Raw genomic sequence first — 58,618 nt, 5'->3', positions numbered from 1 at the left:
CTTCTCTCTTCCAGCTTCTGGTGGCTCCAGGAGTTCCATGGCTTAGGGCCGCATGACTGCAATCTCCGCCTCCATGTTCTCATGGCCTTTTCCTCTATGTTTGTGTCTCAAATCTCCCTCTGCCTTTCTTTTTAAGAACACCTGTCATTGGATTTAGAGCCCATCCTAAATCCAGGGTGATTTCATCTTGAGGCTGTTAATTATATCTGCAAAGACCCTTTGCCAAATAATAATAACATTCATAGGTTCCAAGGGGTTAGGACATGGACATATCTTTTGGGGGGCCACACTTCAAACCACTGCCCTAGGCTACAGGTAGGCTATGCACTTCTGCTGATCCTAGCTGGGTTCACTCATGTGTGTGCAGTTGGGAGTCAGTTGGATGCTCTTTGCTGAGCTCATTTATGTCTGAGAATCATCTGACTTTTGGTTCGTTTAGGATGGTCTCAGCTGGAGCAAAGGGTGACAAGGCTTTCCTTTATGTATCTTATCCTTTAGCAGGCTAGCTGGTGCATGTTCTCATGGTAATGTCTACAGAGGAACAAGAGTGATCAAAAGAACAAGGCCCAGTGTACAAGCACATTTTAAGCTTGTGTTTACATCATATTTGCCAAAATCTTTTTAAGCTGATGTTTACATCATATTTGCTAACATCTCATTGGCCAAACCAGTTTACATGATTGAGCCCCTTGTCAAGGAATGGAATAGAGTGCTCTTCGGGAGCTCTGTCTAGATGTATAGTAGACCATCTCGCTTTACCCTTCATGTCTCTTAAGGTTTTGCTAATATTTTCATCTGTTTTCTCCTCTCTGTGTCTCTGTGCTAATTCTGGGTAACGTCCTTAGATCCTTATTCCACATCACCAACTCCTTCTTTAGCTATGCCTCATCTGCTCCTTAACTTGCTCCTTGCACCTCCCATTTCTTTAATATTTCTTTATTCCTCAAAATTATGTCTGGTCAATTTAATATAGTTTCTTGCTTGTTAGTAATTCTTTCAACGTCTCTTTTATTCCTTTAAACGTTTGATACACATTTATTTTTATATTCTGTATCTTGTAGTTTGTGTAATTTCAGCATTTGCCAGTTTGATTTTTCAGTTTGTTGGCTTATTTTCTTGTGTTTCTGAAGTTTCTTCACAAGCTCATGTTCTTTGGAACTTTATCTGTAGGGTTCCTTGGTTTAAAGTGTATTTTTCCAGAAATGATTTTTATTTGCTCTGCCACATGCCTGAGGTAGGCAAGAATGTCCCCTCCCCATGAGGGATAGTTTTTTCTCCTGTTTTTCCATTGTATCATATTTCGAGGGTCCTATCCTTACTTGGGTGGTCTTTTATCCTCCTCACAGCTTGTAGCAGCCTGGCTTTATCTCCTACCTTTTGGTGTGCCAAAAGTAAAATCCAAGTGCCTGGTCATTGGTCTTTAAACTGGTGTATGTTTACTCCTGAGGGGTACATGAACAATTTCTAAGGTTTATGTGGGAACAGATAATTTTAATAAGAATAATTTCCAGATTCTCAACTTCCAAGTATACTTTTTCCTAAAATTGATCTTCTGGTCATTCCTGTCATACTGGGTCTCTCTTCTACCCTGATGGTGGTAAAGACAACTTGGGATAATGCTGTGCTGGTGGGCCCCCAATGGGCCCCTTGGTTCCCACCATTATGTGACAGCAGAGCTTGAGGACCTGACTGGGGGCCACCATGTAGTGGGGGTACTGGGCCTGGGGCCCCACTTTACCAACTTCCCTCCATCTATCTTTGTATGCTGCTTGGAAGGCATCTGGGTGGCTGTGGCTATGCTGCTGGCCCAGGAACCCTGACCTCTTGTGGTCATCAAAATGGCTAGTAAGGGCTATAAGTCTATGTATGGCAGATGAACCCACTTCTCAGGGCTTCCTTTGTTGGTCCCCTCACGGCTTTTCTAGCTTGGCTCTGCCAGAGAGAAACCATGCAGTTATTTATCACCTGCAATGACTTTGGTCTATTCCTTTCCTATACATAGCCTCTCTGAGTGCATTTGTGGGGTCCTGGGGCTGTGTTGATGGGAGTGGAGTGTCTGGTGCCTGGGACCAAATTGTGTAAAGGACTACAGAGATAATAAAAACCAAACCCATTGCTGCAAGTTGATTCAGACTTAAATGTCTTTGATGGATTTATTTGCTGGGTTTTGGATTGAAATAGTAAATTTTGGATAAAAAAAAATTGCAACTCATTATAGTGACTATTGAGATAGTGAGTGTTCACATATTTTTTTCATTTTATTCTGTTAATGAATTACCTTGACTTTTGAATGTTCACTCAACTTTACATTCATGGAATTAACCAAATGTGGTTGTGATGTTTTACTTTTTAAAAATATATCATTGAGTTCAATTTTGCTAATATTTTATTTAAGGTTTTTCATTTGTACATGAGATAATGAATTATGGCTTTGGCAAAGAATATTGGACATACCACAGGCTGCCAAGAGAACAAACAAATCTGTCTTGGAAGAAGTACAACCAGAATGCTTCTTAGATTCAAGATAGCAAGGCTTCGTCTCAAGTACTTTGGACATGTTATCAGGAGGGATCAGTATTGGAGAAGGACATCATGCTTGGTAAAGCAGGAGGTCAACGAAAAAGAGAAAGACCTTCAGTGAGATGGACTGACACAGTGACTGCAACAGTGCACTCAAATGTAGCAATGATTGTGAGGATGGTGCAGGACTGAGCAGCGTTTTGTTCTGTAGGAGTTCTTTATATATGCTAGTTATGAGTCCTTTGTCAGATATATTTAATACAAATATTTTCTCCCAGTTTATTGTTTACCATTTCATTGTCTTAATGTTGTTTTTGAGAAGCAGAGTTTCTAATTTTGATTAAGTTCAGCTGTTGTATTCTTTTTCTTTTAATGGTTAATGCCCTTTGTGTCCTATCTAAGAAATTTTTGCTTACACCAAGGTCATGAAGCTCTTCATCTGTGTTTTCTTCCAGATGTTTTATAGTTTATCTTTTACATTTACATCTGCAGTCCACATTGAATTATTTTTTCTGTATGGTGTGAGGTAAGAGTCAATATTCATTTTCTTGCATATGAATATCCAGTTATTTTAGGATTATTTGTTTAAAAATTTTTCTTTTTCCATCGAATTTCACTGGTAAATTTGTGAAAAAACAAATGACTGACAATCCATCAAATTTTAACAATTACAAACACACATACACATAGCAAGAGAGCTCCAAAATACATGAAGTAAAAACTGACAGAACTGAAAGGAGAAATATAAAATTCAGCAATAACAGTTGGAGACTTCAATATTCTACTTTTAATAATGGATAAAACAATTAGATAGAAGATCTACAAGGAAATGGAAGACTTGAACAACACCATAAAAAACTAGGTCTGACAGACATCAATAGAACATTCCACTCAACAACAGTAGGATACACATTCTTCTCAAGTGCACATAGAATATTCTCCAGTATAAACCATATGTTAGGCCATAAAACAAGTCTCAATGAATTTGAAAGGATTAAAATCATGCAAAGTATGTTCTCTGACCACGAAGGAATGAAATTGGAAATTAATAACAAAAGGAAATTTGGGAAATTTATGAATACACGAAGATTAAATAACACACTTCTAAAACACCAATGGGTCAAAGAAGAAATAACAAAGAATATTAGAAAATACTTTAAGATGAATGCAAATGAAAACATAACAAACAAAAACTTATGGGAGCAACAAAAACAGTGCCTAGACGGAGATTTATAGCTGTAAAATTCCGTTAAAAAAGAAGAAAGGCATTAACACCAATCTTATAGATATTAAAAAAAGATTATAAAACAATGCTATGAACAACAGTACACCAACAAATTGAATAATCTAGATAAAATGGACAAATTCTTAGAAACACACAAACTACCTAAAGTGACTCAAGAAAAAAATAGAAGTCACAACAGACTTAAACAAGTGAAGAGATTGAATCAATCATCAAATATCTCTCAACAAATAAAAGTCCAGGACCAGATGGCTTCACTGGTAAATTCTACCACACATTTACAGAACAATTAACACCAACCTTTCTCAAACTCTACCAAAAAATAGAAGAGAAAGGAACACTTCTCAATTCATTCTCTGGGACCAGTGTTACTCTGATACCAAAGCCAGACAAAGACACCACATTACAGGAAAACTACAGGCTTATATTACTTGTAAATATAGATGCAAAAATACTCAAAATACCAGCAAAGCAGACCCAACAGCATATTGGAAGGATTATACACCAAGACCAAGTGGGATTTATCCCAGGATTGAAAATGGGGTTCAACATAAGAAATTCAATCAATGTAATACACCACATTAATAGAACAAAAGGGGGAGATACATGATCATGTCAATTGATGCAGAAAAAGCATTTGACATAATTCAACATCTTTTCATGAAAGAAACACTAAAAAAAAAAAAAAATCGGAATAGAAGGGAGTTCCTCAACATGATAATGGACATTTATGAAACCTCACAGTTATCATATCATACACAGTGATGACTGAAAGCCACCATCCTATGATCAGAAACAAGACAAGGATGCCAGTTTTCACCACAGCTATTAAACTCGTACTGGAAGTTCTAGCCAAAACAATAGGCAACAAAAAGAAATAAAATGCAACCAAATTAGAAAGGGAGAAGTAAAACCATTTGCAGATGACCTGAGTCTATACATAGAAAATCCTAAAGAATGCACAAATAGCTACTGATGCTAATAAACAAATTCAGCAAAGTTGCAGGGTACAAGATCAAAGTACAAAAAATAAGTTTTTTTCTATACACCAGGAATTAAGAATCTGAAAAGGAAATTAAGAAAATAATTTATTTTACATCTTCCAAAAGAATAAAATATATAGGAATAAATTTAATCAAGGAGGTGAAAGATGTGTACACTGAAAACTACAAAACACTGTGGGAATGAATGAAAGAATACCTAAATAAATAGAAAGACATCCCATGATCATGGATTGTAAGACTTAATATTGTTAAGATGACAGTGCTCCTCAAAGTGATATACAGATTCAATGCTATCCCTGTCCAATTCAAATACTCTTTTTTGCAGAAATGGAAGAGCTGATTCTCAAATTTATATGGAGTTGTAAGAAGCTTCAAACAGCCAAAACAATCTTGAAGAAGAAGAGCAAAGTAAAAAGACTTGCACTCTCCAATTGCAAAACATACTACAAAGCTACAGTAATCAAAACAGTGTGGGACTTCCAGGAAGATGGCAGCTTGGGCAGGAGTAAGTTCCAACTCCACCTCATAAGAACATCAAGAAATACAACTAAAGAATCAAAAAGGATGGAGAGGAAGTCAAGGTGATATCAAGTAATAAAAGACTGGTTCAAACGTAGGAAGATTGAGGTAAATTTCAAAGTAATCACAAAGAAAGTTAGCAAACTTACTCATCAAAATAAAGAAGAAAAAATAGTCTCAATAAACACAAAATCTACAAAAACAAAAGAAATGAAAAGAAAATCCACAAACAAAAGGAACACAGGAGAGTAAGAGTAACAAGAAAACATCAGCGCCACAAAAAAAAAACTACAAAATGACAGCAATAAACTGACACCTATCAATAATCACACTGAATGTAAATGGCTTAAATGCATCCATGAAGAGAACGAGAGTGGCAGAATGGATTAAAAAATACAACCCATCAATAGCTGTCTATAAGAGACACACCTCAGAAACAAAGACACAAATATACTAAAAATCAAGTACGGAAAAAAACATCAAGCAAACAGCAACAAAAAAAGAGCAGGAGTGGCAATACTAATCTCAGATAAGATAGACTTTAAGACAAAATCCACTGTAAAAGAAACGGAAGGACATTATATAATGATTAAATGGACAATCTACCATGATGATGTAACCGTCATAAATATCTAGCACCCAAAGACAGGGCTACGAAGCACATAAAACAAACTGTAACAGAAAGCATTCTGCATCCCACATTGGAGAGTGGCACCTGGGGTCTTAAACGCTAGCAAGCGGCCATCTAAGATGCATCAATTGGTCTCAACCCACCTGGAGCAAAGGAGAATGAAGAACACCAAGGACACAAGGTAATTATTAGCCCAAGAGACAGGAAGGGCCACATAAACCAGAGACTACATCAGCCTGAGACCAGAAGAACTAGATGGTACACGGCTACAACCAATGACCGCCCTGACAGGGAACACAACAGAGAATCCCTGAGGGAGCAGGAGAACAGTGGGATGCAGACCCCAAATTCCTGTAAAAAGACCAGACTTAATGGTCTGACTGAGACTAGAAGGACCCCGGTGGTCATGACACCCAGACCTTCCGTTAGCCCAAGACAGGAACCATTCCCAAAGCCAATTCTTCAGACAGGGATTGGACAGGACAATGGGATAGAAAAAGATGCTGGTGAAGAATGAGCTTCTTGGATCAAGTAGACACTTGAGACTATGTTGGCATCTCCTATCTGGAGGGGAGATGAGAGGGCAGAGGGGTCAGAAGCTGGCAGAATGGACACGAAAAGAGAGAGTGGAGGGAAGGACCAGGCTGTCTCATTAGGGGGAGAGCAATTAGGAGTATATTTTTTAGCAAGGTGTATATAAATTTTTGTATGAGAGACTGACTTGATTTGTAAACTTTCACTTAAAGCACACACACACACAAAAAGATTGCAGCTTTGGAACCCAATGGGGCGGTTCTACTCTGTCCTATAGTGTTGCCATGAGTAAGAATTGATTTGACTGCACACAATAACAACAAGCAGAAGAAAGGAAAAAATAAAAATCAGAGCAGAAATCAATGCAAGGGAATACAGAAAAACAAGGAAAAAATCAATTAATTGAAAACTGGTTCTCTGAGATCAGTAAAACAGATAAACCTACAAAAAACAGTCAAACTGATCAACAAATATCAGGAATGCAAGAGACGGCATCAATCATTTTCTGTAGGTATTAAAATAAAAATAATAGAGGAAAACATGAACAAATTTAAGCCAATATATCTAACAACTTTGATACAATGGGAAAATCCCTTGAAAGAGACAACCAAAGATCACTCAAAAAGAAATAGATGTCCTAAATCTAGAACATAAAAATATTCTGAATATAGAATAGCCCAATATCTGTTATAAAAATTGAATTTGTAGTTAAAAACGTCCTTAAAAAAAAAAAAGGTGCAGATAAACTTAACTGGTGAATTCTACCAAATATTTAGGAAAGAAATAAAGCCAATTCTATACAAATCTTCTGGAAAATGAAAGAGGAGGGAATGCTTCCCAAATTATTCTACAAGGTTGGCATTATCCTGATACTGAAAGCAGACAAAGATCTTACGTGAAAAGAAAACTATATGCTAATATCTCTCATCAACATAGGCGCAAAAATCCTCAACAAAATATAACATCTTGAATCAAAATGTAATTCGCCATATTAAGGGACTGTAAAAGAAAAATTATATGATCTCCTCAATAGATGCAGAAAAAGCATTTAATGAAATTCAACATCTATTCAATGATTAAACTGTCAGCAAACTAGGAGCAGAAAAGAACTTCTTTAACCTGATATAGGGAATTAGGGAACCTACTTAATTTTGCTTGAGATCGAGAACAAGGCAAGGATGTCTTCTCTTAGCACTCTAACATCGTCCTGAAAGTCTTAACAGGTACAATCAAGCAAGACAAACAAATAAAAGGTGTACAGGTTTGAGAAGTAATAAAACTGTTTCTATTCACAGCAGACGTTATTGTTAAATGTGTGTAGCAAGGTTGCAGGATATAAAATCAATGTACAAAAATCAGTTGTATTTCTGTATACGAGCAATGAACGATTAGAAATCAAATTCTTTGTAAGTACCATTTCCAATAGCACCAAAAAATGAAATACTTAGTATAAAAATTAATGAAATATGTGCAAGGTCTGTACACTGAAAAACTACAAAACGCTGATGAAAGACCTAAATAAATGGAGAGATATAGCATAAATGGTGTAGAAAATTCAGTATTGTTAATATGTTATCTATGAAGACAATTCTATGAGATCTACATAAAGTCACTAGAGTCAAAAGGTGAATTTAGCATGATTGAAAAGTGTAAGATGAATATACAAAAATCAATTGTATTTCTACAATTAGCAGCAAACAAATAGAAATGAAAATTACTATTAAGAGCATGAAAAGACAAGCCACAGACTGGGGTAAAATACTTGCAAATCACATATCTGACAAAGGACTTGTAACCACAATACATAAAGAACCCTCAAATGAAATAATAAGAAAACAACCCAATTAAAACAATAACCAAAAGATTTGTACAGACACTTGTTTCATGGACAAAATACCTTCTCCGATCTCTCTGAGGGTTATAATGATCAATTTCTGAAGTTTTCTTCTTCCTAAATCATCTCTGCTTATTCTCCTTGATCTCTATTTTTCATTAATTAGACTTTCTTCAGATATCTGACGATGCTTGGTTGTCTGTTCATTTCTAAGAATAGTGCCCTAACAAGCTGATTACAAGCACTACACATACAGGGCTTGTCAACAATAGAAGTCACTGTAGGGTGATCAAGCTACCAAGTTTGTCGGAGAACCCTAATGATGGTACCTTTAGGTCCTTCCTCTTGGATAGATTAGATTTCCCAGAGAAGAATTTTCCAGGATTCTGCTTGATGGTCTATGTCTAGCTGTCCACCTTCTAGGAGCTGAGTCTAGGAAGAAGGCAGGGTAGAGGAAGAAAGAGAACATCTAAGCATTCAATGTGTAAACATTCACTTAATTTGCTAGCACAGCACTTCTGCTCTCAACTGTGCTTTGTATTCCCCAGTCTAGAGACCTTTTGTTTTATCTTCTCCAGATAATAAGCCTTCTGTCTTCTGTTATGGTGGGGAGGGCATTGGCCAGGCTGCACAGAGTGAAGATGGGGATGAGGATAAGACGAGAATGGAGAAAAACGGCTCCACATTTACCCTTAATGACAAGTTCTTGGTGCCACCAATTCCTTGGTCTTTTGGGAGCCCTGAAGTGTAAGTCAGGTTGTTTTGTGGCATCCCCCACTGCCAGCTTATGATTGATTCACCTTTGCCAGGTCTGTTAAATCTGACCAATGGTCTATCTGATTTCTAGTTTCTTTTTATCTCCCTTCTCATTTATATGTCCTTGTGGGCTTAAAAAAAAATCATTTTGTTGTCTTTTTCCAGCAAACAAGTGTTGTCTTTTTAGTGGGGTTTAAAAAGAGCCTAAGAGGAAAGGCATGGGTTTAATCTGTGCTCTTTGTCCAGAATCTTTTTCAGCTATTTTGAGAATACCAAAAATGGCAGGGTAAACTCTTTTTTGTTTTTTCCCTGCCCCCAGTACCCTACACAAATGTGAATAAAGGAAATAAAAGCTATAAACTTCCTCAAGGACAAATTAAGTAAATAAAAAGGTGAGGGCATAAAGGAGACAATCACATATGATAAAGATGAATAAGTCACGAGAGGCTAGGTTTTATCGTAGTAATAAAGAACCCCAAAATCTTAGTGGCCTAACACAACAATAGTTTATTTCTTACATGTACTGTATGTCCAACATAGGTTCTCTTCATAGTCATTCAGGGACACAGGCTAATGGAGGCTTCATCTCAACACGTGTTCGTAAGATCTCTTGCACAGTAGTTCTTAAAACTTCTGCCAGGAAGTGACACACATCACGTATGATCCCATTCGATTGGCCAAAGCCAGTCATATGATCATATCTAACTTCAAAGGGGCAGGGAAGTGCAATTCTACCATGTACCTGGAAGGGAGACAAACTCAAATTTTGTTAAATAGCACTAATGACTCCCAATCCCTCTTGCAGTCACCAAATATTCAGTTCATTCTCCTTCCTATACACAAAATACGTTCACTCCAAGGGATAATGTTAATGGTTGAACAACATGATAAATATAACTAATGTCACTGAATTGTACACATGAAGAATGTTGAAAAGGCAAATGATTTGTTACATATATATTTACTGCATTTTAAAAAAGGGAAAAAAATACATTCACTCCCTCCCTGAGGAACACAATCCGAACGTCCCAAATGGTTATGACATCAAGCTTAAAGGTCGTGATTTCTGGGTTACACACAAAAGATCAGGGGTAATACATGTTTTTTTTTGTTGTTGTTGATGTTGTTTGTTTTAATAATATCAAGTCTGAATGTGACTTCTCTTAATCTAGAAGCCTTTGAATTAAAAGTTATCTTCCCCATGAACATCTAATTTATGGTGGTGGAACAGTGACAGAATGACCACAATAAACAATCTCATTTGAAAAATGGAATAATAAGAGCTATATTGATACTGAAATCTAATGTCTGCGAAGAGAACACTGCAAAGTTCTCCCACCTACCTGCTTGGGATGGGAAGTAGAGAATGTTCCTTGGTTACGCCATGGTTTTCCTCTCTAGGAGGGGCTCTCCAGACTTTGCTTTCCATGGTCCTTGGATCCATCCTCTGGGAAGTTCATCCTTACCCAGTATCCCGCTTGGTCACATCTCAAGTGGACAGAATATGCCCTCCTTGGGCATATTTCTTAGCACATCTCCAGCCCATGGAAGTTTGGAGGCCCAAGATTCACTTGACGTCTTAATTAGCCAAAGTCAAGGATGGTGGTTCTTTTGGAAGTCCGTTCTCTCAAAAACATAGTTAGCTCTTTTAGCTGTTTAACTCTGGGAAGCTCTACGTCCCCATAGGCATACCTGCAATTATTGCATCAATGTATTAGATTTACTACATTGCTTGGCTTTCTCAGCCCCAAGCCCCCCTCTTTCTGTATTTAATTGCAGGTACTCAAGCCTATCAGGTTTTGGTAGAAAACAAGTCACACTCTTAGTCTGTTTCCACTGTGTGACTTTTTCCAATCGAAAGGGTTTACTGGATTCTACAACCATAATTAGGTCTTTGTTCTGAAACAACTTAATCCATGAAAAACCTGAACATTAGATGTGGTGACCATCCCCTTGATTTGATGCTTGCCACAATGCTGAGTTTTCATTTGTGTTTTTCAGCTATAAGAATTTCTCAATTTTATTGTCTGCAATTTGAAGTTGAGAAGAAGGAGTTAGTTCTATCAACCCTAAAAGTCCCTGAACTTGGGGCAGGGGTCTGGTGACCGTGGTTTCAGGGGACATCTAGGTCAATCGGCATAACAAAATGTATTAAGAAAACATTCTGCATCCCACTTTGGTGAGTGGAGTGTGGGGTCTTAAATGCTAGCAAGCAGCAATCTAAGACGCATCAGTTGGTCTCAAACCACCTGGAGCAAAGGAGAATAAAGAACACCAAAAACTCAAGGTAATTATGAGCCCAAGAGACAGAAAGGGCCACATAAACCAGAGACTACATCAGCCTGAGACCAGAAGAACTAGATAGGAGTCTGACTGATCCTGATTACCAAGAGGAAATCGGATTGATATTACATAATGGAGGTAAAGAAGAGTGTGTCTGGAATACAGGAGATCCCTTAGGACATCTCTTAGTACTACCATGCCCCGTGATTAAAGTCAATGGAAAACTACAGTAATCCAATTCCAACATGACTACTACTGGCCCAGATCCTTCAGGAATGAGGGTTTGGGTCACCCAACCAGGCAAAGACCCATGACCAGCTAAGGTGCTTGCAGAGGGTAAAGGGAATACAAAATGGGTGGTGGAAGAAGGTAGTTCTAAATACCAGCTACAACCATGTGACCAGTTGCAAAAACGAGGGCTGTAATTGTTATGAGTGTTTTTTCCTTGTATGTGTGCATCGAATGTTTTTTTTCTTCACTTATAAAATATAAGATATAAACATGGCTAGTATGTTTTTGGTTGTATGTTAGTTGTATCATGTTAGGTGCAAGTATGACTTCATAATTATCTTTATTTAGAGGTTGTGTATGGTTTAGGGAGATGTGTACAGGTGCCAAGTTGACAAGGGGTGAACTGTAATGGTTAAGGTTGTGTGTCAACTTGGTTGGGCCATGATTCTCTGTTTTGGCAGTTATGATGTAGTTTGGCGGCCATGTAATTATGTAATTACCTCCGTTATGGATTGAATTGTGTCCCCAAAAAATGTGTGCCCATTTGCTAGGCCATGATTCCCAGTATTGTGTGATTTTCCACCATTTTGTCATCTGATGTGATTTTTCTATGTGTTGTGGATCTTACCCCTATGGATACAGGCCCACCACCAAGGAAACTCCCTTTCAACTGACTGGCTACTCACAGCAGATCCCATCATGGAGATGATCACATTACATCAGATCTCATCATGGAGGTGATTACATCATTATACGACTGCCAAACTACATCATAACTGCCAAGCCACTGAGAATCATGGCCCAGCCAAGTTTACACACAATCTTAATGATCACACCTACCAACCCAGAATTCTATACCCAGAAAAAAATCTTTCCAACAAAATGATTGCAAAGTAATGACTTTTTCTGTCAAATCAAGTGTTGGTGAAGATGTGCAGTAACTGGAACCCTCACACATTGGTGGGAATGCAAAATGGTACAGACATTCTGGAGAACAGAAAATTTCCTGTAAAGTTAAATATATACTTACTATACATGTCTTAGTCATCTAGTACTGTATAACAGAAATACCACAAGTGAATGGCTTTAACAAAGTGAAATTTATTCTCTCACAGTCTAGTAGGTTACAAGTCCAAATTCAGGACGTCAGCTCCAGGGGACGGCTTTCTCTCTCTGTCAGCTCTGAAGGAAGGTCCTTGTCCTCAATCTTCTCCTGGTTGAGGAGCTTCTCAGGCGCAGGGACCCCAGGCCCAAAGGGCACGCTCTGCTCCTGGTGCTGCTTTCTTGGTGGTATCAGGTCCCCAACTCTGCTTGCTAGATAAAAGGTGATACAGGCCACACCCCAGGGAAATTCCCTTTACCTTGGATCAGGGAGGTGACCTGAGTAAGTGTGGTATTATAATTCCATTCTAATCCTCTCAACATAAAACTACTATCACAAAATGAAGGACAACCACACAATACTGGGAATCATGGCCTAACCAAGTTGACACATATTTTTGGGGGGACACAATTCAATCCATGACAATACAGCTCATGGAGCCCTGGTGGTGCAGTGGTTAAGAGCTTGGCTGCTAACTCAAAGGTCAGCAGTTCGAATCCACCATCCACTCCTTGGAAACCCTATGGGACAGTTCTATTCTGTTCTATAGGGTCGCTATGAGTCAGAATCAACTTGATAGCAACAGGTCTGTTTGTTTGGTTTCTGATGGGTATACAGTTCATAAACCACTCTCCTAAGTGTTTACACAAGAGAAATGAAAACATATGTTCACACACAAAAACGTGTACATGAATATTTATAGTAGCTTTATTCAACCCAGATACAAACAGGTACATCCATACAATGGAATCCTACTCAGCAATAAAAGGAATGAACTACTCTATGTTCAATGACATAGATGAATCAAAAATACATTATGCTAAGTGAAAAAAAGACAGACTCAAAGGGCCACATACCTTATGATTCTATTTATATAACATTTTAGGAAAAGGCAAAATTATTTAAAAAGGAAACAGACCAATGGTTGCCAGGGGCTGGGAGCTGGGGAAGGGATTAACTACAAAAGGTCATGAGGGAAGTTTTTGAGGTGATGGAATGTTCTATAACTTGCTTGTGACTGTGATTACTTGACTACATGTCATAGAACTGTACACAGAAAAGAGTGAATTTTACTGTACATAAATTATACCTCAGTAAACCCAGCTTTTAAAAAAATACAAATCCCTGTCTTTGAGTCAATTCTGACCCACAGCGACACTTTAGGACAAAGTAGAACTGCCCCATAAGGTTTCCAAGGTTGTAAATCTTTATGGAAGCAGACTGCCACACCTTTCTCACTCGGAGCAGCCGGTGAGTTCGAACCACTGACCTTTTGATTAGCAGCCAAGTGCTTTAATCACTGTGCCACCAGTGCTCCTAACTTAAAAAAAAAAAAGACAAAAATATTTTAATCTCTTTAAATGCATTGATAATCTATCAAATATTAAAGAAATTATCAGAGGACAAAAGCTAAGTGAAACTGGGAACCCACAGAGGTTAATAGACCACTGAAATCTGCTTTCCTCTTGAGGGCATTTGCCAAAATCAGAAAACTTGAAACTCAGTGTTGAGGAAGCCGATGGCAGGAGACACACCCCAGGCCTTTGATAATGGGGTGATCTAATAGGAGATTGTCCTGTTGGTGTAAAGCCAGGGTCTCAAAGGTCTATACCCCATATTTTGTGAGCTAGAAACCACCACCCCACACCAAACCTGAGGCCTCGAAGAATTTGTCTGTCTTGAATCTCAGTAGTGAGTAGACAGGAAAAAAAACTCTCCCTGGGAGAATTGATACCCACAAACCAGCCCTCAGATGCCAAATTCGCAGTACCGGATCATCTCAAAAGTCTCAAGTTGTGTGAATTTAACAGGGCCTTAGGCTTTTATAAAAAAATATGTATATATATATATAGTAGCTCATATTTTTGGCAGCAGCAAGTATTAGTTGTCTTTAGAAAAGCTCACTATTGATTGGGATTTTCTTTTATGCCAGTTTGATAGCTTCTGAATTCAATACCGAATTAACAGCAAACTGAATACCAAATAAATAAGTAGGGGTCCTGTTTGTGTCACATTTAAATTAACCATAGAGTTTGATACTGATTGGGGTATGTGACCTAGATCCTTATGACTTAGATCCTTTATGACTAAAGATCCTTTACATTCTTTATGGCCTCCAACCACTCTCCTATTTGTTAGTTACTTCTTTCCTTTTTCTTTTATTTTTTATTCTTATTAGCAGTTTTGACTGGACCCAACCTCCTAATATCTTGAGCACTTCTTTTGCTCAGAGTCAACCCTCCCTCCGTAACCTCTGTCTCTAATGGATCACCACCACCAGTATTTGCGTTCATTCAGGACTCTTTTTGTTGCAAGTGACTGAAAACACAATTCAAAGTGGGTTAAGCAGGAAACGAAGTTTAGTTAGCACCTGTGAATGAAGAGTTGAGGAGTAAATCTAGCTTTTGGTGCTCAAACAATTCATCAGGTCAGTTGCTTTTAATCTCTCACGTCTGCCCCTGCTGTTTTAGTGTCATTCTCAGCCTCCACTTGGTGGGCTCAGCAGCTCTGGTCTCTCCCAGTGCTAAAACAACATGTAAGATGGCCACCTGGCATGTCACGTCTTGCAGGAAAGAGCTTGGCTCTTTTCCACTAGCTCCAGCAAAAACATTGAGATTACTAAGAATGGACTAGCTTAGGTGACCTGCCCATTCAGGAAACGATCATTGTGGCCAAAGGGGTGTGTTGCTCTGAATGGTCAGGCCTAAGGCATGGGCTATATCCTGGTAAGTAAGTCTGGTGTGGAATGTTACTGCAAGTTGAAGAGTAGAGAGCTCTAAATAACCCTTAACCCTCCTCTTTCGTCCTCTCTACAGCCCTGAAGCTGGTGGGTTTACATTCTACCTATCAGGCAGGGCTCCAGTGGCCTTCCTGTACTCAGTGGCCCAGGAGCTGGGGGGCCTGGCAGGGAGCCCCCACATCATGGTGGTGCTGGATCTGGGTTACTTTACCGCCTTCCCTCTATCCATCTTTGTCCGACAACTGGCAAGGATCCGGGCAGCAATGGCTACACTGCTAGCTTAGGAACCCAGCACTCTTATAATCATCAAACTGGAACACTGGCCACAAATCTGTGTTTGCTGACCTCTGCGTGGCCTTCATGGATGCCTGGGAAATGACCTCCAGCCTAGTCCTGCCAGATATCTACCCAAAGTGGCTCATACAATGAGGTAGAACTTGCTCCTCTCTTTGGTCTCTCCCACCTGAGTGCTTCCATTGGTCCTGGGGCTGTGCAGATGGAGGGCCTGGGGACTGGGACACAGTTGTGGAGAGAACCACAGCCATGAGAGAACTTCTGGGAGAAGGGCAGAGGCCATTAACTTATCTCACCTGGAAGACTGCAATAGCTTCCTAATTATACTGGTTGATTCTATTCTTAGGAGCCCTGGTGGCACAGTGGTGAAGTGTTCGGCTGCTAACCAGAAGGTCGGCAGTTAGAACCAATCAGCCACTCTGTGGGAAAAAGATGTGGCAGTCTTCCCGTAAAGATTTATAGCCTTAGAAACCCTATGGGGCAGTTCTACGCTATCCTATAGGGTCGCTGGGTAGGAATCGACTCCATAGCAATGGGTTTTTTTTTCCTGTTCTTACCCCATAGGAGCCCTGGTGGCAAAAACCTCTCATCCACTCAGAACTAGAGTGATTATTTCCAAGCACAAACCAGAGCATGTTATTAGTCGGCTCAAAAGCCCAAAAGCTTCCTATCCCACTTGGTATAAATCCAAACCACTTACTGTAGTCCCCAAGACCCTATATGATGCTCCTATCTAACTGCAGTCTCATTTATTACCACTCTTCCCAGGCATGTTGCAGTCCAAACCCATGGGTTTTCTTGCTGCTCAAGCATGTCAACCTTTTTGCCTTGGGGCCTTTATATCTTCTGTTCCTTGTGCCTGGGGTGCCCTTCCCCACATCTTTGGCTGGCTTTCTTCTCATTTACTTCTCTCATTAATCATCTCCTCACAGAGGCTTTTCCTGACCATCTTAAATAAAATAGCTCTCTCTCCCACCTCAGCACACTATCCCCTCTTTACCCTGCCTTTTGTTCTCATCACTAACCACAACCTGCAATTATTGGTTTACTACTATTATTGTTGTTTACTTGTCTGTCTGTCTGTCTTAATAGAATATAATCCCCACGAGGGGTAAGGAGTTTGTCCAGCTCACTCACTGCTATATCTCCATGGCCTAGAATTTGTTGTCAGTTGCCATCAAGTTGATTTCATTCAACTCATGGCAAAGTATGTGTTGCAGAGTGTAACCATTCCATAGGGTTTTTGTTGTTATTGAGGATATACACAGCAAAACATACACCAATTCAACAATTTCTACATGTACAATTCAGTGACATTGATTACATTCTTCGAGTTGTGCAACCACTCTCACCCTTCTTTCCTGAGTTGTTCATTCCACATTAACATAAACTAACTGCACCCTAAGTTTCCTATCTAATCTTTCAAATTGTTATTGTCAGTTTGACCCCATACAGATAGATCTTAAGAGCACATGCTCAAGACAGGCATTTTTATCAGTTAAACTAAACCATTGTTTGGTTTTAAGAAGACTTCAGGGATATTTTTGGTTTAAGGTTTAAAGATTATCTCAGGGCAATAGTTCCAGGGGTTCATCCAGCCTCCGTGGCTCCAAAAAATCTGGAGTCCATGAGAATCTGAAATTCTCTTCTGCATTTCCACTCTTTTCATCAAAGATTCTTCCATAGAATCTTTGATCAAAATGTTCAGTAATACCATACGATCCTGCAATCCCACTCCTTGGAATACATTCTAGAGAAGTAAGAGCCTTTACATGAACAGATAAATGCACACCCATGTTCACTGCAGCACTCTTTACAATAGCAAAAAGATGGACGCAACCAGGGTGCCCATCAATGGATGAATGGATAAATAAATTATGGCACATTCACACAATGATGAATCCATGAAACATTTCATAACATGGAGGAATCTGGAAGGCATTACGCTGAGTGAAATTAGTCAGTTGCAAAAGGACAAATATTGTATGAGACCACTATTATAAGAACTCAAGAAATCGTTTAAACAGAGAAGAAAATGTTCTTTGATGGTTACGCCAGAGTAGAGAGGGAGGGAGAGGGGTATTCACTAACTAGATAGTAGACAAGAACTAATTTAGGTGAAGGGAAAGACACACAATACAGGGGAGGTCAGCACAAATAGACTAAGCCAAAAGCAGTTTCCTGAATAAACTGAATGCTTCTAAGGGCAGCGTAGCAGGGATGGGGTTTGGGGACCATGGTTTCAGGGGACATCTAGGTCAACTGGCATAATAAAACGTATCAAGAAAAATTCTGCGTCCCACTTGGGAGAGTGGCATCTGGGGTCTTAAACCCTAGCAAGCAGCCATCTAAGATGCATCAGTTGGTCTCAACCTATATGGAGCCAAGGAGAATGAAGAACACCAAAGACACAAGGTAATTATGAGCCCAAGAGACAGAAAGGGCCACATAAATCAGAGTCTACATCCGCTTGAGACCAGAAGAACTAGATGGTGCCTGGCTACAACGGAAGACTGCCCTGACAGGGAACATAGCAGAGAATCCCTGAAGGAGTAGAAGAACAGTGGGATGCAGGCCTCATATTCTAAGACCAGACTTAATGGTCTGACTGAGGCTAGAAGGACCCTGGAGGTCATGGTCCCCAGGCCTTCTGTTAGCCCAAGACAGGAACCATCCCCCCAAAGCCAACTCTTCAGACAGGGATTAGATTGGACTATAAAATAGAAAATGATACTGGTGAGGAGTGAGCTTCTTGGATCAGGTAGACACATGAGACTATGTGGGCAGCTCCTGTCTGGAGGTGAGACGAGATGGCAGGGGGGACAGAAGCTGGCTGAATGGACACGGAAATACAGGGTGGAGAGGAGTGTGCTGTCTCATTAGGGGGAGAGCAAGGTGTATATAAATTTTTGAATGTTCAGTAATGGTAGCTGGGCATCATTCAGTTCTTCTGGTTTCATGGCAAAAGAGGTAGTTGTTCATGGAGGCTCCCTAAGGTTTCCAAAGTTGTGACCTTTTGGAACCAGATTACCAGGCCTGTCTTCTGAGGCACCTTTGGGAGGGTTTGAACCACCAACCTTTTGGCCAGTAGTTGAGCACTTAACCACTTGCACCACCCAGACTCCCACGACCTAGAATGGTGTCTGAGAAATTGCAGATTCCAAAAATTCATTGAATGAATGAATGAAAGTGAGATAACTGACATGTCACCTCTATGTCCTGCACCTTCTCTCGGCAGCCTACACCCTGTGAGAAATAGGCAACTGGCCAAAGCCCCTCCCTGCAGCAGTTGCTGATTACTATATATGCATGGTTATCACTTAGAGACCCTGAGCGATTCAAATGGTAAATCTGCTCAGTGCTAACAGAAAGGTTGGAGGTTCAAGTCCACCTACTGGCACCTTGGAAAAAAGGCCTGGTGATCTACTTTGGAAAAGTCAGCCACTGAAAACCCTCAGAGGACAGTTCTACTCTGACACACATGAGGTCACCATGAGTTGGTACAGAATCCATGGCAACTGGTATTGGTAAATGGTTATCACCATTAATGTTTTACATTTATATTGCGGCAGTATAATTTCCAGTGCAGTTTTCTATATTTATTATTTTTATTTTGGTGGACTCACAAGAACATTCTCCCCATTTAACCCATGAAAGCCTGGGAGGTTACACACAGAGCTGAGCCAGTCCCTGGCCCTAGTCTGATTCCAGACACTGGCATAAAGTGATACTGGTGGTGGCAGTGGCTAGAGGAGTAGTCTGTCTTCATCAGAACACCTGCCTTTTGCAAGGGCTAGAAGTGACCATCCTTGACTCCTCTCCATCTCTAGCTGATGGGGTCCTCTGTCTCCTGGAAGCCAGTTCCTGGGCCTGGAGGGCTTTCCTGACAAGAGTTCAGCACCTTCCCAGTCCTTGTCGGTGGAGGATGACCTCCTAGTTTCCCACCTCGAGTTCCTGTTGGTCTTGCCGGAACCCTTTGTCTCTGCTATGAGTCTTCCCTGACCACCTTAAAGGGGGCGCCGTGACCAGGCACGACCACATCGGCAGCGCTTAGGATCCTCTTCCGGCTCCGCTCCTGGGCCACCGGGTCCTCGCTCAGTGCCTGCCAGGAGTCCTCGTCCCCATCGCGTTCAAACACGTCGCCCACCACCACTACGGTGCCCAGGGCTGTGCCCGCCACCACCACGCTCACGTCCTTCTGACCCCCGTGGCCCGGCGTGGCCCACACCTCGAGACCGGGACCCAGCCGCAGGGGTCGCTCCTCACTTAGCCCGTGGGGGAGGTAGCGGCCCCCCGGGAGGCAGAAGTCGTGCGAGACCAGAAGAGCCGCCCCCGGGAACAGCCCCAGATTCCCGATGTGATCAGAGTGCCCGTGGGTCCCCACTACCAGAGTCACGTCTCCCGGGGCCACGCCCTGCCCCGCTAGGGCCCCCAGCAGCGCCTCCCGAGCCCAGGGGCCCCCAGTGTCCACGACTATAGGGCCACGGGCCGCCTCCTTCAGGGCGCTCTTCGACCCGCCGTCCCCGGAAGGGGGCTCTCGGTGGCTGGAGCCCAGGGCCCAGTCTTGGGGCAGCACAAGGGTCACGGAACCATCGGCGCGCACGGCATCACTGACTCCTTCGGGCTCCGCGTAGCCCTGCAGCAGAACCACGACGGAGTAGGTGCCACCAGGCACCAGCAGAGGGGGCTCCCCGCGCAGCGGCTCGGTCCGCACCAGGTTACTCATGGCAGGACAGGGACAGGCTAAGGACACAGAAAATGGGGCTGTGGGCGCACAGTCAATTCCTCCGCGTTCCCGCACGCGCCCGACTCCGGCCACTACCCAAGTGGCATCTTCCAGGTCTCATCTTTACCACGCCCTTCAGGTAGTATCTCCCGCAATCCGCTTCTGAAAATGGTATTTCCCAGCCTCCCCTTTCTCCTACGCGACCGGCCCGCCCTTCAGCGCCTTCAGTCCGCCCTCCCTTCCCACGCTTCCGTGGTAGATCGCACCCATCGCTCCCCAAAGGATATCCCATTTCCCCCACTCACTCTAACCTTACCCATTCTCTCTACCTTTGACCCAGATTTATCGCCTCTCTTAAGTCTCCCCTCCTGGGAAAGAAAAAAAAAAAAAAAAAAAAAAAAATCCAAAAACAGGAGGAATTTTGTCCTCTACGGGCTTCCGTAAAGTATGGTGGCGGAAACGGCCGTGCATATGAGATTTTAATTTCCACGCATTACCTAATCTGCGCAGGCGTAAATTGCACCGCCTCAAGCTTAAATACAGTTCTTCTCCTGGTTCGGAATCCACTGGACAGTACTGGGTTTATGTCTGCTCGCTTCCTTGAACTTTCACAATTAGAAAGCACCATTAGTTTCTCTTTTTTTTAAAGAAACTATTTTTTTTAGACAACCTCATAAAATTAAACGATTCACATCTCCCCACCCCCCAGCTCTTGCTCTTAATATCCTTGTCTTTTGGTTGAAGGATAAGGCTTGAAAGAGGGAAAGGAACGTACTTACATCAGAGCATAAACCAAAAAACCAAACGCACTGCCTTTGACTGGGTTCCAACTCACAGTGACCCCACAGGGTTTCCAAGGCTGTAGATCTCTACAGAAGCCGACTGCCACATCTTTTTCCCATGGAGCACCTGGTGGTTTCCAAACGTTAACCTTTGGTAAGCAGTCAATAGCTTCAACCATTGCCCCACCAGGGCTCCTTAGTTTAAAGCATAGCTAATCTTTTTCCCAAACTGGCATTCTGCAGAACAGTCTCAAAGAAAGTGTTGATAGGTTTGTGGGGGCAAGGGGTGTGGGAACACTAAGACTTCTACGCACAAACAATGTGGGAAATGGTAGATTAACCTTAGTTTTCTTTACAGTAACAGGAATTTTCCAAGTCCTTATTATTCTAATGGGAGTTGAGCTCCAAGAGGTGAAAGAGTATACAGGATTTCCCAAGCTTTCTGAGCACTTTTTCACAGAGCCCATCAGAAGCAGTTTGAACTATGCTGGTAAATACGATTTTGGGGGATGGATGTTAGAAAGCCTGGTCTCTTCACATTTTCCCTCCTATTCTCTGCTAAAGACAGTAGTAGTGAGTCAAATCCAGACCACTAGTCATATAAAGAAATCAAGGACAGATTTAGTCAAGGGTGGAATGGAAAGAAGAGCTGTCTCTTCATTTTTCACTTCCACCCTGACCACTCCCCTGCCCCCCCCAATCTATCAAGATGTACATTTTCTCCCTTAAGCAAGGCAACTGAGTGCTATTCTTCTTTGACATCAGAGTGACTAATTCATCACTACCTGAGACAAATGAGTCCTACAGAGGCAAGATGGGAGCAAGTGGAATTTGTCTAGTAATTGCTAAGATACCACAGAAGGCATGTTATTATCCAGGTAGTACTTTTCAAAGCACAGGTTAAATTTCCACCAGCAAAAGTGAGCATTTATATAACTCAGCCCTGGGTACTGGACTCTTCTCTTGGCTTGAAATGTGACCAGGTTTTCTGAATTCCCCAGAAAAGGTATCTGCCCTTAGGATCTATCTCATTGCTTTCGTTCAGTCTCCTCTGGGCCTGGGTGCAGTTCTGGCATGGTTCACAGCAGACTCCTTTTCCTGAGCTTGACCACATAAAAGGTTTGTAAAACAATCTCCCTGCTTACTGGTTAATTAAACTTGCATTCAACACCATATGGTGATAAATAAAAAAAAAAATCAAACCCACTGTTGGGTCAACTCAGACTCATAGCTACCCTACAGGAGAACAGAACTGCCCCATAGGGTTTCCAAGGAGCGCCTCGTGGATTTGAACTGCTGACCGTGTGGTTTGCAGCTGAACTCTTAACCACCACACCACCAGGGTTTCCCGTATGGTGATAGGATGAGGCAAAGGGTAAGATTCAGATCTTAGATCTTTCCAAGCAGGGCATATTAGATGATGACGGGAGAGAAGGATTAGTTGCAGGCCGGATCTGAGCTCAGGTTTGGGCATGAAGGGTACTGTTTCCCACATAGTTTGGAAGTAGAAGCGGCTCCGTGAGACCTGGGGCAAACTACGAGAGTTTCACTTAAGGGGATGATGTGGGCATCAAACTTTCTTCAGATGGTTGAAGATGTTGCTTGACGTGGATTGAATTGTGTCCCCCAAAAATATGTATATCCATTTGGCTAGGCCATGATTCCCAGTATTGTGTGATTGTCCACCATTTTGTCATCTGATGTGATTTTCCTATGTGTTGGAAATCTTACCTCTATGTTAATGAGGTGGAATAGGCGGTAGTTATGTTAATGAGGCAGGGCTCAATATACAAGATTGGATTGTGTCTTTTGAAATATAAAAAGCAAGCACAGACACAGGAGTACTTCCTGCCACCAAGAAAGAAGCACCAGGAGCAGAGGGTGTCCTTTGGACACGGGGTTCCTACGTAGAGAAGCTCCTAGTCCAGGGGAAGATTGATGACAAGGACCTTCCTCTGAAGACAACAGAGAAAGCCTTCCTCTGGAGCTGACACCTTGAATTTGGACTTCTAGCCTATTAGACTATGAGAGAATAAACTTGTTTGTTAAAGCCATCCACTTGTGTTATTTCTGTTACAGCAGCACTAGATGACTAACACAGTCCCCTTCTGTAGCCAGAAGGCCTGGCTTCCCTGCATTGCCCATTTCCTTCAGACCCAGGCTGTCCAATATGTACAAAGCGGTGTTCTGTAAGGGGATGGTTTCCTTGGCTTGGCCACTTTTGTAAAATCCAAAGCACTTGGAATCCACAGGGTCCACAATGGGATCATTGAGGAATTTCACCATCACAAACTTCTTCAAGGTCATTAGGTTTTTCTTGTAGGACTCATTGACACCCCTCTCCTGACTTACATCCAACAAGAAAATGCTATAGTTGCAGTATGCATCCCCCTTTATGGGGTCGTGCCACTATTCTGCTTGCACCAGGCATTCTTGAATGGCTTTGGGAGGCAGCGCCACCATTCAATATTTTCCTGAGCAAGTCACAGACAGGAGAGCTCTCTCCTGGGCATCAAGGGAGTCCAAAAACACCTTGATGCTGTCCCTCAACAGAGATGAGATTGATTGTGGGAGGTGAGGGCATCTTTGAGCCACTGCCCTCAGAAATTGGCCTCCCTGGGAGAATCCCATAGCATTATAGCCTTGCTACAATTAAGGATCCATGGCGAGAGTCTGACACACTGTCAATACGTGGAAATTGACATTCAAGAAGCAGCTGTTCTCTACATCCTATATCAGTGTCTTCCCAATCTCCAAAGAGAAGACATAAATTGCAGGTATTTTCTTCACAATCATTTTTTTAACAGCACCCATGCTTAAGGGATTACAACAGCTGTCTCCTACCCCATGCCAGATCACCAGTGGCAGTAGCAGTGGCAGCAGTGGGTCGAGATGCCCCAGAGCCCAGGCAGTGTAGGACCTGGGCAGGAGAGCAACACCCCAGCACCATTAGCTTTTAACAGGGCAGCAGCCAACAGCACTATTCTCTGGGTGCCGACATATTGGCCAGGTATAATGTGTATACGGCAGTGTGCAGAGGGAGTTATCGGAAACTTTAGGCCCAGCTGAAACATATATATGTATATATATGTATGTAAAGTTTAGTAGTGATTTAAAAATTTGACACCTGTGAAATTATATGGCGGGCCCTTGGTGAAATCAATATGAAGTAGACCAAGTATCTACCTGCCTAATTTAGTGTTGTCCCATCCCCATCCAGGATCTCATTCTTGTTCAGTTTGCTGGCACATAGCCTCCTGGACACAGACAGTGTAAACAGTGTAGAGAATGTCTACTCTGGGATCTTCCTGTAAAGGTCTGAAAACTGAGACCCAGAGAGGCAAAGGGACTTTCCCAAGCTCCACAGCCCCAAAGTCACTGCTGACCTCTGGAAGCAGTAGAGATATTTAAAGGGGAAAGCCTTGGGTATTGTCAGCACACACACCTGCCATTCAGGGTGCTGGATGGCAGGCAGAGGGCCCATCTATTGGGGCAGGACTTCAACCTGCTGCTCCCAGCCTCTCCCAGTAGTATGCCATGCTGTACCACCAGGATCCTGCCTAGCCTCAGATAGGAGAGAACAGCTACAAGCCCTGGAATGGGTCACTCACACAACATACAGCATTAAAGCTGTGGGGCAGGGAAAGCTCAGACGTCAGAAGGTTCTTCTCCATGACCCCTGCCCTTCCTGGGGGCTCCAAGACAAGTCAAAGGTCCTCTGGGTCATGCTTGGGGTGGCCTGGTGTCTTGGTTACCTCTTCTTCCTCCTCTTCATGCTCCTCCTCCCCTTCTGTTTTCTCTTGTCTATCTGTGATCTCCTCCTTTCCAGTCCAAGTTTCCTCTAGACACGCTAGGTTGGGTGACAGAAGATGGTTTAGATATTGGTCCTGGAAGTAGGGGAGGTTGTGACCTCGCAGGAAAGGTGCCCAGCCCACACACTTACCAGTTTCTGCAGCTGGAAGCACGTGCCTTTTACAGAGAAAATGCTGTAGGGGCTGCTCCTGGTGGTGGAAGTACCAGTCTCCCACAACGTCTTCGAACTCCTCCAGCATTGTTTCACACTAGTCAGGAGGAAGGGCCAAAAGGGCGTCTGTTCTGCTGGGCTTCGGAAACCCTCCTCTCTGCTCTCCACTTCCTGTCTACCCTATCCCACCTGGCTGACCTTGGAGAGGCAGGCAGCCTGGGTTTTAAGCTTGGCTTACTAGATGTGTGATGCCCATTCACTCAATAAACATTTCCTAGCACCTACTCTGTGCCAGGGAGTTTATTGAACTTCTCTGAATCTCAGCTCCTTGCCTGTAAAATGGGGAATGGTAATAGTACTTGCCTCAAGAGGTTGTTGTGAGGGTAAATGAGGCAGCAGCTGGGAAGTATGGCCTCCTGAATCTGGCACATAGCAAGTGCTCAATAAGCAGTTAAAAAACCAAATCCATTGCCATCGAGTTGATTCCAACTCATAGTAGCCCTATAGGACAGAGTAGAACTGCCCCATAGCGTTTCCAAAGAGCAGCTGGTGGATTCCAACTGCCAACCTTTTGGTTATCAGCCGAGCTCTAATCAGAGCTCCCACAATAAGCCGTAGGGGTTATTTATTAGCCTCTGTTATCACTTCTTGGTATTCTCCCAAGCCCACTTCAATTCACGGTAGTCTTCATTTTACCACTTCTGCCCTCTTCTCCCTGCTCAGAGGTAGACGTCTCCTACAGTCAAATTCTAGGACCCAGTTCTCCTCTCAGGTCCCCTTCTCCCCCCTCGGGCAGCACAATATCTTATCCTACCTGCTTCTTGAGGAACGTGACCTCCACACTGGGCTCGTCCCACAGCTCCAGAGGTATCCCCAGATCCACCTTCACCCCCTTCTGAACCAGGCCTCTCAGCGTTGCCATGGTCTGACTCTGGCCCTGAGAGATGAGGAATTTGGGTTCAGAGATGTAGTGGGGTGCGGGGGTTAGACGGGTGCAGAGTGGGGCACTTGCCCCGAGGTGCAAGTTGAAGGGGGTGCCAGATGACATGCGGAATAACATTTCGAGGCGCCACAAATATGAAAACTGGCTCAGCCAGACAAGAGGCGATAAGGTGTTTCTGCTGACAAGTTGCCACTATCGAAGGCTATGCATCTTGAAATTGGGGTGGGGACACAACTTAGAGATCGCCTCTGGGTGCTCAAATTTGGGGAAGGCATGTAATATAGAGATTGCCCCTGGGTGCTTGAATGTGAGGGACTCCAAGCAACTTAGAGATTGCCCCTGGGCACTGGTTACGCTCACTATACCCCTGTTTGGGATCAGCCTGCTGGCCACCTCTTTCTTCCTCTTTCCCACCATATCCACTTTGTCAACTACTGGAGACTGAGGAGTGAATTCCATGAAGGTGAGAGGGGGGAGTCTGATGATGGGAAGGGGACACTGGAGATGGGGAGTGATGGGCAGACATCTCTTGTGGACCTCAGGGAATATAAGTCATTGTCTCTAAGAGGTGGGATCCCCCACCATGGCTGCCCTGGAGAAGGGTCTGACCTTGGCGTATCTCAGTGAACCCTTGCGTTCAGCATGAACACTGTAATCTAGGATCCGCTCACATAAATTCTCCAAGGCCTCTTCCAGTCTTGTCTCCCTGTGGGAAGAGGGGAAATAAGGATTCCCTGGATGCTGTAGGAGTTCTCAGGGCTCTTACAGTGAAGGGACACCAAGGAAGACTCACGAAATGCTGTAAGGGACGTGTCTCTTCCTCTTGCCTGTGTCCAGCACCTGCCCCAGCTCCAGCATCTCTCGAGATCGACCGGTGCGGCTCAGCTCCTCCTGTAGCTCCAGGCTCAGCAGCTTACAGACTTACGGAATAAAGACGTTCAAGGAGATGTGAGAGAAAAACAAACACACCAGCACCTCATTCTGCAGATGACCAAAGGCAGCACAGCATGACGGTTAAGTATAGGCTCTGGGGCCAATCTAACTGGTAGAATCCTGGCTCAGCCACTTAGTGGCTGTGTGACAATCTTGCTGTGCCTTGGTTCTTCATCTCTAAAATGGAGATAATGAAAGTATCTCCCTCAAAGGGGTATGGCGAAGATGAAATAAGTTAATATATGTAAGGCCCCTAGAATAATGCCTGGCACACAGTGAGCACTGTATATACGTTTGCTGTTATTTTGCAATTATTTATTGAGTGACTTTTGTATGCACACTAATATAGACAGCAATAAAACCCACAATCCCTATCCATGGGACATGTGACACTGCCAGTGTAGACAGACAGATGATGACAATATGGTGCAATGGACTCTACACTAGGGATTCAGATAAAGAGACATCCTCATGAGGAAACACAAAATTCATTCAACAGTGATTTCCTGAAGAGCAACCATCACTCCTGCTCTGCCACAGTATTTCCAGCACCTAGCACGCGACCTGGTAAGTGGTGGGTCCCAATAAAAGCGTATGACCAATACAGAAGTGACAGGCAAACTAAATACTGGAGCAAGTAACAAAAGTGCCTAAAACGTACCAGGTGCTATGCTAGGGCTTGGAATACACAGACACACCCTGTCCCTCAAGGAGCATGATACAGTGGGAGGTGACACATGAGGAAAAAGACTTCCAGAGGAGGTAATGTTTAAACTGGGTCTTGAAGAATAGGTAGGTGCTTACCAGACACAGAAGGAGAGGGTCACTCCAGGCAAAGGGAAGAACAATGTGCAAAGGCAAGAGGTGCAAGAGGATAAGGCAGAGTCGGTGACCGGTGACCAGTGAGAAGTTCAGTGTGGCTGGGGCCATTTTGGGATAGGGGATGGGAAAACGGAAATATAAGAAAGGTTACAGCAAAGATACTTAAGACACTATGCCCAAAATGTTAGCTGTATTCTGATCACAGTAAGAGGATTGTAGGGGTATTAAAATAAGGACAAGCGGATGGACACGCTTATGTCTGTGTTCAGAAAGGATGATGGATGTTGCCGGGTGGAGAGAAGAGTGGGGACACAGAAGTGAAGGGAGAAGAGAGCTTAGGACCAGAGTCTGAGAAACACTGCTACTGATATGCAGTAAGGGATGAGGTGAAGAGAAAAAGGATCCAGGGAAGAAATTACCATCAGGAAGGCAACAAACTAGGGACACCAGGGCACCTGATTACCCAACTCTGAAGTGCCCCTTCCAGGTTGGGCCCACACTAACGCAGCCACAGAAGATGCTGCTTGCTGTAAAATCCATACAGTGCACACCCTCTACAAAGCCTCACATCATAGGGAAACTCACAGCAGTGTGACCTCCTCTTTGGTTTATGAGCTTGAAGGGTGGAGTTGCTCACTCCCAACCCCCCTCAGGGGTGCACAGGTCCTGTAATTTGAGAGCCTCTCTGTGGAGCTGGGACAGAGGATGTCCACAGGTATGAACCTCACACGTGGCTCCGGCACGCCCTCCAGATTTAGGTCCAGTGACAGGGGCACGCACACACACACACACACACACGCACACACACACACACACACACACACACACACACCCGAAGATGCTCAGTACACAGTAGGCACTCCTGGGCATGAAATACAATTCCCACAAACCATGGGGGCCCAACCTCGCAAGACAAAGGGGGCTCCCTCTGGATGTCTCATGGGAACTGTACTGCCATAGTCTTGAGATCGCACTATGCCATTCCCTTCCTTGATCTCTTTCGAATTTTGCCAAGTTCACCGAACCGCCTACAGGCATTCAAGAAGGTCGAGTGACCTATCCATCACGGTCCCTTTGGTCGTATCAGTCCTTTCTTTAACACCCCTGCAGTCCTCTTACTGTGAGCAGAATACAGCCAATGTTTCTAGCAATAGCATACAAGTCTCTTTACTGTATGGCCCCAACCTTTCTTACATTCCCATCCTCCCACCCTCATCCCAAACGCGCTCCCAGCCGAGGGAAGTGCGGCAGGGGGATACAGATAGATGCTACTCCCTTTAGATACCTTCGCATTTGCTGGGCAAGCGTTCTAAGTCATCGTCCTGCTCCTTCGGCGTTCTGGCCCGAGCCCCAAACACTGCCAAAACGAAAAACAACGTCCCCAAACGCACAGGTCCCATGACAAAGTGCGGTCCACGAACAACCATTCTTCTATTTCCAAACCAACTTTTGCAAGGCAGCGGGCCCTTTAAATTCAGAGGGAGGGGTGGACGGCTGCTGGAAATCCAGCCTAGCAGCTCGAGCGCGTGCGCAGTGCCCACCGAAGGAGGCGGGGCCTTACGTACTTCTGGGCTTCCCCGCCCAGGTTTGGTGGCGCCTCCTGAAGGTCCTGGCCGACGGGTAGTGAAGGAATAAATCAGAGTAATTGGGACGGGAGAGAGTACTCCTTCCCACATATTTAGAAACAGTGTTTTTATATCATTTCAGGACGTAAGGCTAGGGGACTTGTTCCAGCTCCGCGGAGGGGCCGTGTATTGTTGTCCTCTGCCCGGACCTGCTCCCTAGAGGGGGCGGGCCCAACATGGCGCCCAGCGCCGGGTGAGCGGCGCTTTGGCGGCGGTGAGAGACTTTACAGGCTTGGACGCTCGGCTGGCGGGGGTGGGTCTGAGTGATACCAGGGACAAGACCCCCAAAAGGTCCCTTGTGGGGACCGGCAAGAGGACGGTTGGTTGTGTGTCCCTGCGCGTGGGGACCCCCGTGTGTGTGTTTGCATTGAAGGATGTTGGGGGAGATGGGGGGGGTCTCTGAGCCTTTGCTCGCACTGTACCCATTGCCTGGGGGCCTTCCCCCCACTTTCTCTGCTGGGAAAACTACACAGCCTGGAAGACGTAGGTCAAGCCAGCCCTCTGGGAAGCCTTCCCAGTGCCTCCACTGATCTGAGGGGCTTCTGAGGCTGTAGGGAGTTTTATGAGCCCTCATTGCACACCTGTATCTATAGGGCCCAATGCGGGGGTAGCAGAAAGACAGATACGTAGTCAACCTCCAGTGGGAAACGTCCTGAAAAGGACCAGATTCTGGGGACAACGGCGGGGGAGTGATCAGTTCTGTTGGGGAGTGGGGTGGCTTCGCTGAGGGGAGGTGAGTACCGCTGGATGTTGGAGGATTGATAGGAATTCTTGTGTACCCAGCACCAGGCACAGCATATGTGTTGAATAAATGTGTTCCCTACAGGTACATAAAAATGTAGCTATAAAATGGGAGAGGAGACCTGGGATGGTTTGAGAAGAGCCAAATTCTCCTGCGTCTTGCACCTTCCCCGTCTCCAGTCCTTCACACTCCCCTGCCCCCCAAGTCGGTGCTGAACACTATTGACCTGTATCTTCCTAATGTACAGCTCCAAGTATACTACTTTTGATCACAGAGTAGATTCCAAGCTTGGGCCTGTATCTTATTCATCTTGGCAGTAGTGATGCCGAGTATTTATTGAACACCTACATGGTATATACAAACATCTCTAAGCCTTACAATTCATTCAAATATTTATTGAGGGTCTACCTTGCCTTAGTCATTGCCTGGGCTCTTGGAATACATCAGTGAACATAACAGACAAATATCCCTGTCCTCATGGAGCTCACATGGTGGTGGTAAACAATAAGAAATTATAGAATATATTAGATGTTAAATGCTGGCGGGGGGGAGGGGAGGAGCAAAGTAGAGCAGAATGAGGGTGGGATGGAATGTTAAATAGAGTGGTCACGGTAGGCAGCCAAGCAGATATCTTGGGGAGAGCATTCCAGGCCAAAGGAACAGAGCAAAGACTATAAATCAAGAGTATGCCTGGCAGCTTCAAAAAACAGCAAAGAGGACAGTGTGGCTGGAGGTGGAAAAGGGAAAGAAAGGAAGTCAGAGATAAAATGAGGATGGGGCAAACCTTAAAAGGCCCTGTGGGCCATTATAAGCATTTTGGATTTTACTATAAGGCAAATGGGTAGCCATTACAATATTTTGAGCAGATAAATGACATGATGGGGTTTACATTAGATGGAATTATGTTGGCTATTAGGAATAGATGTAGGTAGGTGAGGGTAGAAGCTGGGAGACCTTGTTAAGAAGTTTTTGAAGATATCCTGGGAAGAGATGATGGTGACGTGGGCCAAGATGTTGGAAGTGGGGGAATCAGAGTGGGTCCGATGTGAGGGTTCAGATAAAGATTGAGTGCCTGCATGGACGGCACTGCTGTAAGTGAAGATTAGGAAAGCTGAGCCTGGAACAGGTGGGTAGAGATCAGGAGTTCAGTTTTAGTGGAGCTTTTGAGGAGGCAGTTGAGTATACAAGTCTAGAATTGGGGAGAAAGATCTGGGCTGGGGATATAAGTTTGTCCCATAGAAGTGGTTGAGATCACCAGAGAAGTACATGTAGCTAGAGAAGAAGACCAAGGACTGAGCCCAGGACACTCCAAAATTAAGCAGACAGAAAAGGAAAAACCAGTAAAGGAAACAGCAAGGGAGTAGCCAGTGAGGTAGGAGGAAAACCGAGTGCAGGTAGTCTGGCAGTCAAGTGAAGAAAAGTATTTTCAGAAGAAGGCAGTGGTCAACTGTATACTGCTGAGAGGTCAAGTAAGGTGAGAACCTTGGAGTTAGTGATGTGGAATCGTTGGTGACCTTGACAAGAGCAGTTTCAGGGACATAGTGGGGGCAAAAGCCTGCAGTGGGTATAAGAAGGAAAGGAAAGGAATTAGAAAGGAGTTCAAAGTCAACTCTTTCAAGGAGGTTTTTTTTTTGTGTGTGTGTGCTTTAAGTGAAAGTTAACAAACCAAGTCAGTCTTTCATACAAAAACTTATATACGCTTTGTTATATACTCCTCGTTGCTCTCTGTAATGAGACAGCACAATCCTTCCCTCCACTCTATTTTCGTATCCATTCAGCCAGCTTCTGACCCCCTCTGCCCTCTCCTCTCTTCTCCAGAGAGGAGCTGCCCCCAACATCTCATGCGTCTACTTGATCCAAGAAGCTCATGCTTCACCAGTATCATTTTCTGTCCTATAGTCCAGTCCAATCCATGTCTGAAGAGTTGGCTTTTGGCATGGTTCCTGTCTTGGGTTAACAGAAGGACCATGACCTCTGGGGTCCTTCTAATCTCAGTCAGACCATTAAATCTGGTCTTCTTATGAGACTTTGAGGTCTTCATCCCACTGCTCTCCTGCTCCCTCAGGGATTCTCTGTTGTGTTCCCTGTCAGGGCAGTCATCGGTTGTAGCTGGGCACCATCTAGTTCTTCTGGTCTCAGGCTGATGTAGTCTCTGGTTTATATGGCCCTTTCTGTCACTTGGGCTCATAATTACCTTGTGTCTTTGGTGTTCTTCATTCTCCTTTGCTCCATGTGGGTTGAGACCAATCAATGCATCTTAGATGGCTGCTTGCTAGTGTTTAAGACCCCAGCTGCCATTCTCCACAGTGGGATGCAGGATGTTTTCTTAATAGATTTTATTATGCCAGTTGACTTAGATGTCCTCTGAAACCATGGTCCCCAAACCCCCGCTCCTGCTATGCTAGCCTTCAAAGTGTTCAGCTTATTCAGGAAATTGCTTTTCGTTTAGTCCAGTTGTGCTGATCTCTCTTGTATTGTGTGTTGTCTTTTCCTTCACCTAAAATAATTCTTATCTGCTATTTTATCTAATTAGTGAAAACCCCTCTCCCTTTCTCCCTTCTCACTCTAATAACCATCAAAGAATGTTCTCTGTTTAAACTATTTTTCGAGCTCTTTTTTTTTTTTTATAATAGTGGTTTCGTACAATATTTGTCCTTTTGCAACTGACTAATCTCATTCAGCATAATGCCTTCCAGATTCCTCCATGTTATGAAATGTTTCACAGATTCATCATTGTTCATTATCGATCCATAGTATTCCATTCTGTGATATACCATAATTTATCCATTCATCCGTTGATGGGCACCTTGGTTGCTTCCATCTTTTTGCTATTGTAAACAGTGCTGCAATGAAACGTGGGTGTGCATATATCTGTTCATGTAAAGGCTCTTATTTCTCTAGGATATTTTCCCAGGAGTGGGATTACTGCATCGTATGGGAGTTCTATTTCTGGCTTTTTAAGGAAGCGCCAGATCGATCTCCAAAGTGGTTGTGCCATTTGACATTCCCAGCAGCAGTGTATTAGTGTTCCAGTAGTGATTCAGTAGATTCAGTAGATTGAGAAGGTAATGATGATGCAGAAAGATGGGAGAAATGCTAGGACAGTATGAGTTGGCGAAGGGCATGAACAGTTCCTCACTACCAGGTGGGAAGGCAGAGTATGTGGATGCAGGTGCTGGTAGGTAGGTAGACGTGGTGAGCGTCTGGAGGTTCTCTTCTGATGGGTGAAAGTTAGGATGGAGAAAAAGGTGCTGGAGGTTTGAGAGGATCAGGAAAGGTGTCAGCAGGACAGTGGGAGAGTGAGTGCCCTGTAGAAGTATAATGTGATTGTCTGGCAGCAGTAAGAACTCATTTGAAGTTCATGGTCATGAATTTAAAGTGAGAACTCACCAGCGAGGTTGTGTGGTTTTCTCGTCATGTTCAGTTGTACGGCTCTGTAGGCTCAGAGTGGGAGAGTGGTGTTTAAGCAGTGTCGTATTTTTGTTAAGCACGAAGGATGGTGTGAGAAGGGGCAGGGGAGATGAGGTGCATGCGTAACAACCTTAGGGAAAAAGGCATTAGCCACACTTTACAGAGAAGAAAACCAAAGCTGAGAGGATTTAAGTCATTTGCTTAAGCAACACAGCCAGATGGTGGTAGAGCTGTGCTTTAAATTTAGGTCCATATTCGTCTATTGTACCTCACTTGTGAGGAGCCCTGTTGACACTGTGGTTAAGCACTCAGCTGCTAACTGGAAGGTCAACGGTTTGAATCCACCAACTGCCCTGAAGGAGAAAAATGTGGCAGTCTGCTTCTGTAAAAATTACAGCCTTGGAAAGAAACCCATGGGGCTATTCTACTCTGTCCTGTGGGGTCACTATGAGTCAGAATTGACTCCATGGCAGTAGGTTTTGGTTTTGGTACCTCACTTTACAGTGCCTGGCTTAGGATTAGAGCTCAGTAAACTACGTTGAATTGGATTGGATTCCTACTGTTTTCTGTTTGGACAGAAGACACCCCTGAATTCCTTCCCTCCCCGTACCTCCTTTGTCTTCCCTTTGTTGTGGCCTCTCCTGACAGACAGTCCCTCTTCTTTGGGTCTCATGTTTCTTTTTCTCTCTCCTGCCTGTCCCATCCCCCTGCCAAGGTCTCCATCTCTCCACCCTGGAGCATCATCCTAGGAGAGGGGAGGAGGTGCTCCAGAATGGCTGAGGAGAAGAAGCTGAAGCTCAGCAATACTGTGTTGCCCTCTGAGTCGATGAAGGTGGTGGCCGAATCCATGGGCATTGCTCAGATTCAGGAGGAGACTTGCCAGCTGCTGACAGATGAGGTCAGCTACCGCATCAAGGAAATTGCACAGGTAACCTAGCCCCTCTGCCCAGCCGTTTATGGAGGATGTTGCCAGTGGTCTCCTTCTTCACCAGGGTCTTGGGCTGATGTCTGCTCTCTCCCTCCCCACCCTCAGGATGCCTTGAAGTTCATGCACATGGGGAAGCGGCAGAAGCTCACCACCAGTGACATTGACTATGCGCTGAAACTAAAGAACGTCGAGGTGATTGGGCTATGAAAGAAAGGGGCAGGAGGACTGAGGTGGGAGCAGGCTGGTGAGACACCATCCCCCCAGACACTGCATTTCTTCCCCATGCTTCCTTCTCATCCCAGTGTCTTTCTCCCGATACAGCCACTTTATGGCTTCCACGCCCAGGAGTTCATTCCTTTCCGTTTTGCCTCTGGTGGAGGCCGGGAGCTTTACTTCTACGAGGAGAAGGAGGTTGATCTGAGCGACATCATCAATACCCCTCTGCCCCGGGTGCCCCTGGACGTCTGCCTCAAAGGTTGGGGGTGGGGAGGGCAGCGTGGCAGGGAGGAGGGAACAGAGAAGCAATGCATATGGGTTTGGGGAAACTCACAAGTGAAAACCTAAGTGTGAGATCCTTGGTGAGATGTACAAAAGGGGAGCAGGAACTAAAATACATTCCTTAGGGTGGAGTGGCTCCCTAGTGTCCATCTAAAAGCAGTTCAACTTTAAGTCTTTCTTCCTTGCAGCTCATTGGTTGAGCATTGAAGGCTGCCAGCCAGCTATACCAGAGAATCCACCCCCAGGTAACCTCTGTGCCCAGAATCCATCCCTCTCTATCTCACTCCCCTTTCTCCTTCCACACTTGTCAGTTCTGCTGTGACTTGCTTTCCCACCAGCTCCCAAAGAGCAGCAGAAGGCTGAGGCCACAGAACCCCTGAAGTCAGCAAAACCAGGCCAGGAGGAAGATGGGCCCTTGAAAGGCAAAGGTCAAGGGGCTGCTCCAGCTGACGGCAAAGGTCAGTAATGCTAGGCTAAACCTCTCCTGACTCTTGCCTCAAAGCCATGTGGTCATTTGTGCAGTGGATGAAGTAAGGACAGAGCGGTGAGATCTCAGGCCAAAGAGCCCTAGAAAGGATCAAGAAGCCTGAGGAAGCCAGGTCTCCCTGGGTTTTCGGGAATGGAGGCTTAAGCTTTGTCTGGTACTGAGGCCTCTTCTGGAGCTCTTCTTCTAACCTGTTTTCCGAATTCACACAGGGAAAGAGAAGAAGGCACCACCCTTGTTGGAAGGGGCCCCTTTGCGACTGAAACCCCGAAGCATCCACGAGTTGTCTGTAGAACAGCAGCTCTACTACAAGGAGATCACCGAAGCCTGTGTGGGTTCGTGTGAGGCCAAGAGAGCGGTGAGAACTCCCACCTTCTTTCCTTAACCCTGAAACTCCTTCTTTTTGAGGCCCCACAAATTCCTCCCACATCCTTGCCCTACCTCACCTACTTCCGTTCCTCCCACAGGAAGCTCTGCAGAGCATTGCTACAGACCCAGGACTCTACCAGATGCTGCCACGATTCAGTACCTTCATCTCAGAGGGGGTGAGCATTTGGGAGGACCAGGATCTAGGATGAGGTTCAGAGGGGTAAGGAGGCAGGCAGCAGGAGCCGTTCATCTGAGGGATCTCGCTGTCCCATCACTTCTCCCTCCCTTAGGTCCGCGTGAACGTGGTACAGAACAACCTGGCCCTGCTCATCTACCTGATGCGCATGGTGAAGGCGCTGATGGATAACCCAACGCTGTATCTAGAAAAATATGTGAGTGGTCCTGCCTGCCCACCTCTCTTCCCAGGATCAGGGTAGTTAGAACCCACTGACCTGCCACTTCTCCCTCAGGTGCATGAGTTGATTCCAGCTGTGATGACCTGCATTGTGAGCAGACAGCTGTGTTTGCGGCCAGATGTGGACAATCACTGGGCCCTCCGGGACTTTGCTGCCCGCCTGGTTGCCCAGATCTGCAAACACTTCAGCACAACCACTAACAACATCCAGTCTCGGATCACTAAGACCTTCACCAAGGTGAGTAAGAACATGGGGTGTAGACTATGCCCACGCAATCAACGAGAGCTTCACTAAAACCAGTGGCGGGCCCGTTTTGGCTGGGGAAAAAGTCACTGAAAACAAGGGCCAGAGGGAAGGGGCCTGGAATTCGGGGTGGGCTAAAGGATTTTAGCCTCATCAGTAATGCCTTAATGATTTGCAGGGAAAGCGTGTTTAGCCTTTTCCACACACCTTGATCTGAATTTATTTTTTCTTCCCCTTACAGAGCTGGGTGGATGAGAAGACTCCATGGACAACTCGTTATGGCTCCATTGCTGGCCTGGCAGAGCTGGGACACGATGTTAGGCCACCAGTGGGAAGAACTAGGGGAGGGGAGGCAGTCATGAGGTTACAGAGGGCTACAACCCCACCTGCCGCCCAACCTGGGAGACAGTGTGGTGACCTGGTGGCTCTGCTTCTCTCTTCTTCCTTTCCAACAGGTGATTAAGACTCTGATTCTGCCACGGCTGCAGCAGGAGGGGGAGCGGATCCGCAGCGTCCTGGACGGCCCCGTGCTGAGCAACATCGACCGGATAGGAGCTGACCATGTGCAGAGCCTCCTTCTGGTAACCACAGCCCCTACCCTATGCCCACTACTCCCAACTTCTTCCCACTGATCCCTCCACACAGACAGGTATAATGGTTAGCAGGCATGTAACGTATTTTATTTAAATACGTATTCCCATCTTTTGTCTCGTGTATTCAGAACACCTGAAGAACGCAGGGTTAAATAAGAAATAAGGGGTCTGAACTCTCAGCCTGTGCCTTTTTCTAGACTACACTGTCCCCAACAGTGCTTCTGTATCACTCTCTGGCCTATTTTGTACAAGACAGACACCCCATGGATCAAAAGTCCCTTTAGATATTGCTTACGAGGATACCTGGTAAATTCTCCATTTATACCAGTTGGTGCCCATGTTTTCTTATGAAGAAAATCCCCCACATTCCTTACACATACTGATATCCCAGCATAGCTTGGCCTCCGAAAGGAACATATGGAAACAATGGGTTTTCCTTTTTCACCCCTTCCCTGTCCCTCTCCTGGAAGTACTAACCCTCCCTCTACCTGGCTTTATTTGCCTTCTGTCTGCAGAAACACTGTGCCCCAGTTCTGGCAAAGCTACGTCCACCGCCTGACAATCAGGATGCCTACCGGGCAGAATTTGGGTCCCTTGGGCCCCTTCTCTGTTCGCATGTGGTGAAGGCTCGGGCCCAGGCTGCTTTGCAGGCTCAGCAGGTCAACAGGACCACTCTGACTATCACTCAGGTCAGTGACAGTGGGCAGGACAAAGGGCAACCAAGTGGAAAAGAGACAGAAGATGAAATCAAGACAAATCAGATGGGACAGAGCTGTGGCTCTCATCAGGATAGGGACTTCCACGTATAAACACATACTCAAGACACGTGCGGTCACTTTTTTAAACCTCAGAACCCTGTGAATTGGAATCTTGGGAGAGTCTAGGCCCCTTTAGTGAGTGATGCCCCAACCCCAGGTCAGAATCACTGAGGAAGTGAAGGGCCCAGGTTTTTCATTCTAGGCCTTTTTCTTATTTTTTCATGTATTCATCTATGCAACAAGCATTCATTGAGGTTGCACTGTGTGTTGGGCATTGTGGGAATAAAGAATGAGCCAGATGAATATTATTTTTTTCAAAGATTAAGTCTTTATGAGAGGAGACAGATATTAAATATTAATTACACAGAGAACAATATAACTACCATTGTGGTAGGCGTTATTCTTCTTTTTCTTGAATGTTGACGTTTTCTTTTTGCTTCTTTCCCTACAGCCCCGGCCCACGCTGACCCTCTCCCAGGCCCCTCAGCCTGGCCCTCGGACCTCTGGCTTGCTAAAAGTCCCTGGCTCCATCGCACTGCCTGTCCAGACACTGGTGTCTGCTCGAGCTGCTGCCCCTCCTCAGCCTTCCCCTCCTCCAACCAAGTTTATTGTAATGTCCTCCTCCTCTAGTGCCTCATCTACCCAACAGGTATGTGAAACCATGTGGAAAGGGAACGGTGAGGGGCCCGGGTTCCCTCAGCATCCTGTGGAGGCCCCAAAGTAGAACCCACTCACTCTGGGTCCAAAAACAAGAGATGGAAGGGACACTTCCCAGGGTCTTGTGGGGCTAAGCTGCTCAGCCTGGGCAAGACTCTTGAGCTACCCACTCCCACCCCTGGCCTCTGGAAGTAGGTCCTCCTGTGGGGAAGGCTCAAGGCAATTGACACTCTTTTCTTCTCCCAGGTCCTGTCCCTCAGCACCTCAGCGCCTGGCTCGGGCTCTACTACTACCTCTCCTGTCACCACCACCGTCCCCAGTGTGCAGCCCATTGTCAAGCTGGTCTCCACAGCCACAACTGCACCCCCCAGCACTGCTCCCTCTGGTCCTGGCAGTGTCCAGAAGTACATAGTGGTTTCTCTTCCCCCAACAGGGGAGGGCAAAGGAGGCCCCACCTCCCATCCTTCTCCAGTTCCTCCTGCTTCATCATCTCCCTCCCCACTTGGGGGCAGTGCCCTCTGTGGGGGAAAGCAGGAAGCTGGGGATAGCCCCCCTCCAGCCCCAGGGACTCCAAAAGCTAATGGCTCCCAGCCCCCTGGATCTGGCTCCCCTCAGCCTGCTCCTTGATGCTGTCACACACCTGCTGACCATCTTCTCTCCCGCTGGTTTATACACAAACACACATACACGTTGGGGGGAAGGAAGTAGTAAGTCTACTTCTCCCACGTAATTTTCTTTTTAGATATTGTACAGTTAGTTCCTCAGAATAAAAGTTTGATTTGTAAGTTCTGATCCACCTCAGTCTTCCTGTGTCAGATATCATGTAAGGGTTAAGCCTGTCAAGCCCTCCCGGCTTCCTGGTCCCAGGACTTCCATCCCAGACACGCGGGCCAGAAGGCTGGAAAAGCAGACATCATCATTTTCCTGTTGACAGTGTCCTCATTTGGGGACACTCAGATCCGAATGACATAGGCATCGCTGTGGCTTAGGTGTCGCACCCACTTGTGGGGGTTGGCGTTGCCGCAGGGTCTGAATGCAAGCCTGAGGAAGCGAACCTGGAGGCCGGAGCATGTGTGCCGGGGAAGTTCAAAGGAGAGGCTTGCAGGGCCCAGCCCTAGTGGAGGGGCTGAGGTGGAGGGCCCATGGCCAGCAGGCCCAGAGAGGCTGGGGACATCCATCTGTGAGGAACAGGGGTGGGAAGAGGGGTGCTGAAGGGTTGGAGAGGAAAGAGGGCAAGGACCCCAAGAGGCCAGATAGGAACAGTGCCATTAGGAGGGATATGCCAGGGGCTGAAAATGAAGGTTCTTTGGGGGGAGGGCGTTCAGAGAATCAACAACTGATACCTGGAAAAGGCCTGACAGCTGAGAGCCTCCTTGTACCCGAGGTAGGTCCCAGTGAAGGGCTCCTTCCCCCAGCTCTGCCTTCTGATCTGGGCTGCTCAGCTCCTGAGAGAGGCTGGTGAGGAAAGGTGCTGAGCTCAGCCCCCACCTTCCTGGGGGGTGAGCCAGTTGTACTTCAAAGCTCATGCTCTCTACTCCCCCTGTTCTTCAGGGAAGCAGGGGAAACCACCCACACGCACACTAACCTGACCACCCCTCGTGGCAGGGGAAGGTACAGCCTGATGTTGAGAGCTTGGCTGCAAAGAAGAAATGAACCAAGTCAGCCCCAGAAAGGTACAGTCACTTGTCCCCATCGTTCTTTAATGTCACAACCGGAGTACAACACAGGTGCTACCATCCCCTTCCCAAACTAGGGGACTCTATATTAAAAGGGATTCTGAGGCTGATGGGTGCATATGAAAAGGCAGGAGATATTTTGACCCTGTGTCCTATTCACATAGCTGAACTAGGCCTGGCCAGACCCAACTCTTACCTCTTTGGAGGTAGATCACATCGTAACTTCAGATAAACCTGGAGCCTGGATGAAAGGGTAAAACACCTTTACCAAGAACATGTCCTACTGGCATCTCACCATTCCCCACCCAGACCTCCATGCATGGCTGTGTAATTGTGCCCCAGGGAGAGAGAAGGTGCTGAAATCCAGCCCAACTCCAGCAGCCAAGCCTCTCATGGGGCTGAGTCCACATGGAGGGAAGTGTGCCTTTTTCTAATTCTCAATCTATTATCACTACCACTGCCACTCCTCCACAGCAAGTCCTGGGAACACATATGTATCGGCTTGGGTTCCAGAGAAGTTCTACAACAGGGAATGATCTCACCTGCCTGAACCTCGGTCCCACTGCACAGAGGGAAAGAGCCGGAAAGGGAGAGGGGAGGGGAGGTCATCTGAGAGTTGGTACCGCATTACAGTCAGCTGAAACCAGAGAGAAGCAGAGGTTGGTTCAGTCTCCTCACACCTGAACTGCCTCCTTTTCCGACAGTAGACAGACTATACTGGGCCACCCCTATCCTGACCTCTCCTTGAGGTGGCTGCAAGCGGAGGATTCGATGAGACTCAAACTCGTCCAGATGCACAGAGCTGTGAAATGAGACCTCATCAACCCGAATTCCTGGCCCATAACCTGCAAAGAGAGAAAGACCCCTCTCTTAAGCCATACTTTGAGAAGGAAGAGCAGGGAGAGGGGGAGGATGTCTTTAATACACTTAAATGCCCTTGCCCTATTCTAAGATGATCCAGTTTTCTCTATGAAATCTTGGCAATGCCTACACCTAGGAGGGAGCCCTGGTGGCACGGTGGTTAAGAGCTCGGCTGCTAACTAAAAGGTCAGCAGTTCGAATCCACCAGCCGCTCCTCGGAAACCCCATGGGACAGTTCTACTCTGTCCTATAGGTTCACTATGAGTCTGAATCGACCCAACGGCAACAAAAAAAATTTTTTTTAAATAGCTGTGAGAGAAAGGCTTTCTCCTTACCTCTCAGTTCTGACTTCCCCACACAAAATTCCTCTGTCAAACCAATGCGCATCTCTGTTAGAAAAAAAGTCAGAAAACTTAACAACGCCATACGTACCACCAAGAAGCCTGTCCCTACCCAACCCTGGGGCCAGCCTGTGGCCTTCTCACCAGAGCCGCTGGGCAGAAAGCTCTTGAGTCGGATCTCTCCCTGCACATCCACCTTCAATAGTGAGCCCTGAGAATGACAGGGAAGTTAATACCCAGAATTTTGTCCACCCCAGCGTGTTTCCCATATACCATCTGTCCTCAGCTCCAGGGCTAGGGATCCAAACTTACATTAGATGCTATCAGTACAGACAATCTCTCGACCACATCCAAAAAAACTTCATTCTTTTGATTCTGAGGAAGAGAGGGGATTTGGGTGGTTGGAGGCCGAATGGCCTGTATTCTAAAACGGGTAGGCTGAAAGGATCGCATAGTTGAGGCTAGGGCCCTGGGGTGGGGACATGGGGGTGAGGGAAGGAATACTCAGCTCTAGGGGTAGTGGAAAGAAACACCTGGATCTTTGACTCTGGAGTCCAGAAAAAAACTGGGAGAGTCTGCCACTGTCAATTCTTTCCTCACCTGGTCAGAGTGACTGGAGAGGATGGGGCGGCTGGCTGCGCTGCTGGGGGCCACTTTGCTCTGTTGTGTCTCAGCCCCGAACTGTAAAACACCCAAAGCAATCAATCCTTCTCGGTTACTCCTAGCCAACCCTCCTTCTCTTTCCTCATTTTTTATACCCCCTCCACTGACCAAGCCAACACTGCTGAGGTCAAAGAGGCTGAAGGGCTTGCTGACCACAGCTTCCGTCTGGATGAAGTTCCTCAGCATCTCCATGGATGTGGTCTGTACGTAGCCATAGTCCTATTGGTGATGGAAGGAGGATCTTTGGGTGGTCAGTAGGGAGAAGGGGTGAAAAGGAGCAGGAGTACTTAGCTTCCCAACAATAGGATCCCACGTAGAGGAGTGGATATGTCAGGGGAACAGGGACAAATGAGGGATATCCTTGAGCTTACCAACACTTCATCCAGTAGTTCATAGACAAGAGCTACATTGCGGGAGATGGTCCCCTCGCTCAGGGAGCCACAGTAATCACCCAGGAGGGTGGCTAACCTGAGGCAAAAGAAAGAGGTGTGTATATTCTCCTTCTCTCAGATCCCCACTCCCAGATGCCCAGCCCAGCCCTCCTCACCGGGAGAGCAGCTCTAGGAGGCTGAAGGGAGAAATGTTTTCTGAAGTCGTGGCCACCAAATAGAGGCCGCTGTGTCTGATATGAATAAAATGACGGCCATCGTGGTGCTGAGAGGCAGAGGCAGGAAAAGAGCTAGTGGTTAAGACCTAAGTTCACATCCTAGCTTCCTTAATAGCAGTGCAATTTCAGGTGAACTTGAAACCACCCTAAGTCCCAGCATCCTAAGATGCAAACGGGGTTAATAAAGAGTGCCTACCCCAGAGTTCTGAGAATTGAGGGACAAGGAACTGTGCGTGGTATATTGTTAGCACCTAATGAACTTTGATTAATATTATTTGGGAGAATGTTCTCACCAAATGGAGGCTCTCAGGGAACAGCCCCGGGGACTAGGAGGCGCCCACCTGTCCCCGCCATCTCCTACCCCCCCATTGCGGGGTGGTTACCATGACAACCGGGGACTCGTCTCCGGGCAGTCCCGTCAGCTTCCGGTAGAAGAGCTCGGCCACATCCCGGCCACCACTGTCCCCGCGGACTGACCGGGTGGAAGGACAGTTAAGAAGCTGGCGATACACCCTGTCTCTGGGGCACCACTCCCACCAAGTCCCTCCACCCCCGCCCCGCATGTCAAGGATACAGTCTTTGTAGATGAGCGGGTCCCCCTTCGAGGACAGAATGAAGAACTGGGAAATCATGGTCGTTCTGGAGAGGAGACAAGACTGCGAAACCTCGGCCTGCCCCGCCCTGCGGCTCTGGAACAAAAGGACGCGCGTGGGCTGGGCCTTTAAGAGCGACTCTCCTCCGGCCCCGCCGGCTGGGACCGCGGGAAACCGGGCGCCCGCCCCGCCTCGCCCGGACTTCTCCACCCGACCCCCCGCCTCCTCCGTGCCACTCTGCCCAGGCTAGGCCGGTGATTGGCCCAAGCGGGGGGCGGCTGGGGCCTGCCGCGAGTGGGAAGGGCGACAGGCCTTCCTTTCCAATTGGCCCGCACGGAGTGGCGCCGCTCACGTGGGGGGCTACGTTTCGCGCCAATTTCAGTTGCTCGAGCGCAGTCAGCCGCGCGGACGTTTTTTGCTATTCGCGGCGCGAGTCTCCTCGGCCCGCCAACTGCTGCCGCGCGCCCCTTGGCAGGGATGGCACTTAAGGACTACGCGCTCGAGAAAGGTAAGGGTCTGCAAGCCCGGGAGGGGCGTTCTGCACGGGAAGCCTCCAGGCCAACAGCTGGTGATGTAGGCTGGGAACGTGGAGGGCCGGGGTCGGCGGGCTCTGGGGCGTGTGAGGCCAGGGGTACGGTCGGGAGACGGCGAGGCTGAGGCAGACGGTCTGGGAGGCGCACAGGAGCACCGGGGTCGAAGGAAGACAGATAACCCTGTCCAGGAAAGCTCGGGGTCCTGGTGGGGGTAAGGGGCGGAGAGCCCGGCTGGAGGCTCCACAGGGAAGGTCACGCCCAGACGGGACCGAGACCTCAGGTGACCCTGTTTGAGGGGCTTTTCGGCCTTAGGGATGGGGACCCCCGGTTCGCTTCCCGCCCCGCTTTGGGCACTCTCGAATTCCCGCGTCCTACGGGAGGCGCGCCGAAGCCCCAGGGGCGGGAAGGCCAGAGCCGCTGCGCGCCCGGATTGGCTGTCGTGGGCCAACCTCGCAGCGGAAATGAAGACAGGGCGGAAGTTGCGCGACTGGCTGGAGGGAGCGTCGTGTGTAAACAGTGTTCTTCCGCGCGGTAGCCTCGGAGGGAGCGACCTGGGGTGGGGCGTGCCTGGAATTGGGGAATTTCGCGGGAGGCAGAGAGAAGAGGCAGTGGTGTGGAACGGCGTGGCCCTTGGCGTGCTGGCCAATCGCCGACGGGCTCCCGCCTCGGGCGGAGGAATCCCGGGATGTGAGGCGGCTGGATTCGGGGCCCATGTGCTTCTTTGTTTACTAAGAGCGGAAGCAGTGGCGGGGAGAGGGAGTGGGCTGGGAGACGGGCCTAGTGGCAAGAGATCCCGAGGAGAACAGCAATTTATGAGACCGAGAGAAGAAAGGAAATCATATGGGTGGAAGAAAAGCTGAGCACCGACAGGCCTGTGTTGCGAGTGTGGGAGGCCACTGGGGAAAGGTACTGGGAGTTTTAATTACGGCAGAGACTGGAATTTCCCTGCGAGGAGGGTGTCGGGTAATACTCTTAGCTGCCAGGACCACTTAGTCTTTTTTGGTTAAAAACAGACTTGTGAAAAGGAGTTTTGCCCGGTTTGGGGAGTTTTGTAGAGTTATTTAGGTACTTGTCTAATTAGCGCACAGATTGTTTTAAATGAAAGCGGGTTTCTTAGATTTCCATCAAAGGGATTTTTAGTTAGGTATCTGAAAGAAGGGGTTTTTCTCACGATTTTACATTTATTTTGTAGAAAAGGCTAAGAAGTTCCTACAAGAGTTTTACCACGACGAGGAATCTGGCAAGAAGCTGTTTAAGTATGGGAACCAGTTGGTAAGTTTTAAGATTAGATGGAGGGAATGGGGTAGTTGCTTAAGGGGCTCTAAAAGGTGGCCTGGCTTGTTTCAGCAAGTAAATCTGTCTGTAAATGACACGTTTAGCATGGCACTTAATGCACGATGAGTGTAAAAGTACACTCGTAATAATAGTAATAATAATAAAATAATACTAAAATGTCTTAGGAGGTGGGAGGCTGTCTTTGGGGGCAGAGGAGTGAGTATTGCTGTCTCACATCGTTCTTTCTCCCTGTACATGCCCCGAGACTGCTGAGCTCACAGTGATGGCTTTTCATATGTGAACATTGGTGAACAAGGTGAACTTGGCTCTGAAGTGTTGCTGTCTCTTCCCCACCCCAGGTTCAGCTGGCTCATCGGGAACAAGTGGCACTGTATGTGGACCTGGATGATATAGCGGAGGATGACCCTGAGTTGGTGGACTCGATTTGTGAGAACGCTAAGCGTTATGCGAGGCTTTTTGCTGATGCCGTACAAGAGCTGCTGCCTCAGTACAAGGAGAGGGAGGTGAGTGGTTGGAGGAAAAGGCAGGCCAGTGGACTTAGGTCTTTGCTGAGAAGCTTCTCAGGTATTTTTGAACTGGCAGGAAAGTGATGGCGGTGACTTCTGTTTGGGGCCCTTTATGCTGCCTTCCTTCTCTGTCCTGCTGCTCATTTTCCTTGTTTTTGTCGGTCCTCCTGTAGGTGGTAAATAAAGATGTCTTGGATGTTTACATTGAGCATCGGCTGATGATGGAACAGCGGGGCCGGGACCCTGCAGCTGCCCGCAGCCCCCAGAACCAGTATCCTCCTGAACTCATGCGCAGATTGTGAGTGGCCTCTGGGGAAGAATGTGGCAATTTGTTTAGTAGAACCCTGCTAATAACCATTTTCTCCTTTTAGTGAGTTGTACTTCCAGGGCCCAAGCAGCAGCAAGCCTCGTGTGATCCGGGAAGTACGGGCTGACTCGGTGGGGAAGTTGGTAACTGTGCGTGGGATCGTTACTCGTGTCTCTGAAGTCAAACCCAGGATGGTGGTGGCCACCTACACTTGTGATCAGTGCGGGGCAGAGACCTACCAGCCGGTAAGCATGGAGCGTGGAACACGAAGGCGGTTAATTCTGTTAGTGGTTTTTGTAAGAACTATATTTGTTCACTGATGTTTGTTATTTTTTATTTATTACGACACACTTGTGTGCTTAGTTTTCATTCTTATTGGGATATGTAGTGGTTTTGCCATTTGTTTGGTTATATTGGTGTCTGTCGCTGTTGATCCAGAAGGGTTAAAAATGTTCTAGACAGTTCCATGATGAGTCAGGTGACTGACGGTAAAGGGGTTTTTATGTTTGATTGTTTTTATTGTTTCTTTTCTCACACCCTAGATTCAGTCTCCAACTTTCATGCCTCTGATCATGTGCCCAAGCCAAGAGTGCCAAACCAACCGCTCCGGAGGGCGGCTGTATCTGCAGACACGTGGCTCCAAATTCATCAAATTCCAAGAGATGAAGATGCAGGAGCATGTGAGTTTGGTGTATGTGCCCTGGGTGGGTGTAAAGGGGTCTGCTCAAACCCTGTGGTTACTTGCGGAGTGGGAGAAAGAATGAAAGCAGAAAGAGCTGAGGCAAGAGAAGTCACCTAGAGCAGAAAAGAAATTTAACCTCAGCTGAAACTTTCTGATTGGGTGAGGAAAAGGTAAAGGGGGTCTCTGTTTTGCTCCTCCTAGGGGCTTGTCTGGAGCTGCCTAGGCTGAGAAGCAGAAGAATGGGATGTCTAGGGAGGTGAGGTTTGATCCCGTGGGCTTACATTCTTTTCTTTTTATATGCTCTTCTCTCCCTTAGAGTGACCAAGTTCCTGTGGGAAATATCCCCCGAAGCATCACAGTGTTGGTTGAAGGAGAGAACACAAGGATTGCCCAGCCTGGAGACCACATCAGTGTCACTGGTATATTTCTGCCAATCCTGCGTACTGGGTTCCGACAGGTGGTACAGGTAAGAAAGGGTGTTTCACATGAGGAAATATTTCTTTTTCTCTTCCTCTCACTCATTGTCTTCACCTCTAGCCCCGAGGAAAATTACTAACAGCAAAATACCAAACAAAATATATAAAGGGCTTTGTTGGAAATCATTAGGGGATCAGGTGAGTGGGCCAGGTAAAGGGGTTTCATCCATACCCAGCATTTTCTTGCCATAGGGCTTACTCTCAGAGACTTACCTGGAAGCCCATCGGGTTGTGAAGATGAATAAGAGTGAGGATGGTGAGGCCGGGGCTGGAGAGCTAAGCAGGGAGGAGCTGAGGCAGATTGCAGGTGAGGGGCAGGGGGAAAATTAGAATTCGGGTTTTTTCTGAGCTCCTTTTTTTTCTCTGGTGAGTAATTTTAACTCTCTTATAGAAGAGGACTTCTATGAAAAGTTGGCAGCCTCCATCGCCCCAGAGATATATGGACATGAAGATGTGAAGAAGGCACTTTTGCTCCTGCTGGTGGGAGGTGTAGACCAGTCCCCTCGAGGCATGAAGATCAGAGGTAAAAATGAGTGGGAGAGAGGTTTGAGGTGAATGAAGCCATTTGGGAGAAAAAGAATGAGAGACCGCAGAATAAGGGAATTGGCATCTTGGCTCATGGGCACAGGGAGGGCTTGGAAGAAATTATATTGGGCATGGGGGTATGGTAGACTTCAAAAGTGTATTTCTGTTGTTGGACAACTTGCTTTGGGAAAATAGTCACTTGGGGTCTTCCTTCCATCCCTCCAGGCAACATCAACATCTGCCTGATGGGGGATCCTGGTGTGGCCAAGTCTCAGCTCCTGTCTTATATTGATCGCCTGGCACCCCGCAGTGAGTAATCTGACCCAGGGAGAGGCACACATAGAACCACAGTTGTGTTCATTCCTTGGGGGATTGGGAGGCAGGAGTGGGTGGGAATAGCAGGTCCTGAGGAGGTTTAGTGGCAGGGGAGAGGAGATGTTGCCAGTGCGGGAACTCCCAAAGGTCTCCAGCTGCCTCGGGTAGTTGTGCGTTGGGCAGATAGAGCAGTTCCAGTGCAGACCTTTTAGGTCCTTTGCCCTGTTCTTTATTCCCTTCCTTGCTTTTCCCTTTGGCTAAACATGCCTGCTTGTTTCCTCTTCCTGACCCTGCCATTCAGGCCAGTACACAACAGGTCGGGGCTCCTCTGGAGTAGGGCTTACAGCAGCTGTGCTGAGAGACTCTGTCACTGGAGAGCTGACCTTGGAAGGCGGGGCCCTCGTGCTGGCTGACCAGGGTGTGTGCTGCATCGATGAGTTTGACAAGATGGCCGAGGCTGACCGCACAGCCATCCATGAGGTTATGGAGCAGCAAACGATATCCATTGCCAAGGCGGGCATTCTCACCACTCTCAACGCACGCTGTTCCATCTTAGCTGCCGCCAATCCTGCTTATGGGCGCTATAACCCTCGCCGTAGCTTGGAGCAAAACATACAGCTTCCTGCTGCACTCCTCTCCCGATTTGACCTCCTCTGGCTAATCCAGGACCGGCCTGACCGAGACAATGATCTACGGTGAATGAAGCTGAACATCCCTTAGTAGTACTCTGTAGGGAGGGAAGTGAAATCAGAAAACCTTTCAAAGTCTCTGCTCATGGAAACTCCAGTCTTCCCCTCTTACAGCAGGAGGCCAGTCATTAGTTCTTAAGAAATGGTGGGTCATGGCTGAAATGCTTATTATTGAGGTTTTTCTGGAAACGTCCTTGCCACACTGGAGGAATATTTAAGAGTTAGGGTACAGGGTACGTAGTGCCAGAGAGAGTTATTACTTCTCTCTACCCTTCCCAGGTTGGCCCAGCACATCACCTATGTGCACCAGCACAGCCGGCAGCCCCCAGCACAGTTTGAACCTTTGGATATGAAGCTTATGAGGTAGGAGACATGGGTAAGGACTGGTGTATTTCATTCAGGTTACTGGAGTGTGTGTATGTGTGTCTCCTGAAAAGCTTTCTGTCTAAATGTGTACTTCAAACTCTGCCCCCCATTCTAACATGTCTTAGATAACAGTGAGGAAACACTGGATTGGTCTCTAGGTCCACTCCTGAGTCTGGTCGTACTGTGTCTGATCCTTCAAATGAAAAAGGGGTGTCAGAATTCTGCCTTTAACACCACCACTGCCCTGTCTCGGGTGAAGCAGGTACAGTTTTTAGACAAAGCTGGATTCTGCTTTGTGGGTATTTTACCTCACTTTTTGCTTGATGGTATGAGGGCCGCCAGTGAACTTGGGTTTTTCCTTCTTCTTAATCCAATATCTAATATTCTCCGAGTAAAAGAATTATGTTTTCGCTCAGCCATGTCATATGTCCAGAGGCACATGCGATAGGTAGATTTGTCTTGTTCATACAAAGGCCATTTTCCTGAGAAGTTGAAGATAATTTGAAATTTACCGGGGCTTGTACTGTTTGGAAGCCCTGGTGGCACAGTGGTTAAGAGCTACAGCAGGTAACCAAAAGGTTGGCAGTTCACATCCACCAGGCGCTCCTCGGAAACCCTGTGGGGCAGTTCTACTCTGCCCTATAGGATCGCTATGAGTTGGAATCGAGTCGATGGCAGTGGGTTTTTTGGTTTTATACTGTTTGAAAGGAGCCCAGGTGGTACGGTGGTTAAGAGCTTGTCTGCTAACCAAAAGCTCGGCAGTTCAAACCCGCTAACTACTCCACAGGAAAAAGATGTGGTGATCTTCTGTAAAGATTACAGCCTTGGAAACCCTGTGGGGCAGTTACACTCTTCTGTAGGGTCACTGTGAGTCGGAATTAACTTGATGGCAGCAGGTTATACTGTTTGAAGAAATCCATCAGTAATATTCAAGTCAAGTGAATAATCATTCGCTTATTTGCCCCGTCAAGAGTTTTCTTAAATGGGGACCCCTCATGCAGAAAAAACAAATCCACGTGTTTACTCCACTCCGTCTCCCTTTTTTGCTTTCCCATGATCTCTCTTCCCACAGACGTTACGTAGCTATGTGTCGGGAGAAGCAGCCCACAGTGCCGGAGTCTCTGGCTGACTATATCACAGCCGCATATGTGGAGATGAGGCGAGAGGCTTGGGCTAGTAAGGATGCCACCTATACTTCGGCCCGGACCCTGCTGGCTATTCTGCGGCTTTCTACAGCTCTGGTGAGTGTCTGGTCCCTTTGCTGGAGAGTGGTCTTCACATTGGCAACCCACCTTAACCCTGTTCTCTCCCACTTGCCTCCTCCCTCCCACTCAGGCCCTGCCGGGGCTAAAGTGCTGACAGTGCAGATAGTGGTCCTCTCCGTGCTACCGCACTGTGGGTACTTGCTGCTCCGGTAGGGCATGCACGGCGTCCACAGAGGGAAAGGCAGCCTCCCTGCTTCTCTGGGCCTACAGAGGGTGTGGCTGGGGCTCATGTCACTCCCCGTCCCAGATCCGCTACTGTAAATCTTCATTGGCATCCTCCCATCTTGGACCTTAGTCCTGGGGGCTCCAAAGTGCTGTTCGTGCAGGTAGTGTGATTACCTGACCTACTGCTGAGCTAGCACTTCCCGAGCCCCTGGGACACAACCTCTCCGCCAGCCGCCTTCTTGGCAAAGCTCCCCAAGCTCCATCTGTCATGGTGGGGAGCCCAGTGGAGTTCAGAAGGGTCTGGTCTCCCTCACAGGACAGCTGAACACCGGGACTGGCCAGTGTTGAGAGGCGGAGACTTGGGCAATTGCTGGACGCTGCCCTGGGCATTGCACTTGTCTCGGTCTGACAGTGCCGGCCCAACACTGCAGATGTTTGGGGGTGGTATGGGGAGGGGAGTCTCTACTCTCGTGAGTAAGCGACTTGGGTTGCCCACATTTTCTTAAGGCTGGAACAAGGGTGTTCCCTGACTTTGCTCCATTACCCTCCTCTTGTTCCCATTTCTACCCTACCTTCCTCTTAGGCACGACTGCGAATGGTAGACACTGTGGAGAAGGAAGATGTGAATGAAGCCATAAGGCTAATGGAGATGTCAAAGGACTCGCTTCTAGGCGACAAGGGGCAAACAACTAGGTGAGCAGTCCAGTGAAGGATGAAATCAAGTCAGCTTGCCTTTCTTGAGCAGGCTTATCACTGAGGCTTCTGTATCCACATGTGTATGAGGCTGGCCTCAGAATTCTAACACTGACCACTGTTGATGTTGGGTGTTCTTATCTATATCCAACCTTAAACACCCACCTTGTTTTCCTTTAGGACCCAGAGACCAACAGATGTGATCTTTGCCACTATCCGTGAGTTGGCCTCAGATGGCAGAAGCATCCGGTTTTCTGAGGCAGAGCAGCGCTGCATATCCCGAGGCTTCACACCTGCACAATTCCAGGCGGCGCTAGATGAGTATGAGGAGTTAAACGTCTGGCAGGTCAACACTGCCCGGACACGGATCACTTTCGTGTGATTCCAACCTTCTTGAGACATTGGGGTCTACTCTGCATACCATGCTAGCCTCCTCCTCTAAAAGGCTGAATGATGCCCTTGAGGGGAAAGGAGAAGTAGCCCCTTTCTCCAGTGCTGTACTTGGTTGGTTTTACTCCTTTTGCTAATAAAAATTGTTTACAGATCACCACCTCCTAACTTGGGCCCACTTTCTGTTAAAACAAGGTTTTGTGGGCTTTCTGGATTCATACCATGTATCTTATGCTGCTGCTTTTCCACTCATTCAGTAAAACTACTAAGTACCTATCCTGCATGCCAGGCACTGACGGAGACACTGAGGATGCAGCCAGGAAGTCCCTGCTATACAAAGATGACATGCGGGCTGGATCGCTCCACTTTTTGAGCTCTCCCGCCTGTTTTAACTCCGTTCTCACTCACTGAGCCTTTTTCTATGTGCCAATCACTCTTACCAGGCTCTAGGGAACAGAGCCAGCCTGAAACACAAAGGCAACCTTTCCCCTTTTCCATCTCTTTAATAGTTTTTTCCATCTCTTTAATAGTTCCATCAGACATGTTTTTATTCCCAGTCTCCAGCTCCTACTCCAGGCCCTTTTTAGGGGGTGCTGAGATTAAGGGGACTAGAAGGTGGCACGTGGAAATGTGATGCCTGGTACCAGTCAATTCCAACTCATAGCAACCCTACAGAATATGGTAGAACTGTCCTATAGGGTTTCCAAGGAACAGCTGGTGTATTTGAACTGCCAACCTTTTGGTTAGCAGCCAAGCTGTTAACCACTGCGCCGGTCTTTCAGAACACTTCCTTACCTCCAAATTATGGGTAATAATACTTCAGCCTCAGAGTGAGCTCATATGGGTAAGCACATGTATCAGTACAGAAAGCATTCAATATGTCAGCAATAATTGGGAAACCCCCTCTTTGCACTTCACAATGTCCACAAGGACCCAGGCTGAGTTGTCCCTAATAAGAGTTAAAATGTGCTTAATAACATATCTGCCCCTCTTCTGTGAAAAACAGTGGATTAAAGAAATTAATTTAGCTTGGAAAATTAGTCCTTTATCACATTTATAGGGTTGGCCTATGTACGTTGATGTCATAGGGTGACTTAAAAGAATATCGGTTAGGTGGAAGCAGGCAGTCTTTGGCTCGATATAAATGTCCACCTGACCGAGCATGGGTCACTTCAAGTGGCAGTGAACTCCCGTCACTGAAGGTTGTCAAGAGCTGATGATTAAAAGGGATTTGTGCCTCTGTAAGCAAGGCTGGAATGAAGAGCCTTGTTTAAGATCTAAGCTGAGAAACCTGTGTGGTGCCTAACAGAGAGGACACAGCCACTGGAATGGGTGCTGAGGGGCTGCTCCCTTTTTATTAATGACACAGAGGTTTCTTGAAAGGGAGTGTAGCTCCCCTCCCCTTTGGGACAGTTGCCTGACCCCTGTGCAGCATCCTTCAAGTACTGGCTCATCAGAAGAAGAGCCCCCGCATTCGCCTGCCGATGCCTTGTCGATCGTAGAGGACATTGAACTTGTTCACAAACTGGTTCATGGTGTTACATGTTTTGGTGATGGTGCCAAGGTAGGCCATGAGCCCCACGTCATTGCATTGCTGGGAGGGAACAGAAAGAACCAGTTCCCCAGGGGATCCTTTACCGTATGCTCAGGGAACACCCGAATCCCATGTCCTGCATGCAAAACCAGCTTGAGCCCCACCTCCCCATCCTGGGCTTCACACTCACGTCATAAAAGTCTGTCTTGAACTTATCTGTGCTGAGTACAGGGAGGCAGTGGCAGAGAGCATAGGCCTCTCTCAGGATCTCATGGTTAAAGGGGACCTCTCCTAAAGGCACAAAAGCAGACTGCATTAGTATGGAGGCTGTTGGTACCTCAGGAAGTAGAGGAAAGATGGTACGAGTGCCAGGGAGGCACTTGTCCCACCTGCTTCAGAGGCCTTGACGTACTCCAAGATGAGCTTGACACGGCTGTGCAGCATCTTGATGGCGCTGTGCTGTGCTATCAGGTGTTCTGCCACTGCAGGGACAGGGACAGGTGAAGGGGGAGAAGACACGTGGCCTCCCTTCTACCCCCGCTTGCAAGGAAGCTCCGCCAGTCTCCGTTACCAGTGGAGTTCTCTCCGCTGCCTGTGGCTGTCATTCTGGCCACGTGGTCTACACCGATGCGTTCAGCTTCCTCTGTGGCCAGGGTGTAGGTCAGCTCGGCAAACAGCATTGTGGCCTACAGAGCAGAGTACCCCACAGAGGGTCAAAAGCAGGAAACAGGCCAAGAGCAGGATCTGAGGGTTGAAGGGTAGGGTATTACCTCTCCATTGATTATATCAATGACAGATTCAAAGACGCTGACAGGAAGCTGTAAAGAAGAGATGGAGAACAGTTCTAACATCAAATGTGCCAAGAACTGGACAGGGCTGTTTCACACATTTTCTCATTTAATACCCCCAAGAACCCAGTGAAGTAGAGACCATCCCTTTTACGTATGAGGAAAATGCAGCTTAGGTGTAAAATGATTAGACAAAGTCACAGAGCTGCAGAACAGAGGTTCAACTCTGGCATTCCCCAACACAGAAGTAATGTCATCCAGTAAAAGATAACAGAAAAAGGCTAGAAGAAACAGTAACAGAGAGGCATGGTTAAAACGGCATGGGGTCAGTATTACTCACATCTGTGTGCTTGGTCATAGGGTTCAACTTAAGAAAGAGGGGACTCTCGATTATCTCACACACCTAGAACAGGAGGAAGAAGGACAAGAAAGTCAATGCCTTCTCTCTCCTCTTTCCCTCATCCTCTAGCCTCTGCCCCAGCATGCACATGTGTGAGCATGTATACCTGCTTATGGACGTGGATGTCGGAGGGGTCAGGCGGCCCCCCTGTGGTATACCAGCCGAGAAACTCCAGCTCCTTGAATACCTGTTTAACTGGAGAGGAAGGGGCCAAAGCACATAGTATTCCTTTAAACCATCCTTCCTCACTTTGAAGCTCCTGGTGTACTTTCATCATCTGTAACCCATCTCCCTCAAATCCTGGCTTGTTTTAGAATAATTACTCCCTCTATCTATAGGGTCGCTATGAGTCGGAATCAAGTCGGCACTGGGTTTGGTTTTTGGTTTTATCCTGTCTTCTCTCATCCTTTACTTTTTTGTGGGGGAGGGTCTGGACCTGAATGTGTTCTTTTTCTGAGATCTTTTCAGCTACTCTCATCTTACTTTCCCTGTTCTCATCCCATTCTCCTGTTTATTTCTTCCCAATCCTATCTATTTCTCCCCGCCCCCCCTCCCCACCACCCTTTGCTTTTACTCCCATGCCTCTCCCCCACTTCTATTCCCCTCTCACACTGCTCCTCCTTGGTGTAATAATATTCCTTGTCAATGATAATCTTCTCTTCCACGGTGTGAGACAGCAGTTCAAAGGAGTTCATCACCTCAATATTTCGGCCCTCCTGCTTCCCGATCAGAGCCCCAATCACTGGGGAGAAGACACACATTAAGTGAGTACAGGTAGTCCCTGACTTACGATGGGTTCTGTTCTAATGACTCTGTAGTAAGTGATTTTCCACATAAGTTGAATACCTCGTTTTTGTTTTCATTATTATTGCCTTTTATCATCAGTACCTTTATAAAGGAAACACTGATAGCATAGTAATTAAGTGCTACAACTGCTAGCCAAAACTTGGGCAGTTTCACTCCACCAGGCGCTCCTTGGAAACTCTATGGTGCAGTTTTACTCTGTCCTATAGAGTTGCTATGAGTCAGAACCGACTCGACGGCAACGGGTCTGATTTTGGTTTTAGCTTTATAAATCACAACATTGAACATCTATGAGTGAACATCTGAGAATAACATCAGCAAATTATGAGCGACAACACTGTAATACATATTACTAATGATAAGATGTATGAAATGAAAAAACCAGAAGTCCTAAGTGCAGTTTGTCCCAATTCGAATTCTAACTCAAACTCGACATTCGTTGTCGAGGACTACCTGTATAAGGAATTCCAAAACTTTCCCGGAAAGCCTGAGGTCAGTAGGAACCAAGTATTGGGAAAGCAGCGATTCAGGGAGAGGGAGTTGGCCTCAGTAAAACAAGGGAGTAGTTATCGGGGAAAAGTTCACCATTTGGGGAAGGTGACCAATGGGAGGGGGTTGGAAAATTATGCCAAACACTCACCCTGCATAGGCCGCCCCTCCTGGGAGCGCATGCGGATCCAGTGGTCTGAGATGTTGAGAATGACAAGGGGATGAAGAGCGACGGAAACACTACCAGTCACTCCGGAGGCCATCACGCTGGGGACTACTAAGGGTGGAGAGAAAGGGGTGAGAGTCACAGTCCGGGCACCACGTTCTTCCCTGGGGACGGGAGTGGGGGACGGCAGAACCCGGGCCCTACATCCCCCTGCGAGTTATCCCAGGGAAAGATGTGGCCGTTCTGTCCTCCTGACTTCTCCCGGGAGTCCAGAAAGGTCTTACTGCACCCGAAAGAGTGTCTCCAGAAACCGTCCCCGCCGGGCCCGTTACCTGATGCATCCACCTCCATCCCGGTGCTGCCTCCGGTCCCGTTCGCAGCAGCTGCCGCCGCCGCCATTTTCCCCACGCCCGCCAGCCTTGGCCCCACCCCCTCCTTCTCGGCTTCCGTACGGAGCAGCGGCACATGCTCAGTTGAGCGCGCCTGCCCTGGCGTTGGGTGAGCTTTCGGTTTGGCGGTCTCCAGCTGCTCCTCTCACCCGACCATTGCGGGCGGCGCGGGCGGTCCTGTCAGCCGGCAAACCAGGAGGCCCTCGAGGCGCCTGAACCCGACAAATTTTCATAGACCCTGCCCCCATCTCTCTCCGCTGGTGACCTTGAGTAAAATTGAGATAAGAACACCTAGTTCTTAAGGCTGTTGGAAAATGAATTAAATGTCATGTTATTGCCCTCTGGATACAATCCAAACACCTAACCACCAAACGCAAGGACCTGCGTGATCTGATCCCCACCTGCCGGTCTACCTTCACCTCATACTTTTCTATCCCTTGGTCCTGTGCTTTAGCCACATTCCTCCCACATGCCCAACTCACCCCCACCCAAGGGTTTGTTCATCACTGGTATTCCCGTGATCCCCGTGTATAACCAACACAATATCTGACACAGAGGCATTTAAGTACTTTTTGCATGAATAAATAGGGGCTGAACCGGGTCTCAAGTGGTGATAAATGCATGTGCTATCTTGCCTTCTTCCAGATATTGGTACCACATTTTTTCAAAACCCAACTTCCTTCTACCCGTCATCCCCTGCAGTCTGTGAAAAACTCACCTGGCAAACCTCCCAACCCACTCCAGCCCACTCCTACACTCATGCAAATTGTATACACAGCTGCCCCTGTCTAGCTGGCACTTTTAGTGTGCATCCATACCCCAACCCAAAGTGTAAGCTCCTAGAAGACAGAGATCCTGTCAGGTGCCTGTTTTGTGATCCTGCAGAGCCCAGTCTAGTGCCCAGAACCAGCAGGTACCAGGAAATGTGTTCTGGTGATAATGGTGACTTGCATCATTGGTCAATCTCTTCATTTAGGAGTCTGGAAGAAAGGAATTTGAAGGGCAACAACCTTCAAAGGAAGGAGACTGAGAAATCCTGCAGGGAGAGGAGTCTTCTGGCCAAGGGGAAATTAGGAAAGAGTTTTTTCCCCTCTAATCCACAGTGAGTAACACCCCACACCCAGGTGCCCATCAACTGAGAGGGTTGTTGAAGAAAATCATATATGCCTCACTTAGGAAAAATAAGCTCAGAAAAATGGTTTTCTTCTTAAAATGGTAGATGGCTACATTGAAAGTTAAAAAAAAAAAGACAAGAACTATTGTAGTGTTAATAAAGTTCACAGCTGTGTTGTTTCACACATTAAAGCACTCCTTTGTCTTTGTTTCAAATGCTCTGGAAACATTATTCAACTCATAAAACAGTGGTTATTGGGGGAATTTAAGGATGACTTTGAAACTGAACCAGTTGATAATACATGCTTCAGAAGTAAGCTTACTGGGCATTTCTTAAAACTGCACTGTATTTTTAAAAACGACAAAAAACTCAAGCTGAAATTTTGGTGTTAAGACAGTCATCCTTAGGTTCTCTTCCTACCTTAAAACAAAACTAAATTCAACGCATCACTTTGTTGTTTTGGTAACTTGTCCATCCACAGGGTGACTATGGAAAGGACAGGAATCCTGCTGGTGGGGAACAGAGCAGAGGATCTGCTCAGAGAGAGCCTAGACTGGGTCACTGATTGCTTTGAGCCTGTGGTGTTGCCAAGAAATTGTACCTCTTTTGGGTCAGTGGTTATCCATTAGTCATTTATTCAACAAATATTTAGGAGTGCTTACTATGTGGCAGGCACAGTTTTAAATGGTGGAGATACAGTACTGAACAAAACAAAGTTTTGACCTTGTGGAGCTGATCTAGAGGGGTGCTATTTTACATGGAAAACTTCTCACGTAAAGTGAACAGGGACCTGAATGGAGCGAGGAAGCAAGGCATGATGATAGCTCATGGGAAGAATGTTCCAAACAAAGGGGACAAGTGCAAAGGTCTTGAGCCAAGACAATGTATGGTATATTTCAGGAATAACAAGAAAGTCAATGGCTGGAGCAGTGTGAATGAGAGAGAGAATAATAGGACATGAAGTCAGAGAGGTGACAGGGTTAGGTAATGTGATGCCTTGTAGGCCATTATAAAGACTTTGGCTTTCAGTCCGAGTGAAGTAGAAAAAAAAAAAAAGACGTTTGAACAGAGGCATAACATGATTTGACTTAAGGTTTTAAAGGATCACCAGGCTGATGTGTGGAGATTAGAGTGTAGGGGGCAAAGGCAGAAGAAGCATGTAAAAAGCTATTGTTATAATCCAGGTAAGAGGTGCTGGTAGCTTGGTCAAGGACAACAGAAGTGGAAATAAGGAGATGACCAGTTATCCACATGCCTTCATGGACATTAGAAGAAGGCATCCACTCTGGAGCTTAGGCTGGATTTTAGTTTCCACCTACCCCTTCACCCAACTGCCTTTGACAGGGTACAACCTGCACAACCTACTCAGCAGTCCTGTGAGTCTGCTTGAAGTCAGGATA

At 46.6% G+C, this 58,618-nt stretch overlaps 6 protein-coding genes and 1 pseudogene across 13 annotated transcripts; 2 read left to right on the top strand and 5 right to left on the bottom strand.

Annotated features, from left to right (window-relative positions):
• Positions 1–15,159: 15,159 nt before the first annotated feature.
• MBLAC1 (metallo-beta-lactamase domain containing 1) lies at positions 15,160–21,020 on the bottom strand. Of its 2 annotated transcripts, XM_023541683.2 has the most exons (3): positions 20,915–21,018; positions 20,734–20,785; positions 15,160–20,434 (listed from the first exon to the last, which is right to left on the bottom strand). In XM_023541683.2, the coding sequence occupies exons 2-3, from the start codon at positions 20,735–20,737 to the stop codon at positions 19,677–19,679; spliced, it is 762 nt and encodes a 253-aa protein (XP_023397451.2). In that variant the 5' UTR covers positions 20,738–20,785; positions 20,915–21,018; the 3' UTR covers positions 15,160–19,676. The 2 variants fall into 2 exon arrangements, with proteins under 2 accessions (XP_023397451.2, XP_064151930.1); XM_064295860.1 differs by lacking the exon at positions 20,734–20,785 and having other exon boundaries at positions 20,915–21,020.
• A 202-nt stretch (positions 21,021–21,222) lies between these two features.
• On the bottom strand, positions 21,223–29,374 carry CNPY4 (canopy FGF signaling regulator 4). 2 transcript variants are annotated; one of them, XM_064295858.1, is made up of 7 exons: positions 29,147–29,374; positions 26,900–27,026; positions 26,716–26,812; positions 25,978–26,100; positions 25,143–25,260; positions 24,955–25,049; positions 21,223–21,326 (listed from the first exon to the last, which is right to left on the bottom strand). In XM_064295858.1, the coding sequence occupies exons 1-7, from the start codon at positions 29,286–29,288 to the stop codon at positions 21,249–21,251; spliced, it is 780 nt and encodes a 259-aa protein (XP_064151928.1). In that variant the 5' UTR covers positions 29,289–29,374; the 3' UTR covers positions 21,223–21,248. The 2 variants fall into 2 exon arrangements, with proteins under 2 accessions (XP_064151928.1, XP_003422548.2); XM_003422500.4 differs by lacking the exon at positions 21,223–21,326 and having other exon boundaries at positions 24,373–25,049; positions 29,147–29,370.
• On the bottom strand, positions 21,373–24,013 carry LOC135233001 (palmitoyl-protein thioesterase 1-like; annotated as a pseudogene).
• An 83-nt stretch (positions 29,375–29,457) lies between the features above and the next one.
• Positions 29,458–39,381, top strand: TAF6 (TATA-box binding protein associated factor 6). 3 transcript variants are annotated; one of them, XM_010601807.3, is made up of 15 exons: positions 29,458–29,700; positions 34,355–34,567; positions 34,673–34,759; positions 34,889–35,042; positions 35,254–35,310; positions 35,404–35,523; positions 35,762–35,907; positions 36,017–36,094; positions 36,209–36,310; positions 36,389–36,571; positions 36,819–36,893; positions 37,033–37,158; positions 37,686–37,859; positions 38,380–38,577; positions 38,832–39,381. In XM_010601807.3, the coding sequence occupies exons 2-15, from the start codon at positions 34,412–34,414 to the stop codon at positions 39,210–39,212; spliced, it is 2,037 nt and encodes a 678-aa protein (XP_010600109.1). In that variant the 5' UTR covers positions 29,458–29,700; positions 34,355–34,411; the 3' UTR covers positions 39,213–39,381. The 3 variants fall into 3 exon arrangements, with proteins under 3 accessions (XP_010600109.1, XP_010600110.1, XP_010600111.1); XM_010601808.3 differs by having other exon boundaries at positions 29,458–29,739; XM_010601809.3 differs by having other exon boundaries at positions 29,458–29,805.
• AP4M1 (adaptor related protein complex 4 subunit mu 1) lies at positions 39,270–43,528 on the bottom strand. Of its 2 annotated transcripts, XM_003422501.4 has the most exons (15): positions 43,308–43,527; positions 43,117–43,205; positions 42,674–42,780; positions 42,498–42,594; positions 42,235–42,345; positions 42,064–42,144; positions 41,776–41,838; positions 41,608–41,674; positions 41,458–41,511; positions 41,000–41,106; positions 40,804–40,898; positions 40,458–40,502; positions 40,171–40,221; positions 39,929–40,040; positions 39,270–39,763 (listed from the first exon to the last, which is right to left on the bottom strand). In XM_003422501.4, the coding sequence occupies exons 1-15, from the start codon at positions 43,363–43,365 to the stop codon at positions 39,539–39,541; spliced, it is 1,362 nt and encodes a 453-aa protein (XP_003422549.1). In that variant the 5' UTR covers positions 43,366–43,527; the 3' UTR covers positions 39,270–39,538. The 2 variants fall into 2 exon arrangements, with proteins under 2 accessions (XP_003422549.1, XP_023397498.1); XM_023541730.2 differs by having other exon boundaries at positions 43,117–43,528.
• Positions 43,529–43,702: 174 nt separating this feature from the next.
• Positions 43,703–51,702, top strand: MCM7 (minichromosome maintenance complex component 7). Of its 3 annotated transcripts, none has more exons than XM_003422502.4 (15): positions 43,703–43,834; positions 45,052–45,131; positions 45,494–45,658; positions 45,835–45,959; positions 46,033–46,213; positions 46,511–46,648; positions 46,967–47,116; positions 47,319–47,433; positions 47,518–47,649; positions 47,877–47,960; positions 48,268–48,661; positions 48,935–49,018; positions 50,094–50,262; positions 51,035–51,144; positions 51,325–51,702. In XM_003422502.4, exons 1-15 carry the CDS (start codon positions 43,804–43,806, stop codon positions 51,524–51,526), a joined length of 2,160 nt encoding a protein of 719 aa, XP_003422550.2. In that variant the 5' UTR covers positions 43,703–43,803; the 3' UTR covers positions 51,527–51,702. The 3 variants fall into 3 exon arrangements, with proteins under 3 accessions (XP_003422550.2, XP_023397495.2, XP_010600114.2); XM_023541727.2 differs by lacking the exon at positions 43,703–43,834 and adding an exon at positions 44,339–44,390; XM_010601812.3 differs by lacking the exon at positions 43,703–43,834 and adding an exon at positions 44,727–44,765.
• A 315-nt stretch (positions 51,703–52,017) lies between these two features.
• COPS6 (COP9 signalosome subunit 6) lies at positions 52,018–56,134 on the bottom strand. Its single transcript, XM_064295859.1, has 10 exons — positions 56,048–56,134; positions 55,701–55,826; positions 54,867–54,998; positions 54,363–54,451; positions 54,197–54,259; positions 53,839–53,886; positions 53,640–53,754; positions 53,458–53,550; positions 53,259–53,359; positions 52,018–53,128 (listed from the first exon to the last, which is right to left on the bottom strand). The coding sequence occupies exons 1-10, from the start codon at positions 56,112–56,114 to the stop codon at positions 52,988–52,990; spliced, it is 975 nt and encodes a 324-aa protein (XP_064151929.1). The 5' UTR covers positions 56,115–56,134; the 3' UTR covers positions 52,018–52,987.
• Between the last annotated feature and the right edge of the window lie 2,484 nt (positions 56,135–58,618).

This window comes from Loxodonta africana, chromosome 12 (assembly GCF_030014295.1).
Source record: "Loxodonta africana isolate mLoxAfr1 chromosome 12, mLoxAfr1.hap2, whole genome shotgun sequence".
In the NCBI taxonomy this organism is placed as follows: domain Eukaryota; kingdom Metazoa; phylum Chordata; class Mammalia; order Proboscidea; family Elephantidae; genus Loxodonta; species Loxodonta africana.
Note: the sequence above shows the minus strand (reverse complement) of the source record. Positions and strands in the feature narration are given on the sequence as shown.

Excerpts from the sequence above, each read along its gene's own strand:
- MCM7 (XM_003422502.4), top strand. The coding sequence starts at position 43,804 with ATGGCACTTAAGGACTACGCGCTCGAGAAAG. Across the intron at positions 45,960-46,032 it reads CCTGAACTCATGCGCAGATT|TGAGTTGTACTTCCAGGGCC; the intron begins GTGAGTGGCCTC and ends TTCTCCTTTTAG. Across the intron at positions 48,662-48,934 it reads GACCGAGACAATGATCTACG|GTTGGCCCAGCACATCACCT; the intron begins GTGAATGAAGCT and ends TACCCTTCCCAG.
- CNPY4 (XM_064295858.1), bottom strand. The coding sequence starts at position 29,288 with ATGGTTGTTCGTGGACCGCACTTTGTCATGGGACCTGTGCGTTTGGGG. Across the intron at positions 25,050-25,142 it reads GCTTCCAGCTGCAGAAACTG|CGTGTCTAGAGGAAACTTGG; the intron begins GTAAGTGTGTGG and ends CACCCAACCTAG. Across the intron at positions 21,327-24,954 it reads ATGAAGAGGAGGAAGAAGAG|GTGCTCCATGGGAAAAAGAT; the intron begins GTAACCAAGACA and ends GGAAACCACCAG.
- TAF6 (XM_010601807.3), top strand. The coding sequence starts at position 34,412 with ATGGCTGAGGAGAAGAAGCTGAAGCTCAGCAATACTGTGTTGCCCTCT. Across the intron at positions 36,095-36,208 it reads GTACCTTCATCTCAGAGGGG|GTCCGCGTGAACGTGGTACA; the intron begins GTGAGCATTTGG and ends TCCCTCCCTTAG. Across the intron at positions 36,311-36,388 it reads CGCTGTATCTAGAAAAATAT|GTGCATGAGTTGATTCCAGC; the intron begins GTGAGTGGTCCT and ends CTTCTCCCTCAG.
- AP4M1 (XM_023541730.2), bottom strand. The coding sequence starts at position 43,365 with ATGATTTCCCAGTTCTTCATTCTGTCCTCGAAGGGGGACCCGCTCATC. Across the intron at positions 41,839-42,063 it reads TCTCCAGTCACTCTGACCAG|AATCAAAAGAATGAAGTTTT; the intron begins GTGAGGAAAGAA and ends TCTCTTCCTCAG. Across the intron at positions 40,041-40,170 it reads CTGCCACGAGGGGTGGTCAG|CCTCTCTCAGGAGCTGAGCA; the intron begins GTTAGTGTGCGT and ends TTTCCTCACCAG.
- COPS6 (XM_064295859.1), bottom strand. The coding sequence starts at position 56,114 with ATGGCGGCGGCGGCAGCTGCTGCGAACGGGACCGGAGGCAGCACCGGG. Across the intron at positions 53,755-53,838 it reads TTGATATAATCAATGGAGAG|GCCACAATGCTGTTTGCCGA; the intron begins GTAATACCCTAC and ends TCTGCTCTGTAG. Across the intron at positions 53,360-53,457 it reads CGTCAAGGCCTCTGAAGCAG|GAGAGGTCCCCTTTAACCAT; the intron begins GTGGGACAAGTG and ends TTGTGCCTTTAG.